The 72,089-nt window shown below is 37.7% G+C and overlaps 4 protein-coding genes and 1 long non-coding RNA gene across 7 annotated transcripts in view; 3 read left to right on the top strand and 2 right to left on the bottom strand.

Moving 5' to 3' along the window:
• The first annotated feature begins 40,835 nt into the window (after window positions 1-40,835).
• LOC147524396 (zinc finger BED domain-containing protein DAYSLEEPER-like) lies at window positions 40,836-42,074 on the top strand. The gene has a single exon (XM_086574569.1). It carries the CDS (start codon window positions 40,836-40,838, stop codon window positions 42,072-42,074), a length of 1,239 nt encoding a protein of 412 aa, XP_086430695.1.
• Window positions 42,075-42,140: 66 nt separating this feature from the next.
• Window positions 42,141-43,422, top strand: LOC147524395 (uncharacterized). Its single transcript, XR_015196949.1, has 3 exons — window positions 42,141-42,787; window positions 42,901-42,959; window positions 43,060-43,422. It is a non-coding gene; the product is annotated as an uncharacterized LOC147524395 (long non-coding RNA).
• A 433-nt stretch (window positions 43,423-43,855) lies between these two features.
• LOC147524394 (putative trehalose-phosphate phosphatase I) lies at window positions 43,856-45,082 on the top strand. Of its 2 annotated transcripts, XM_086563289.1 has the most exons (4): window positions 43,862-43,884; window positions 44,001-44,102; window positions 44,519-44,611; window positions 44,717-45,082. In XM_086563289.1, exons 1-4 carry the CDS (start codon window positions 43,873-43,875, stop codon window positions 44,753-44,755), a joined length of 246 nt encoding a protein of 81 aa, XP_086419415.1. In that variant the 5' UTR covers window positions 43,862-43,872; the 3' UTR covers window positions 44,756-45,082. The 2 variants fall into 2 exon arrangements, 1 of the variants encoding a protein (XP_086419415.1); XR_015196948.1 differs by lacking the exons at window positions 44,519-44,611; window positions 44,717-45,082 and adding an exon at window positions 44,222-44,254 and having other exon boundaries at window positions 43,856-43,884.
• Window positions 45,083-46,035: 953 nt separating this feature from the next.
• On the bottom strand, window positions 46,036-47,984 carry LOC147524393 (zinc finger BED domain-containing protein DAYSLEEPER-like). The gene is made up of 2 exons (XM_086574565.1): window positions 46,432-47,984; window positions 46,036-46,321 (listed from the first exon to the last, which is right to left on the bottom strand). The coding sequence occupies exons 1-2, from the start codon at window positions 47,982-47,984 to the stop codon at window positions 46,036-46,038; spliced, it is 1,839 nt and encodes a 612-aa protein (XP_086430691.1).
• A 19,132-nt stretch (window positions 47,985-67,116) lies between these two features.
• The window catches only part of LOC147524392 (DExH-box ATP-dependent RNA helicase DExH12-like), a 9,354-nt gene continuing 4,381 nt past the window's right edge, over window positions 67,117-72,089 (bottom strand). Inside the window, exons 3-5 of one of the 2 annotated variants that reach the window (XR_015219347.1) lie at window positions 70,845-71,234; window positions 67,414-70,706; window positions 67,117-67,336 (exon numbers count right to left, since the gene is read on the bottom strand). Coding sequence is in view for 1 of the 2 variants with exons in the window: in XM_086603074.1 (XP_086459200.1) it covers window positions 67,485-70,706; window positions 70,845-71,234 (3,612 nt within the window). In the remaining variant the exon portion in view is untranslated. Of the gene's footprint in view, window positions 70,707-70,844; window positions 71,235-72,089 lie in introns of both variants that reach the window. The other variant, XM_086603074.1, reaches the window with a different exon arrangement.

Here is a 72,089-nt window from a genome sequence, read left to right as displayed (position 1 = left end):
TTTTTATCTTTTTTTTTATTATTATTATTTTTTTTTACGATTTATGCAAGGGTGAAAATACAAACATACAAATACGATCTACTCATACTATACTAGATGCAGTAGCATGTGAAGATACTCTACTCATACGTATAGCTATACGAATAGGCAAGGTTGTATCATCGATAAATATTTCCATATGTATGTGCAAATATACATCAAGAATAATATATGTACGCTAATTTGTAAATCGATATTATGAAGTCGATATCTACGATTCAGAGCAAATTTGAATTACTCATAATGATTTAGATATGGTAGTATGTGAAAATATTATAATGCGACGCATATATATACTAAAATGTGAAAACGTAAACTAAACAGCAACGATTTTACCTAGACTAAAATACGACTTTTGTATTGCATAATAATTCGATTTAAATCAATACTCATTGAGATTGCAAATGTCATATAGAGAGCAGCTTCACCCCTTAGGGTTTAGAAACAACTTACCCAACTCAGATTTTAACCCTCGTTGGAATGTTCTCCTCTTTCATGAAAAAATCAACTTATTAAACAACACTATTTTCTAAAATGATGATTTTGGAGGGGAAAACAGTTGATTTTGACCTCGAAAATGACCTCCACCGAGCAAAGACAGCGTGCGCGCCGTCGAGATCTTTCTGAATTGAGCTCACACGCGTTATTCAGAGAACCATAGCCAAAGTTATGGCCAAAATACCAAAACACATCCTAATTACTATGTATAACTCCTAAGTTATAGATGCTAACATGCAAATAATCACTCACTCAGTAATATATATGCTAAACATGTGACTTAGATATATATATATATATATATATATATATATATATATATATATATATAACCATGCAGAACAGTTCTATTTTTATGTATAAATACATTAATATGTAATTCATGACAAGTTAACCGCATATATATACTCACAGGCGTATTCACATGATTCATGCATATTACTAACCTAATACGCAAAATATAGTCCATTAACTATAACACAATAACTACATACATGTGAAGCATGCAAAAATATTTAAAATTTGGAACCTGCAAGCTTCCCCGCAAAGTCCACCAAATAAAAGAAACGCGTGCAATAAAAGACCAAATGTTTCACAAGAAGCTTAGTGATTGTTGTAGCCTAGTTTCCGTGTCCTAGCATTTGGAACCCCGTCCGTTCAACCAAAACCGAATGTTTATCAAGAGCAAAAATGCGGAAATTTAAAAAAAAAAGAAAACATAAGAAAAAGAAATATATGAAAGGATGAGCGTGGGGGTTTCCCTTGGAGCAATTCCAGTTGCAAAACCACAGTGTCCTTGGGTCTTTAGAATGGCAAATGCCATTTTATCTTTGCACTTTTCAGTGTTTTTAGAAGTTGACTTACTACGTGCTAAAACTCAATAATTCCTTATTCACTGTTTTTTTTTTTGAGAATGTCGGTCTAGTTCGAGTAGGGATTTCGCTCCAACTTCTAAGACAAGAATTTAAATGATCACAACCGAATCTACACTTTGGAGAACTAAGTGAGAAGGATTTTATAGATAGATTTTTTTACACAAGTTATCTAAAATTTGTAAGTTTGTTTATAGTTAAATGAAAGAGAGAGAGAGATAGGGAAGGATTAATCCTACTCATGCAAGGCCTAGCTACAAGTCTTTTAGAAACAGTTTTACCATCTTCCCTAACATAATATACCTATCTCTAAACATATCATGCTAGTTGTAGAATTGAAATGATATTTCATCTCTGAAATATCATTCCAACTCCTAAGACAACAATTGATAAATTGTCAATCTCTCAACGGATGAAAAATAGAACCTAAGTCTTTTAAGTAGTGATTTTGTAATCCTAAATTTGTAGCATGATCCTCACATGAGCATCATTAACCCTCCCCTTGGGAGAGTTTTAGCTCATGATCCTAGGATTGAATTAAACTACAAGAAGATATGTGAAATGAAAAAGAAAGAGAATGAAACAAGAAAACTACAACCTGTTTACCTAAATGAAGAAGAGTTTATTAAAAACTAGAGAGAGTTCCCCATTAACAAGTTACAAGCTTTTCTCTAAAAAACTAAGAACTAAAAAACAAAATTAAAGACATGGATGTAAATGAAAAGTAAAAGTCAAGGAAGTAAAAGCTTCCAACTCCCAAAATCAGCCCCCCTTTACATAAGAGAGCCTTTTTCTCTTCTCCCACGTGAAACACTCTCCTCTCATTTATTTTTCACTTATCCACAACTAACTCCCATTTGACACCTTTCATTTTTTAGATAATCATCACCTAAATCCAACTAACTCATTAACTTCATGCAAGGTGTCAAAATTGCACCAATTATTTGCACCTTTGTCTTGACTTGCATGATGACTCATCAAATCTTATGGGCCCGCCTAGTGGGTCCACGTCTGAAGTCCGATGGCAGTCCGGTCTTTTGGCATTTTACAACTTCCCGCCTATTTTTGTAGAGTTCATCGCGACCGATCGTCGGAGCAGCTCACTCGTCGCGTGATTCGAGTCCCGGTTCAAGAGATATGAGCTTCGGAAGTTTGATGCTTCCGCATGTAATCCCGCTTTGATTGGATTCTCGTACTATTTGAGTCTTTGGGCTTTAGTCCAAATTTGTTGGGCTTCACATGGGCTTGATCGGAAGGCATGTGTATACTCCCTATTCCGTGCTTAAATACTGGCTTTATCATAATTTTTACATTAGTCGCTCCAACCCGCAAAAGCACGAAGATGCGATTATTTCATGATTATTAAGCACAAAATTGACCGAAATGTTATGTCTCTACAGGTTTTTATAATACAGTTTTGGGTGCTTATCACTCCACACAAAACCCACACATCTCACTTTCATCTCTCACCTTAAACCTCAAATTTTTCCTTTTATTTTTCACTTCACCTTGCTCAGAACACACGGAGCGCGACCCGCGCCCTCCCAAGACAAATTGTGAATGCTTCTAAGCCGACATGCCCTGTTACTCCATTTGCACCTGACCATAATCCATATACAAGGTATAGTCGAGCACGCGCCACTAACCTTCGTAGCCACGAAAAATTCCAATTTTTTGTGGGTTGTTCTAGGATCGTTTGCAGCTCTTCTAGAGAGTATTTATTGTGATGACATCCCCTCGTATCATACCGGAACAGTCTTTTGAAGACTTGTTCCAAAGTGACACCTATGGTGCGTGGTTTCGCAAAGTAATCATACAAGCAAGATGGCAATCTTTAATGGTAAGTTCTGATGAACTTTACTCTCCTACACTTACCTCATATTTTTATGACCATTGTAAATTCTTTTATCGGATGGATTGTTCTCCATCAACATTGATGACGAAACAATGGAAATAACCAAGTTCTTGTTGGCTTTTGTTGTTAAGCTTCCTATGCCTGCTGAGATTCAAGACCCATGGGGCTACATAGTTGATAATTTCTATGCCTACAACTATGGGCTTTTGCATGAGACTTATGGGCCCGGCATTTTCACGTGTAGAGGACCAAGGGACATATAACGTAGCCCTTGGTAGCTTGTCCCTTAACGTGGGCATGGTCATGTTCTTTATCATGCTAAACATATTAGGGGAGTGGCGTTTTTCTCCTGCGAATGACGCCACTTGCGACGTTTTCCTTGCTCTAGCTGAGGGACAGCTGTTATACGACTTTCCCAAGACATTAATGTCTAGTTTAGCATGAGCCCAGAGTATGAGCCATAAGTACCTTCTTATGTTTGTTTTAGTTTGTCGTATTATGCTATGTTTCTTCCCTGTTTTTTGTGCCCGTTTCACGGATTGGGTTGGGGTCGACATTGTGAGATCCACCAATTGTATTATTCGAATTTTTCGTGCTATGACTTGGCCAGGATGGTAGGTGCAACCTCATTGGGTTGCCCCCTACACCCCATCCGACCAAGTGGTGCTAAACAGGTTAGCGATTGTAGATGATAAATGCCGTAAAGCCTGGCATATCACCATGGCGTGGCAGGATGCGAAGGAACCTCATTTCTTTATAGATGAGGATGATGCTTAAATGTGGGAGATAAGGTAAGTTTTTAATTTCAGTTAGTGTCTGCTTAAGTCCTAAGCAATTTGATTCTTTGTAACCCCATAACAGGAGGAACTCATAGAAAGTTGTGTCTGTTTTTCTTTATCTATATTACTATGTTTTAACCTTGTTTTGCAGATGCTCCAAAATTTAACGCGTTTCCATGGTATTTTTCCACCCTTTTTATTTCAAAACTTTGAGGACAAAGCATGCTTCTTGTTTGGGGGTAGCATAGAAACACGTGTAATTAAGGCATCTGTTAGGATATAGATATGTACAATATGCACTTGTTTTCTAGTAAAAATTCAAAAATTTCAAAAATATAAATAAAAAGTTTATGCTATACATTTAGGAATATTTGTATTGTTTTCTTTCTCTATGCTCTTAATAATCTAGAAGTCTCACGTAGCTTTTGCATTAGAATAGTTTTAGAAACTTAGGTTAATATGTAGATAATAATCTTTGCATCTTTCTATAATTATGTTGCATGAGTATCTATGATTGTTTGGCAGTAAGTTTCTGAAATCTAGGCTAGAGTACTTATTCTACAAATCCTGTGAGAATATAGCTTAAAGCCTTATATGAGTGAAACAATTGAGAAATGGCACAAGGGAGAAATAAAATCCAAATAGAGAAATCACACGTCCACTTGCCTGATCACTATACCATATCCTAAGCGAGAATTTAGGCCCTCTTTGGATCGATATAGCCAGAAATTCAAACCTACGAATTATTTTCAGCTAGTCTCCCCTCTGAGCATTTCTTTAGCCTTTCATAAACTACAAATGCTTTAACCTTTTACAAAACAAAATAAAATAAAAATCAGCCTACCCATTCTTTGAATGAGTCTGAGAATAGAGATGAAGAATAGAAAAGAGAAAGACCTTTGAAATCAAGAATTTGTTAGTCGCTTCAAATAAGAAAAGAAAGTTTCCATCCAAATAAAAAAAAACAAATAAATAAAGAGATAGAACTCCAAAAACATAATCAAATGAGTCAAAAGCCAAAGAAAAAGAAAAAAATGGCTAAGGATTGAACAAAAGTGTAGAAGCAAAAGTAAATAACAAGGTTTTCTCTAGTTACATAATACGAAGACTCTATTATCTCAGACTGTTTCTTTTTGAATATCCATTTCCTTCATTCTTAAACCATCTTCTAATCCTCACAACACCTAAATAAGACTTCTAGCTTAATTAGGACTATGTTAGTGTAATAGTAAGTGGCAGATGTGTTTGATCGACTTCGGCTTCCTTGTGTGTCATTGAGATTGTAAGGTAAAGTGTGCCCACTGCACACTAGAGTAGCGAAACTTGAGCAGAAAAATCAGAGTGTTTTTGTCTTGACATTTATGTGAGGACCTACTTAAGGACATTATTCCAAAGTTTCAGAAACGGACCTGCTAGTGCATTTCATAGTATTTCTCATTGTATATATGTTTATTCGTAGATGATTGATTATTATGCATATATTAGCTTAGGTTTTGACTTAATTATTTTGTATTCATTGCTAGTGAAATGTATACATAATTGAGATATAAATAAGGAAATAATAGTTTTATTTCTTAGTCGTTGCAGTATAAATGAAGTTTATGAGTACCTTCACTGGAAAACTCTCACGAGGCTATAACTCGACCACTAGGGAATTCCTAGTGGTTTAAGGCCTTGTTGTATATGGTCAATGCAATCGCACTTAGCGAAACGAGAGTAGTTAGAACTCCATTTTTGGTCACTTATTCTATTTTCTCATATTTTCTTAAGGACAAGCAAAATGCTGTTTGGGGGTGGTTTGATAAGAGCCCAAAACTTTAGTTTTAACCCCTTAACAATAATACTTTTAGACCAATTATGCGAGTATAAATAAGAGTTAATGCTGATTACGTGCTTTTATGTATTTCAGACATTAGAGTAATTATGTACATAAATGTGTCACTTTTGCGAGATAAAGGAGTAAGGATTGGTTGCTAAGAAGTTCTGTGATTAAAGGCCAAGATTCAAGGAGAAAAAGCCTTTTTAAAGGCCGGTCAAAGCTGAAAAGTAAAAGTTAGAAGAACTTCCGAAGACCGTATCTTTGGACTCAGACCTCGAAATTGGGGATACCTTATGTCTAAACGACCATCTTGGAAAGAGTTTTCCAATGGTCCAAGCCTTGACCCAATCAGAGGAGCAGAAGTAGATGAAAAGGCTGCTGAAGTCAAATCCAGCTGAAATGGCCTCTGTGGACAGAAGAAATTGGGTTTTGGGCTCGATTTTCCGGCCCAAAACATGGATCCAGGCCCATGCACGAAATGGGGGATCTCTTTCTCTTGTTGAAAAGAAAAGGGGAGGGGACTCATGAGCTAGACCTAGATTAGAAAATAAATTAGCTTAGACTCCATTAATTAGTTTTATTTACTTGTTTCTAATTTAGTTGTTGAATCAATACTCTTTTATTTCATTAGATCAATAAAGTTAGATTGTTACTCATAATCTAGTTTTAATTATTAAATCACTTAGATCTAATTTCAATAATTTAGTTATTAATCATTTCTTAGTTGTTAATTTAGTTTTGAATTCTTGATTAGATCAATATAGTAAATTTATAATCTTTATATCATGTCTTGCTTAAATTCATATATAAATGATAGTTTAATGACTCAAGGCTAAAACCTCCATTAGAGGGGTTTGAGGAAGCCTTGATGAAAACTTGATTTTGTTAGCTTAGAAATCGTCGTGATAATCTATTCAATTCTAGAAAGTAATTAGTTCTCCATGAAAATGGGTTTGATTGCTTCACATGCTAGTTATTATTTGGTAGAAATTGCAATGAATAATTAGGGATTAGAAATACCAGTTTGTTATGCGAAAGCATTGAAATTTGGATTATGATATTTCTTTGTTAGTTGATTAAGTTGAATCAAGGTGGAATCGAATTCCCCTAATTCATTCTCTATTGTCAAGTTAGCATTTGAATTCCGTCATTTCGTTATTCGCATACTGATTAGTAGTTTCCCATCGTAGTATATTTTTGTCGTTACTCTCATTGACCTTGATAGACTGATAATCGTAGTTAACTTAGAATTATAAAGAACTAGGAGTGGAACGAATTCTCTACTCTACTTATTGCAATAGCATCGAGAGTGTAGAAAACTTTGATAACATTAAGTGTAACTTAGTTTTAGTTTTACTTTCGTTTGAGTTTCGTAGCTTACGCGTAGGTAAAACTATTCTTTTTACATTTTATCACAGAGCTCCTACCAACAGGAGCGGAGGTGACACTGGTTATCACTCTTTTATGAGAAGATTCCCTATCTAATTGGTCTTCTTCCAATTCCGCATACTTATCGATTTGAGCTTGCAACTCTATTATGTTCATATTCTTTTTCTTCAAGGACATGTATAGACCTGAAGTGGGATCTAACCACTTTCTAAAGGCCATAATGGCGAGGGTCTCATCGACATTGTCAACATGCAATTGAACCTCGTTAAATCTTTTGGTGAAATCCCTTATACGCTCGTCCTTTCAGATTTTCACGTCAAACAGTGCATCAGCGGTTTTAATGTAGGGTCGGTTGCAACTAAATTTCGCAATGAAATTGATGGATAGCACCTTAAACTCGTGAATGCTGCCCCTGGGCAACTTCATGTACCAAATGAGTGCCGAGTCTGTCAAACTTGAAGCAAAATACCGGCACAAATAATGATCTTTCTTAGAAAGACCCGCCATTGCTTGATGATAATTGAGCACATGAGAGACCGGATCTCCTTTGCCATTAAATTTAGAGAACTTCAGTGGTTTATAATCATGGGGGATGTATCCACTCATAACATGTCGTGAAAAAGGAGTTCTAATGTCTCCCTCGATTGCTGACTGAACAACTGACTCCTCCATCTTGGTTGGTTTCGAACCTCGCAGTTCCTCCAGTATTTGCACCTTGAGCTATGCAAGAGTAGTCTTGGAAAAAATGCAAACGAGCCTCTTGTCGACCAAGTTCGGCCATCACAGCATTCATGATGGCTTAGTTGGTTATGGCAGATTGGGGAGTATCGTTGTTAGGCTCATCTTCTTCATGCCCCTATCCAAAACGACGATCTCGACGATCTCCTCTACGTTCAGATTGTCTTTGAGAAGTAACATGTGGGTTATTAATCTCGTTATTCCCCTTATTACCTTGATTTGCGTTAGTTCTTGTAGTAATCATGATTTTGAATCAAAGTGAAGGAAAGATTTTTTTTTTTTTTTTTTTTTTTTTTTTTTTAAAGAACAACAAACCCAAGAAAAATTGGTGGGTAGGAGAACCTAGAACCGAAAATATTTTAACCAAGAAATCAAATCAATTCTGTATGGTTTTTCCCACAGACGACGCCAATTGTGTGATGATTTTTTCTAATCTAGAAACACAAATATTTTGTTGATGATCAAAGAACAATGAGAAGTATTGAATCAAGAAGAAGAGATTTAGAAGATGATGAGTTGAACCACGTTCTTTAATGGCTGCCTACGTATCCTGTGTATAGGAATCAAATTCAAAGCGTAGTTTAACTATCCTATTTATAAGAATAGATGAGGTTTCCCAATTAGTGTTTAACTAGGAGACCGTCTCTTGTTAAGTCTCATCTTGACTCCTCTAGAAGCCCCATGTTTCCCAAGTCAAATAGGTCTCCTTTATTGACTTAAACAACATAAAAACATGTTTAGGTTTGGAGTAGTAGTTAAAGCTCCGAGCCTAGTAGTTGAGTTACGGATTTGGAGTTCATAGTTAGGAGTCGGTTATACGAACCTACTACTCCAACTAGTTCCAAAGCCCACGAACCTGCTCCGAACCTAGTAGTTGAGTTCCGGATTTGGAGTTCATAGTTAGGAGTTGGTTATACGAACCTACTACTCCAACTAGTTCCAAAGCCCACGAACCTGCTCCTCTTGTTTCACTTCCGAACCTAGGAAGTAAAAGGATTTGGACTTGAAGTGTGTTCTGGTACTTTCTACCCACACCAAGACCATATCTGAGCCTTACAAAGATGTTGCCACGTGTTACATATCTATTTGCTAAAATATGCACACACAGGACATATATCTTATAGTGGTACTCAGTGTGAGTGAGGCACACGAGTATGTGTGATTTGGCAAAAGTGTTAAGTGCAAATCGTGGAGTAGGAATTAAAGGTTGGGCAAATCGTGCAAATGTGTTATGATGTACATGATTTCTTACAAGAAATGTATACATGGTTTGTGTGAGTTGATACTCACGAGGGATGAATGTTGTAAAATCCCAAACCTTATATATAGTAATAGGGTTTTTTTGTGTTGGGCGCAATAATAACCCAGTACCTTTTAACCCATAAAGAAAACCCACAAAAAGGGAAAAACAGTGCGTACACCTTATTCGATTTCGACTTCTCATCCCTTTCATCTCAATATTTCTTTTCTCTATGTCTCCACAAGTGCTAGGTTAGGGTTTTGTTGTGGGGCAAAGTATATGCACATTTCTCAGCTAGTTAAGTGGCTAAAGACCTTCTAATCAATCTTCTTCACAATTGTTATAATATACAAAGTATGGTTTTGGTATGGTGTCGGATTTGGAGCTAAAGCAAAGGTATTTCGTGGGTTTTATCTTATTTAGGAGCTAAAGGAGTCGAGGCAAGTGACTCTACCTTCAAATCCTTAAGTTTAATTGGAGTTTGTGGTTGAAAATTAGTAAAAATATATTGTATTGTTAACAATTGGTGTTATAGATATTATATCTATAAATTAGAGAGTATTTATGCTTTGATTATGATTAGTTATATTCCGAATTATCTAGGAGATTAATAATTGTTCTTTATGAAGTGATTTTTCTTATTATTGAATGTCGAGCAATAAGTGCTAGCTTGTATGGTTATTGTGTGAATGAAGAAATGATGTATGTTAAGCTTGTTAGACGTTCCTATTATATGATAGTGTTTATACATTAGTAATATACTAATCCATGATGATAGGATGATGTCTATTCTCAAGAATTGGTATATTATGTTCCGCTTTTGTATTGACATTATTTGGGGTGGAATTGATTTTATTATCTAAGTGTTGGATATATATATAATTGTGATTATTGGTTATGGGAATGGTCTTCAAGTTAAACTCAGGTCGCTCAAGGGGGCGTACATTGAATCCACTTTGATGAAAGTGGCACCTTCGCTCATGTTGAATGATAAAATGTAAAATTGATAGTTTACCTACGAAATGAACGATGAAACTCAAAACGTAAGTAAACTAAAACTTTAACGTGTTTATATTTATCAAAGTTTCTACTCTCAATTCTATCGAAATAGAGTGGAGTAACAAATTCGTTCCACTCCTAGTTCTTTAGCATGTGATGTTTTCTAGTTAACTAATCGGTCTTAAGTCTAATGAGAGTTTTACGAGGGGGAATTATACTACGATGCAACTACCTACAAGATACAAACTATAATTGATTCAACTACGGAAATACTACGTTGATTCTATAATAAGGAATTAGGGGGAATTGATTCCACCTTAACTCAACTTAACTCACTAACGATTTAATCGTCAGAATCCGAATTGAACTGCTACGCAGAACAATTGGTTCTTCCTAATCCCTAATTACACATGACATTTCTACCAATTCATAACTAGCATGTGAACGATTAAACCCATTCTCATGGCGAATTAATCGTTTCTAGAGTGGAATAGAAATTACGACGACTCTACGATAATCGGAATCAAGCTTTCATCAAGGCTTCTCAACCCCCTCTAATGGAGGTTTAGCCGAGAATCATTCCGCAATCATTTCCATATGAATTATAACTACACATCATATTAAAATTCTAACTTAACTAATTTAACTAACAATAATTAAAATCTAATTAACAACTAAGAAATGATAATCAACAAGAATTAAAACTAGATCTAATAGATTGAAATAACAAAAACCGAAATGACAAGAATAATCACTATTTTATTTATCTAATGAATGATATTTAATGATTCAAGAAATTAATCTAAAACAAGAAAATGAAATTCTAAAACTAAGTTCTAAAACTCATTAATGGAGGCTAACTAATCTAATTCTAATCTAGGTCTAACTATCTTCCATTAACAAAGAGCTAAGCTTTTGTTTTTATACTTTCAGATCCAAAAATCATGCATGGGCTTGGAGCCATGTTTTGGGCCAGAGAATCAGGCCCAAAACCCAATTCTTTCAGTCTAAAAAGGCCTCTTCAGCTGCAGTTGCCTTCAACAGACTTTTCATTCACTTTTGCTCCTCTGATTGGGTCAAGGCTTGGACCATTGGAAATCTCTTTCCGAGCCGGTCGTTTTGACATAAGGTAGGCCCCATTCCGAGGTCTGAGTCCAAAGATACGGCCTTCGAAGTTCTGCTAACTTGTGTGCTGTTTCTGCCCGCGTCGACTTTTCAGCTTTTGATTGGGCTTTAGAAAGGCTTTGTCTTCTTGAATCTTGGCCTTTAGTCACGGAAATCCTTAGTAACCAACCTTTGCTCCTTTATCTCGCTAAAGTGGCACATTTCTACACATAATGGACTTTGAAGCCTGGAATGCATAAAAACACGTAATCAGTGTTAACTCTTAATTATTACTCACATAATTGGTCTAAAAGTATGACTGTCACAGGGTTAAAACTACAGTTTTGGGCTCTTATCAAACCACCCCCAAACAGCATTTTGCTTGTCCTCAAGCAAAGATGAGAAATTAGAATAAGTGACCAAAAATGGAGTTCTAACTACTCTCGTTTCCCTGAGTGCGATTGCATTAACCATATGCAACAAGGCCTTAAACTACTAGGAATTCCCTAGTTGACGAGTTATAGCCTCTGAGAGTTTTCCAGTGAAGGTACTCACAAACTTCATCTATACTACAACGACTAAGAAATAAAACTATTGTTTCCTTATCCATGCTCTAAATTAACTATTCCTCTCACTAGCTATGAACAAGAATAACCAAGTCAAAAACCTAAGCTAATTTATGCATAATAATCAATCATCTACAATAAACATACATACAATGAGTACTACTATGAAATGCAATAGCAGGTCCGTTTCTGAAACTCGGAATAGCGTCCTTAAGTAGGTTCTCACAATAATAGTCAAGATACAACACTCTGATTTTTCCACTCAAATTTCGCTGCTCTAGTGCGCAGTGGGCACACTTTACCTTACAATCTCAATGACACACAAGGAAGCCGGAGTCAATCAAACACATCTGCCACTTACTATCACACTAACCTATTCCTAATTGAGCTAGAGGTCTTTATTAGGTGTTTCGGGGATTAGGAGATGGTTTAAGAAGGAAGGAAATGGATATTCAAAACGGACAAGTCTGAGATAAAAGAGTCTTCATATTATGTAACTAGAGAAAACCTTGTTATTTACTTTTGCTTCTACACTTTGTTTCCATCCTTAGCCATATTTTTTTTTCTTTGGCTTTTGACTCCTTTTATTCTATTTTTGGAGTTTTTATTTTATTTCTATTTTAATTTTTCTTTTCTTTGGGTGGAAACTTCTTTTCTCTATTTCTGAAGCAACTAACTAATATTTGTTTACATAGGTTTTTCTCTTCTTCTTTCTTCCTCATTCTATTCTCAGACTTATTCTAAATTGGGTAGGTTGATTTTTTTTTTTTTTTTTTTTTTTTTTTTTTTTGTTTTTGTAACAGGGTAAAGGATTTGTGGTTTATGAAAGGCTAAAGAAAGGCTCGAGGGGGCTTAATTAGCGGAAAATAATTCATAGGTTTGAATTTCTGGCTATATCGATCCAAAGAGGGCCTAAATTCTCGCTTAGGATATGGTTTAGTGATCAAACAAGTGGACGTGTGATTTCTCTATCCGGATTTTACTTCTCCCTTGTGTCATTTCTCAAATGTTTCACTCTTATAAGGCTTTAGGCTATATTCTCACGGGATTTGTAGAATAAGTAATCTAGCCTAGATTTCAGAAACTTACTGCTAACAATCATAGATACTCATGTAATATATTTATAGATAGATGCAAAGATTATTACCTACATATTAACCTAAGTTTCTAAAAATTATTCTAATGCAAAAGCTACGTGAGACTTCTAGATTGTTAAGAGCATAGAGAAAGAAAACAATACCAATATTCCTAAGTGTATAGCATAACTTATTTATTTATATTTTTGAATTTATAAAATTTTAACTAGAAAACAAGTGCATATTATACATATCTATATCCTAACAGATGCCTTAATTACACGTGTTTCTATGCCCACCCCCAAACAAGAAGCATGCTTTGTCCTCAAAGCATTTAAATAAAGAGGGTAGAAAAGTACCATGGAAACGCTGAAAATTTTGGAACATCCGCAAAACAAGGTTAAAACATACTAATATAAAAACTGACGCAACTCTATAAGAGTTCCACCCATTATGGGGTTAACAGGCTTAAATTGCTTGGGACATAAGCGGACACTAAATGGAATTAAAACTTACCTTATCTCCTGACATGCATATTATCTACCCAATAGCACCATGGGTCTTGTATTTCAAATGGGCATGGCAAGTCCAAGAACAAATACTAGCAAGAACCATAACCGGTTCCCAGCTTACGTGTGTGATCACCTCGCGAGTCCAAGCACCATAAGTAGTGCTTGGGAACAGATCTTCGAAAGACTGTTCCGGTATTATTGTAGGAGATGTCATCTCGAAACTACGCTCTGAACAAATTTCTGAAATGACCCAGAAACAACCCGCAAAAACTGGAAATTTTCTGGTCTCACGGAAGTCGGTAGCAGCGCCCTTTTTTTTTTTTTTTTGACAAGGGAGCGAGGTGGGGGTAAGGATAGGAATTTGAGTGACCGAGAATGGAAAAACCAACACCCCACCCCCAAACAAATTTTTGAAAACAGGTTTGTAAAAATTTGTTTTAAAACGTGGGTCTTTTAAGGTCGATTCGAGACTTGCTAGATTACTATTTTTATAGCTTTAAACTTTTTTTTACTTTTTATGAATTAGGTTTAATATAAAGGAAAACAATAAGCAGTAAAGACATAATTCACACCATAGAGAAACATGACTCAAAAACCAAGAAAACATGCAAGAGTGGAAAACGTGAATTATGTGAACCGTGGACTTAGGATCCGGTACTTACAACCACACACTCCATAGAGAGGGCCCGGTTACCTAAATGGTGCATTCACCAATATATGAAAATGAAATGAAATGCACCAAACACAAAAATTGAGTCGTTTATAGTCAGATACTCGAGACTTTATCTAAATATATGTATGAATATGCAGTTTATCATATATCAACAACCGAAATAGTTGTGGATCGTTCCATAAATAAATATCACAGAAAACATATCCAAACACAATCAAGCACCAAGATTTCCTACGACGCAGCCTAGTGGAATGAAAGCGAAGTCGGATAGACCTATAACATAGCCGAGCATGCACCTTATGTTTCATCTTTGAACGAGAGGGTGTCCTAGTGAATAAGTGTGGAAAAGTGAATGGTTGTGGAAGATATGGTGGATTGGGATAAGTTTTAGAGGAAAAACATGGAAAAAATGAGGATGTAGGTTTAGCACAAAACTCACTCATGGTGTAGTTAGGGACTGTCTCAAGTCTGAAAATGAAGGTGTCAAGTGGTTTATCCTTGGGAAGTATTTTTTTACTAGGTGGATTTAAAAAATCATGAAGCATAGGAGAAACTAAAGGATCGAGTGCAAACTCAAGGTTCCTTTGAAAAGGTGGAGGGTGGGGAATATTGGTGATGGAAGGTGAATGATTCTCAGCTAGAGCTCTCAAGTCCATATCATCAGAAATCTTGATATATACAAGACATTCCTCAATAGGTGGGTCAAAAGGATCACTGGGATAGAGATTGAAAAATTCATCTTCCGTCATAGCATCAAGGGATGAATGGTTGTTGGCAAGGGGGCTCATGAAAGTGGTAAAGAAGCGCAAAAGAGTTGCGTGAGAATTCCGCTTCGATTTCGCCTACTACCGTGGAGTCATTGTTTAAGTCGGAATTTTCGAAGGAAAGGAATTTATTAACTGTTTCTCCTCCGAAACATGTTTTTGAAAGTAATCTTGAGCTAAGCTCTCGATCATGCTAACCTCGCCATTTGTAGATGAATCGGGATATCGTGGTCCTCGTTTTGAAAACATTTACCTCAACGTAAAGATGGCCGGAGGACAAGGACATCGAACCATCGCGGCAGTTTATGAGCCGCGTTGGCGTGCCAAGAAGGGGGGACGCCCTAAAATGATAGGTACAGAGTCGTTAAGTGACTTCCGTGGTCGAGGATAACAAAGTCGGCCGGGTAGTAAAAATTTTGGACTTTAACCAAAGACGCGTTTTCAACCACACCCTTAGGATACTTAATAGACCGATCCGCTAATTGCAATGTCATTTTAGTAGGTTGCATCTCCTCTAGACCTATTTGTTTATACAAATAAAACGGAGTAAGTTAACACTAGCCCCCGTGTCTAGTAAGCCGTCGTCGTGTGAGAATCTCCTAAGGTGCATTGTAAAGATAGACAACGACGTGGTCCTTGTACTTAACAATTCCATTATTTTTAGGATAAAGTTGGGAACCTGCTCAGCTTAAAAGGCGCCTTTAGGTATGTTGGTCTTACGCCTAGTAGTGCACAACTCCTTAAGAAACTTAGCATGGTTAGGTAGCTTTTTATAGCTTCGAGAAAAGGAAGGTTTATCGTTAGATTTTGAAAAACGCGTCCTAATCTCCTCAAAGTTAGTATCCCCGGTTAGCATGGCTAATTTCTCGAGGAACGGTGGTTTCGCTCTATATTTAGCGTGTGGGCTCGACTTGATGTGTAACCTTGGCTTTCTGTTTCTTAGGTTGTGGTTTAACCGGGTACCTCTACGGGGTAGGTTCTTCAGTTTCTATTTCGGTATCTAGTTTGATATCCGGTGTAGGAGTATCTTGATGGGGTAACTATAGGCATAGTTACTTTGTTATCAACCACTCTTCCGAACGGAGAGTGGTGATGGCATTTAGCCGACCTACGGATGTAGTTTCCGTACTAGTATTACCGTCTACCTCAAAGGCTGTGTTTGCTGTTCTAGGGTTGGGTATCGCTTGGCTTGGAAACACGCCTTTTGGTTGGGCTTTCTCTTGGGCTAACTGTTGGTTATTAATGGATTGTAGAATGTGTTGGTTAGATTGAGCCATGGTTTGGAAAAGTTGTTGGCTCACTTGTATGAAGGTGTCAAGACGATCCGGTTGTGTGGGTGTAGTAGTCACGGGTGGTGTGACTGGAACTATCTCGCGTTGATTATTTATGGGCGGATTATGATAGTTATTATTTACCGGAACGATACCTCTATTAGCATTATAATTATTATAACTACATTGACCATGTGCTTGACTTTGTCGAGGTTGCACTTGGTTGTTATAATTATTATAATTACCCTGATCCTGTCCTTGTTGTGGTGGAGCTTGGTTATAACTGTGTGTTGGCCTAACATATTGATTATTGTACCACTGTAGGTGTGACTTGTTGGTTATTTCTCCAACCGGGTTGGGATTTTGTCTCCAAGGGGCGTTAGGTTCACTATTAATGGAACAAGAATGTTCATAGGCTATAGGGCGATGGGAGTCGGGATGCTCGTGGACTCAAATGAAACTACATGGATTTGAATTTACATTCATGACGGGGATAGGCTTTTGTTGTACGAAAATGGCCTCTACCTTTTGTGAGGGATTCAATTAGAGTTTTAAGCTCGGGATCTGATTTAACCTCAAACATACTTGGTAGCCTTAACTGTTGAAGAAGAACTAGCGAGCGGGGAGTAATCGCCACTACCCCAATTATTATTACGCTTTACCGATCTTCCAAAAATTTATATGCCTCTGAGGCTCCTTTACTTAGGAAACTACCCCCATTCATTATGTCTAGGACTTCTTTGTGGTGGTGTAGAAGTCCTTTGAAAAAGGCACGAACTAACGTGTCTTTTGCTAGGTGATGGTGTGGACACTCTATAAGGAGATCGGTGAAACGATTCCAAGCCTCTGAAAATGATTCATGAGGATTCTGTCGAAAGAAGTGAATCTTGGAAAGCATTTCATCCATCTTTAGGGGTGGGTAAAAATGTTCCATAAATAGCTGAACAAGTTTGGCCCACAAGTCCACAGAATTAGGCACTTGGGCAGTTAACCAAGATGCCGCCTTATCAGCTAAGGTGAAAGGGAATACCCTCAATTTAATTTGTTCCGCACCAACCGTAGGATGGTGGAATGTTGTAAGGACTTGTTCAATCCTACGCCTGTGCTGATAAGGTTTTTCATGGTCTAAACCATGAAAAACGGGTAACAAATTAAATATATTTGGGGGATGCGGAAATCCCCAATCGGTCTAACTAGAACGATGCAAGATTTAGGGCTATCGCCAAGGCTTTATAAAAGTCGAGAGAGAGAGTCTCTTTCTTCATCCATAATATCGGGTTGTGTGTGTGAAATAGTAGCTAGAGGTGTAGTGGGTGGGAAACTAGATAGACTTGTTTGTTGACGCTGCCGCGTGTAATTACGTTAGTTGTTTTTTCTTCGACCGGACCTTAATCTCATGCAAGACTAAGTCGAACTTAACTAAACATGCAACACTCCAAACAATTCGATATATACTAGCGTAAACCTCTAACCGAGATGCGAGGTGTGGAAGAAAGGAATACCTGATTGCGTCCTTGCTTCGCTTATGAATAGCGTCTTGTTTACGCGTGTTCAGTATATATAACAAGTTAAAACACTGAAAAACTTGAAAAATCGAAATTCGAAACAAACCTGTGGAAATCCGCAAATTTCAAATTAGGCGCGCTGGTTCGCTTTGGAAGCGATCGCTCCGTGTTCCAAGAAACTTAAGCGGTCGCGACTTTCGGTATGGGGCGGGTCACGCCAAGGTTTTGAAGCGCTTGCGCCGCTTTTTAGGTGCGGTCGCGGTCAAATCGCGTAATTTTTCGCTGAACTTTTCAATGCTTTGAAACGAACAACCACGCGATGAATCAAACAAGGGTGGGTGGGTGAAATGGGACTTAAAAATGACTAATTATACTATGAAAACAATGCTAAAGTGAAACTAAGATGGCAGCGGCGCCATTTGATAAAATGTAAAATTGATAGTTTACCTACGAAATGAACGATGAAACTCAAAACGTAAGTAAACTAAAACTTTAACGTGTTTGTATTTATCAAAGTTTCTACTCTCAATTCTATCGAAATAGAGTGGAGTAACAAATTCATTCCACTCCTAGTTCTTTAGCATGTGATGTTTTCTAGTTAACTAATCGGTCTTAAGTCTAATGAGAGTTTTACGAGGGGGAATTATACTACGATGCAACTACCCACAAGATACAAACTATAATTGATTCAACTACGGAAATACTACGTTGATTCTATAATAAGGAATTACGGGGGATTGATTCCACCTTAACTCAACTTAACTCACTAACCATTTAATCGTAATCCGAATTGAACTGCTACGCAGAACAATTGGTTCTTCCTAATCCCTAATTACACATGACATTTCTACCAATTCATAACTAGCATGTGAACGATTAAACCCATTCTCATGGTAATTAATCGTTTCTAGAGTGGAATAGAAATTACGACGACTCTACGATAATCGGAATCAAGCTTTCATCAAGGCTTCTCAACCACCTCTAATGGAGGTTTAGCCGAGAATCATTCCGTAATCATTTCCATATGAATTATAACTACACATCATATTAAAATTCTAACTTAACTAATTTAACTAACAATAATTAAAATCTAATTAACAACTAAGAAATGATAATCAACAGGAATTAAAACTAGATCTAATAGATTGAAATAACAAAAACCGAAATGACAAGAATAATCACTATTTTATTTATCTAATGAATGATATTCAATGATTCAAGAAATTAATCTAAAACAAGAAAATGAAATTCTAAAACTAAGTTCTAAAACTCATTAATGGAGGCTAACTAATCTAATTCTAATCTAGGTCTAACTATCTACCATTAACAAAGAGCTAAGCTTTTGTTTTTATACTTTCAGATCCAAAAATCGTGCATGGGCTTGGAGCCATGTTTTGGGCCAGAGAATCAGGCCCAAAACCCAATTCTTTAAGTCTAAAAAGGCCTCTTCAGCTGCAGTTGCCTTCAACAGACTTTTCGTTCACTTTTGCTCCTCTGATTGGGTCAAGGCTTAGACCATTGGAAAGCTCTTTCCAAGCTGGTCGTTTTGACATAAGGTAGGCCCCATTCCGAGGTCTGAGTCCAAAGATACGGCCTTCGAAAGTTCTGCTGACTTGTGTGCTGTTTCTGCCCGCGTCGACTTTTCAGCTTTTGATAGGGCTTTAGAAAGGCTTTGTCTTCTTGAATCTTGGCCTTTAGTCACGGAACTCCTTAGTAACCGACCTTTGCTCCTTTATCTTGCTAAAGTAGCACATTTCTGCACATAATGGACTTTGAAGCCTGAAATGCATAAAAACACGTAATCAGTGTTAACTCTTAATTATTACTCACATAATTGGTCTAAAAGTATGACTGTTACAGGGTTAAAACTACAGTTTTGGGCTCTTATCATTGAACCTCCACTCTAACCCATGACGATCAATGCTTTGAGTGAATGGTGAAGAACCATTTGTACCATATACGTATGAGAATGTATTACCTATACATTACGTAGACCTCGATATTTGTTATGTGTTATGCAAAGTGATGCTTAGTATATTTGAGATTTATCATAAGGTATATTGTGTTATGTGTGTTTTATTTTCCTTGTTTCCAATTCTTATTCTAATTATCTTAAGGGCCTGTTGATAGCTAGATTTGCTTGCTCGACGCGTTGACGTCTTTATATAAATTCTTTTGCAGGTGATCCACGTAGTTAACAGGGTGTCGCTTAGATAAGCTTAGTGTGTTCTTGTCTTGTTCATGTCTTTTGGTTATTTTGTTATTTTACAAAGGTATTCAAAACCTTGGATCCATTTTAAGATGTGATCTTGTAATCTCTATTTTTGGATTTAGTTGTAACTAGCAAACTTTGATAGCTTTGTAAACTTCCATCTTTACACATCTCCTCTAGGATGGAATACTCTTTCTAGCTTTTCTTTTAGCCTTGTGAACTCGATGCAGTTGTCGTGCCATTTCTTTAGTGTTTCAGACCGGTCGGATGGAATGTTATTGAAATTGGGGCGTTACAATTTGGTATCATAGCCTAGGTTTAAGGGTCTTATAAACTCTTGTTATTCGTTATTCTTTTGCATCTTAGAACTTTATATTGAAGTTAGGTGAGTGAGGAGGTTAGTTTGTTAATTATTTCTATCAAAATTTGGCTAATGTTTGACTTTGAGAAACTATTTCTGCTTATGGATACAGGCACGTACTAGTGTTAGCATTTCTTGTCCTATTTCAGTATGGCACCCAAGAGAAAAGGTGGCAGAACGGCTAGTCACACGGTTAGACTTGTGGATATTGGTACTGATGTGGGTACTGATCCACCACCACCACAGCCACCACCAGTGGCTACAGGACTACCATTGAGGAGATGCCTCCATGGGCAGCCGCTTTGGTAAGGTCAATGGAACGTTCAACACAAGTGGTTAACAAGACAGCTCGTAGGGTTGCCCAGCTAGAGAGAGGTGCCACAGGTCCTCCTGTTGCACCAGTTGTACCAGTAGTTGCCGAGGAAGTACATGACCCCGAAGCTTGGACGAGAACTGTGGAGAGATTCTTGAAGCTGCGATCCCCAAAGTTTGTCGGCACTTCTATTCCGAAAGAGGCCGAGGACTGGAGGGAAAATATAGAGACGTTGTTCACTGTCATGGATTACACTTAAGTGTATAAGCAACGGTTGGCTAGTGTTTTCTTAGAGGGAGATGCTTCCATATGGTGGAAGACCGTGGCTAGTGCTGAGGAGTGACAAGTGCTTACTTGGGCCGAGTTTTGTAGACGATTCTATTTACAGTACTTTCCAAATAGTGCCAAATCAGCCATGGCTCGAGAGTTTCTGAATCTAACACAGGGAAACATGTATGTTTCAGAGTACAAGATGAAATTTTATCAGCTCATGCATTTTACTACATCCAACGTGAGTGAGGAGCAGAAAGCTCGTCAGTTTAAGGAGGGCTTATGTGACAGATTGAGAACACTCGTAAAGATTAGATAATACCAAACCTTGAGGGGAGTTGTAGATTCAGCAAAGTTAGTCAAGCAAGACCACTTAGAGCAGCATGGGCCTAAAGAAGGTAGTAAGGTAGGTGTTGACAAAGGAAAGAAGATTCAAGACCAGCATTTCCATAAGAAGCAAAAGACAGGAACATCATCTTCTTCAGCTATCACTACCCAGGGAGGACGATGACAAACTTTTGATGGGTTTTGCTATAACTGTGGAGAACATGGCCATACTGCTACTTACTGCAATCATCCTCGAGCCCAACCGGAGGGACATGTACATAAATCTTTTGATGGTCATTCTTACAATTGTGGAGAACAAGGTCACATTGCTAATAATTGCAAGCAACCCTAAGTACAATTGAAAGGACAATAGGGACAAAGACCATAGTGGCAAGGTCAGCGCAAACAGAGAGGGCAGAGGTATAATGGGTAGAGACAGCATGGATAGGGAGGTGGTCAGACCCGACATGCTACAGATACGGCACAAGGAAAGTGACATGCTGTGGCACCTAGAGCACCACAACCTATACCAACAGTGCTAGTACAGCAGGTTCCTGCACAGGGTTGGGCTTATGCTTTAGTGGCTAGAGATGGTGGGGCAGGTGGAGCAGTGGTTGAAGGTATCTTCTTAGTTCACTTTAAACTTGCCCAAGTGCTTTTTGATTATGAGGCTACACATTCTTTCATATCCTATAGTTTTGTGCTTGCTCTGGATATTATGCATGAGAATTTGTTAACTCCATTAGAGGTTGTGACTCCATTAGGTGAGACCTCTTTGCTTGATAGAGTATGTGTACAATGTCCTATTAGTATGGATGATTTGCATTTGCCTATTGATTTGATTGTATTGCGGATGCATGATTTTGACGTAATCTTGGGTATAGATTGGCTAGCGACTTACCATGTGAGGTTAGATTGTTATGCTAAGACAGTGACATTTGAGCTACCTGAACACCATCTGGTGACCATCGCTACTGCTAAAGGCAATACCTTGGATGAGGCATTTTTGGCTCATTAGGAGGATGGAGAGCAGGGTGTTTTAGTGCCGCGGGTTGGTGATATTCCTGTTGTTGCTGAGTTTTCGGATGTCTTTTGGGATATTCCCTGTCTACCTCCTTCAAGGGAGATTGATTTCTATATTGATTTAGTCCTGGGCACTCCACCAATTGCTAGAAATCCTTATCGCATGGCTCCAATTGAGTTAAGTGAATTAAAGTCCCAAATCCAAGATTTGTTAGATCGTGGCTTTATCCGGCGTAGTACATCACCATGGGGTGCACCAGTTTTATTTGTCAAGAAGAAAGATGGCTCACTTCGGTTATGTACCGATCATAAAGAACTAAACAAGAAGACCATCCGGAACAAACACCCATTGCCGCGTATTGATGACTTGTTTGACTTGTTAATTAAGGGGAGCCAAGTGGTTCTCAAAGATTGACTTGAGAACTAGTTTTTATCAGATGAGGGTTAGAAAGGATTATGTGCCTAAGACTGCTTTTGTGACTCGTTATGGCTCGTATGAGGTTTTGGTTATGCCGTTCAGGCTTACGAACGCACTAGCTTTCTTTATGGACTTAATGAAGAGGGTGTTTAGACCTTATCTTGATTAGTTTGTGATTGTCTTTATTGACGATATTCTGATTTTCTCAAGGTCCCGTGAGGAGCATATAGATCATCTACGGATTGCACTTCGTGCTCTTAGAGAGAATCAGTTGTATGCGAAGCTAGAGAAGTGTGAATTTTGGTTACAAGAAGTGAAGTTCTTGGACCATGTGGTTTCCGAGGGGGGTGTCTCTGTAGATCCCTCCAAGGTTTCCAAGGGGGGTGTCAGCGTTTATGGGATCCATATTATATGCTTGTTGATCTCCTCCCCGTGTTTAAGAAATCGAATGTCCGTTGATTAAGTCAAGCTACTGACAACTACATTAATCAACTTCTTATGTTCTTGAGTAGTACCACTCAACCTCATTGTCATGTCGGATCAAATCCATCTGCAGGGTTTACATGACAATCCTTATGAAGGGGACATCATCAGCCCGACTTCTTGCGGGACACGGATTCCTTCTATAATCAACATCACACCTTACATACAATGTCATTACCCAATCCATCGAGTTTGTTGATTCAGAGCATCTTTAGGAGAACTACCAAAAAAACACAAAACTAAAAAAACACCAAGCAACTTTAGGAACAACATCAAAATTTCACCAAGCAACTACGTGGTTTTGCCAAAACCGCACCATATAGCCCATGCGGTTTTGCTAAAACCGCGCCACTAAAGCCTAACTGACAGGCCCAAGCCTACGCGGTTTTCAGAAAACCGTGCGGTGTTCAGAACACCGCGTGCTACTTCTATATAAACAGCTCCAAAGTTATAATTTTCATAAAAGCACACGGTTTTGCCAACACCGAGCCCATAGAAGCCCAAACCCACACGGTTTTGCCAAAACCGCGCCATAGAAGCCCATTTAGCAGCCTAAGCCCACGCGATGTTGGGAAAACCACGTGAGTAATTTGATACAGCATCAAACCTGGAACCAAATATTGGCCGATTTGGTGTTTGGTTTAGTGTTTTTTTTTGTGTTTTTATCAACATGTAGCTCTCCCTAAGTTGAAAAAACACCAAATTGTTAGAAATTTGGTGTTTGGTGCTAGGTTGATATCACTCCTAAAGATGCCCTCACAAATGAATCTCACTCATTTATGATTTAAAGCAATGTACAATGCACGTAAGTGCCCGTTATTATATCCGAATTAAGAGGACAAGCATCCATAAAAACATAGGTGTTTGTTATCTTATATAGTCAGTATAAAGAGAAATAACCTCATTTGGTCCTGTTCAATACACACAAAGTGTACTAGTGTAATCTTATAGTCAAGATAGACTAATACCAGATTATACTACAACCGTACCAATGGTCTGTCCAAATCCATCTAGGTTGTGAACGATTACTTATACTTTATAAGGTACTGATGATATGATCTCCTGTGTGTTCACAACATATCATCTACAGCATAAAGTATTAGACATATGCATATAACTAATAACATATATAATATGCATAACATTTGCCCATATAATTCTCATTCAAAATATAAACAATTAGAGTTAATACAAAAGTAATGCTTTTAGTATATAATTCTATCAATTTCTAGATTGATTAAGGCTTAAAGTGGTGACACTTGGGTTCAAGCAAGAGTTGCCGAAGTATCATCTGGGAATGATTTTGATTTTGCAGTTTTCTTGGATGGTGGTTTGAGACTTAGAGGCAGGCTTGTAGTTCCTAAATCAGCTGCGCTAAGGAAGGAATTATTAGATAAGGCTCATCGCACGAGGTACACGATACATGTAGGGAGTATGAAAATGTACAAAGACCTAAAACGACAATTTTAGTGGAAGCATATGAAACACAGTGTGGTAGAGTATGTGTCTAAGTGTTTCACATGTCAGCAAGTGATAAGTGCTCAAAACATGCATTTTAACCCTCGATTATACCTCTTGTTTAGCCATCTTAGTGGACTAATTTTCTCTATCACTCACACATACAAAGAAGCTAACAAGCTAACAAGCTTGCAGATGCATTGGCAAGTACTATACCCACAGTTAGCTATATTGAGATAGAACCTAGCTCTTTTTCGGAGGATGTAAAGAAAATAATATATGATGATGCAGTAGGAAAACTATATGTAAGATTGTAACAAGCTCAGATTATTCTTATTTTAATGAAAAGGGGTAGGGGACCCCTATAACAACTCCGCTTTCCAATAAAAAAAAAAAAAAAAAAAATCTTAGTGGACTAATAGTGATTGTAAGTTATGTTTTGAGAGTTTTGTAAGTTATGTTTTCACCATCTTAGCTATAGGTGAAAAAGAGAGTTTTGTAGAATATTAGAGAAAAATGGATAAAACGGAGCAATTCGGAGCATTATGGATCACATGGAAAGCCTGTGGACAATTATGGAGAAGACCAAGGAATTAAAGCTATGAAATATACGACTTGGACCTATTTTAAAGCCTATTTGGAAGCCCAAGGCGAAAGGATTCATTGCTTGGACCAAAGCCCACAAAAGAGGAAAGAAGGATGGAGCAAAAGAGAAAAATAGACTCTCGCGTTTGGGATGCAAGGATCGTGCGTCCAGATGCGACGCTTGCGTATAAGACGCAAGGATCGTGCGTCTAGACGCATGAAACGACATTGTAGCCACTTCTTTCACAGTTTTGGAAACGAAGTTGGACTCTCAAAGAAGTTGATTTGTATTAGGAAACAAACCACGATTTGGGATGCTTCTAGAACTCATTGTAACCCCTATAAATAGAGAACCTAAGTGCCTCATGAAACTTGTCAATTTACTTACATTCTTGTCTCTAGAACTTGAGGCAGAGAGAGATTAATAATAAAAGATTCAGTTTTAACTAGTCAAGTCTTGATAAGTAGTCTTTCTAGTCTTATGTTCTTCGACTCTTCTTCTTCTCGTTCTTCGTGTTCTTCCTTCTTTATGAAAGACTAATCTTCTCCTTCAAGGGAGAAGATGAAGCCGGTGCTTAGGGTTTGTTGATTCTTCTGGTTCATGGTATTCTCCAATCATGTTAGTTCTTTATGTTTTTAGTTATTAGTTTCATTGCTCAGACCAGGAGATGGAAGTATAGATTAAGGTTTTTATTTATTGCAATTGAATATTTGCTAGTGACATGCTTTTATTTATTACAATTGAATATAATACTAGAATAGGGTTTTATTTATTATAATTATTCTTTACTTTTCTTCTAGTTGTGTAGTGTTTTAGAGTAAGAGAAGTATTCCTTGTGTTTGCCTTAGATGGTGATTCATTGAATAGCTGTTTAAGCTCACATAAAAGGAAAGAAGGTATTAATAGCATAAACATAGGAACAACCTTAAGTAGAGTTATTCGTTAATGATGTTTCGTCCAAGAGGGCATCATCACTCACTCGATTGCCTAATTGTAGTCTACTTGTGAGAACAACCATGAAGCAAAAGGTCAAAGAGCAAAGGTATCGGTGGATTCTAATCTCTTGAATTCCATCTCTTATAAATTCTCAATAGTTTATTTAGTTTAGTTTAGTTTAGCATTAGAATTTACAATATCTATAATCATAGTTTTTAATCCCTCAAACCCCCTTTCTAGTCATGTCATTCACATAACATACACTTAAAAGTGGAACAATATCCTACTCATCCTTTACTCATTGAGGGATAATTAGGTTTTGATATGCTTCTGTTTTGTTCAACGACTATCTCTTACACACAAAAGGAGCGCGTGTCAAATGGCGCCGCTGCTGTTTTAAGTTGTTTATGTGTAACGTTTTCTTTCAAGACTTGGGATAATTTTAGCCATATCATCCATCCTTTTGAGAAAGAGAGAAGCTTGAAAGACATCTCGAAGACAAGATCTACTATCCAGGTTAGTCAAATCTTCATTCTTTTTATTTCATTCTTAGTATAGTTGCATCGTAGTTTAGTTTTATTGCTTTCTAGTATAATTGCATTTAGGACTTTTTCAACAATTGAAGTTGCAAACCAACACAGTGAAACATCAAACTCTAGTGTTTCTTGTCTGTATCTTGACAAACGGACTATTGTCTGTGGGCCGTGGTATTTAAGCAATCCAAGTGATTCACCATAACCCTAGAAGAGACAGCTTTAGACAACGGGCGAGATACTACCTGCAAAGCCCAACCTAGTTGAAGGAAAGTAGTTTTATTTTTATTTTATTTTTTTTAAAAAAATCCAAAAAATTAGTATAATTGCATTTTTAGTATAACTTAGAATAGTTGCATATTAGTTTAATTGCATTCAAGCATAGTAGGATAGTTTTTCGTCATCTTTGTGTAGCATTTTCTAATGTATGCCCCATCGTCCCAATCATCGTCCAGTAAGAACACAACAGTGGACAAGGTTTAACAACTGACTCACAAGAATACTAGATGAGATTGATACAATGGCCGCATGCAATGATGGAGGTGTTGTGGACCTGAATAATCTTGAAGCTATCCCACCCATGCAAGCACAACAGAGGAAGAAGCTGAGCGATTTCTATTTGCCAATCATTGGAGACCCACCCAGCAGTAATGTTTTTCCAGAGACAAAATCTAACCAGTTTGAACTTAGAGCATCAGTAATCTCTATGCTTCCAAAGTTCAATGGTTCAGACAATGTTCAGCCATATGTTCACATGAACAAATTTCTATCAGTCCTTAGAACTTTCAAGAACCAGAGTATCAAAGATAAGAGTATCAAGTTGATTCTTTTTCTGCTCTCACTCGAAGGTAAAGCCTCCGAATGGTTAATTACACAGTCGATCAATTTAATAGACAACTGGGAGAAGTTGAGAACGAAGTTTATGAACAAATTTTACCCACCCCAGAAGACTGATACCATGCAACAAGCTATCAGCAATTTCAAAGGAAAAGCGATTGAAGAATATCATTATAGTTGGGAGCGATTCAACAATCTGCTAGTCTCGTGTCCACATCATGGATACGACAAAAGCACACTGGCTCATTTTTTTCTATCGAGGACTCTCAATGATGAACAAGCAGATGATACAGTCAATGCACAAAGGCAAGTTTACATCAATGGATGGAGAGGAAGCTTACAACTTTCTCAAGAATCTTGCTGAAGAAACACAACAATAGACTACTAGCAACGAGGATGTAGCTAGAATGGAAAGGGAGCCAAAGCAATTTGGTTACCAAGTACATGAACAATCAGATCAATAACTGAAGTCAACATTGGCTAGCCTGGCCACCAGCATTGAAACTCTGAGTAATAAATTCAACCAGTTCTCCATGAATCCTTCCAAGATCAGCAAGTCTCAAGCTAAATCTCCCCAGTCATGCAAGCTAGCCGATACTGCAAAGTTTGTTCGGACACTTCCCATGCAACTCTAGAATGTCCTGGTTACTATCAACATGCATCAGTTGGAGAGTACAATATGAACTCATTTAAGAGGCCCAACCAAGGTGGTAATAACTTTCAAGACAATTATTGGAGACAGAACGCTGGACCCCTAGGTTCTCAAGATCAAAGTTATATTACACAGACAAGTCAAGCTTCGCAGTTGATTCCTCAACAACAATTATACTCTCAGTAGAATTCCAATACAAGTGGAGAGTTAGTGCCTAATCCTATGAGAAATTATGCCACACCTGCCAACTTGGTGAATGCTATTACTTTGCTATCACAGAAAAATAAGAAGTTTGAAAGTGTTATAGAGCTTCTTTCACAGTTTCAGCTCAATCTCCAGCAATCTCAGGCAAGTCAATGTTCTAGAATGGAGTCTCTAGAGGCTAAGGTCAACCAACTCACTACTGCTTTGTCTATAAAGATACAAGCCACTCAACCTAGCTTATTGGAACCAATATTGAGGAGTGAAGATGTATGCCACATTGGGACAACTTCTAGTACTGATCACCTCCATGATCATGTTAGCTCAGTTACTACTCTCAGATCAGGATTAAAGATAGACTTCTCAATAGTTCATTTAGTTTAGTTTAGTTTAGCATTAGAATCTACAATATCTATAATCATAGTTTTTAATCACTCAAACCCCTTTCCAGTTCTGTCCTTCACATAACATATACTTAGGGTGCGTTTGGAAACGAGAAATGGAATTCTCATGAGAGTTAGAATTCTAATGGAATCCAATTATCATGATTATGCGAGAATTATGGTTGTTTGGCAAACTGTGAGAATTCTCGGTAATTCTCACTGTCAATTTCCCACATGTTGTTTGGCTGCTAAGAATTCTCACATCAATTTCCCAAACCATTTTTGTTAATTTTTTTTTTATCAAGTATTTCAGAAAATCAAAATAATAGTCATTCCAAACACAATATATAAATGTGAAGATCAAATTTCATACATTACAACATATTATACATTAATTGTCAATCTTAATTTATCAAAGCTAACATATAAAATGGGCATTGTCAAAATTATAGAACATCAATTTATTTAAAAATAGTTGTAGCATAAAAATAAGAAACAAATGTCATGTCATAGAATTTTTACGTACTTTAGACAGAAGTACATAAAAACTTATTGAAATTAAAAAATAAATAAATAAAAACCGACTGAAATTCAAAAATCAACTAAAAATATTTAAAAATAGAAAGGTATATCTTCAATCGTCAGGTTGCACTTGATCTCCAATCTCCTCAGATAATTGGATTTCAATAGGGAGTTCATTCTCATTCATTATTTTCATCGTTAAAAAATTCAGCAAAGCGTTAGTACAGGGGAAGTGATCTTCAAGATATCGTAGCAAGTGCCTTCTCTCCTATTAAATTTACAAAATATGTCAATCATGTGTATTAACTAAACTGGCATGTAGATAGAATATTTGTATATATAATTTGGTGGTACCGCCATTGTTGATAGAGAGCTCCAAATAGCTTCCTCAGATTGTACCTGATTTGCTTCATCATCCCATGCAAACCCTGTAATTGATATCAATTTTTGTACATTCTCTTTAATATTTTTCCATTAACGAACCCGACCTATAATACTGGGACCTGAGACGACAACACCGCATATGCAACTCACTTTATTGGCAATACAAAAAGAAATTTGCAGGTGATTCTTTTTCTTTTACCTAGTTTTTCATTTTTACAGTTTTAGTAGGTATCTAGAGTTAAATCTATGCCATGCACATAGAGAAGAAAGCATTGTTCATTTGTTTTGCATGTTAATATGTTATCTGCATTCTACAATGCAACTTGAAGAACTTATTTCAGTTATTCGGAGATGGCATAAAGATTCATTACAGAATATCCTCATCATCTCATGGTTGGACAATCAAGAGGTCCAAGTAAAAAACATATCTAGTGAAGATCATACTGATACTGTGAATTAGAAGCCTAATTATTCATGCTTGCTACTACTTCATATTAATTACTTCACCATCAGAGCCAGGAAGCCAGCAACAGGTGAGATTGAGCAAACTCACGGTCAACCTTAAGTCCCAACTCTCACAAAATAATTTCAGAACATCAAATAGTTTCTGATGATGTTGTGGACTTGTGGTCTAGACTCTAGACTAGTCAATAACCTACTTGTTTAACATAGCATATCTGATTGAAATCCTAATAAATATCTTTTGTCGTAAGCTACTGATGTAGTAGGCTTTCTTGTTGTACTAAAAGAATCACCTACACAATGGATTCTTTTGCTAATATGCAATACAAAGGACAAAGTTTTATTTTCCTGTTGAAGTGGGATGTGCAGACAACTAAAAAAGAACATCGTTTTCATAATAAGTAACAGACAAATTGGGATTTACCAGCTGCTAACAGGGAGGCATTTCAACCAAATTAAAATGTTTAAAACTATAGTTACAAATAAATATCAAGCGCAGTTCAACTATAGTGAATATAGCTCGTCTAAACTAGAGGGTGTACAATCACATCTCATCAGCAAAAAAAAAAACAAATATATACATAAAAAAAAAACAAAAAGAGAGACTGCCTCCCTTCAACTTGGTTAGTTGGTCACCTTCAACAAATCAGAAGAATAAGGTGTTAAAAAAAACAAGTGAAGAAGACATGGTTAAAATCGACAAAAAAAAGTTACTATTTTTATGAGAATGGTTACCCCGAAAGATTGAATAGTGAGGACGATGACGAGTTGCTGTGAAGAAGACGAGTTGAGTTGTGGTTTTATAGGCACGTAACAACCCCACAACTAACTTTGCGAATTCTCCCAAAATCAAATTCCCGTTTTTCACGAGATAAGGTGAGACTTCAAAGTCCCGTGGAGAGTGGGAGTCCAAGTCTTACGACAATTCTCATTCTAGCAGTTTTTTTTATCCAAACAGCCCGTGAGAATGGTAAAACCCACCAATTTCAGTTAAGGTGGGAATTCTCACTGTTGCCAAACACACCCTTAAAAGTCGAACGATATCCTACTCATCCTTTACTCATTGAGGGATAATTAGGTTTTGATGCGCTTATGTTTTGTTCAATGACATCATCCATATACCATCTCTTACACACAAAAGGAGCGCGTGTCAAATGCCCGGCAGCGGCACCATTTGACACGCGCTCCTTTTGTGTGTAAGAGATGGTATATGGATGATGGTCGTTGAACAAAGCAGAAGCGTATCAAAACCTAATTATCCCTCAATGAGTAAAGGATGAATAGGATATCGTTCCACTTTTAAGAGTATGTTATGTAAACTATGATTATAGATATTGTAGATTCTAATGCTAAACTAAACTAAATAAAATAAACTATTGAGAATTTATAAGAGAGGGAATTCAAGAGATTAAAATCCACCGATACCTTTGCTATATGACCTTTTGCTTCATGGTTGTTCTCACAAGTAGACTACAATTAGGCAATCGAGTAAGTGTTAATGCCCTCTTGGACGAAATATCGTTAACGAATAACTCTACTTAAGGTTGTTCCTATGTTTATGCTATTAATACATTCTTTCCTTTTATGTGAGCTTAAGCAGCTATTCAATGAATCACCATCTAAGATAAACACAATGAATACTTCTCTTACTCTAAAACACTACACAACTAGAAGAAAAGTAGATAATAATAGTATAATATTCAATTACGATAAATAAAACCCTATTCTAGTATTATATTCAATTGCAATAAATAAAAGAATATCACTAGCAAATATTCAATTGCAATAAATAAAACCCTAAACTAGTATGATATTCGATTGTAATAAATAAAAAGTTTAATCGATACTTCCATCCCCTGGTCTACGCAATGGAACTAATAACTAAAAACATAAAGAACTAACCTGATTGGATAATACCATGAACCAGAAGAATCAACGAACCCTAAGCACCGGTTTCATCTTCTCCCTTGAAGGAGAAGATTAGCCTTCCATAAAGAAGGAAGAACACGAAGAACGAGAAGAAGAAGAGTCGAAGAACATAAGACTAAAAAGACTACTTATCAAGACTCGACTAGTTAAAACCGAATCTTTTATTATTAATCTCTCTTTGCCTCAAGAATGTAAGTTAACTGACAAGTTTCATGAGGCACTTAGGTTCTCTATTTATAGGGGTTACAATGAGTTCTAGAAGCATCCCAAATCGTGGTTTTTTTCCTAATACAAATCAACTTCTTTGAGAGTCCAACTTCGTTTCCAAAACTGTGAAAGAAGTGGCTACAGTGTCGTTTCATGCGTCTAGACGCACGATCCTTGTGTCTTAAACACAAGCGTCGCGTCAGGACGCACGATCCTTGCGTCCCAAACGCGAGAGTCTATTTTTCTCTTTTGCTCCATCCTTCTTTCCTCTTTTGTGGGCTTTGGTCCAAGCAATGAATTCTTTCGCCTTGGGCTTCCAAATAGGCTTTAAAATAGGTCCAAGTCGCATATTTCATAGCTTCAATTCCTTGGCCTTCTCCATGATTGTCCACGGGTTTCCCATATGATCCATAATGCTCTATTTTAACCCTTTTTCTCTAATATTCTACAAAACTCTCTTTTTCACCTGTAGAATCATAAAACATAACTTACAAGCACTATTAGTCCACTAAGATGGCTAAACAAGAGGTATAATCGAGGGTTAAAATGCACTTTTTGAGCACTTATCACAACCCCCAACTAGCCTTTTGCTAGTCTCTTAGCAAATAAGATAAAAAGAGATAAGTGATCAAAATCACATCCTAATAACAAAAATAAAATCCTAACTCACTTTCGCAGGCATCGCAATTGCATTTACCATATGCAACAAGGCTTTAAGCCTTTAAGTTCCCCAAAAAGGACGAGTTATAGTCTCGTGAGGGTTTTTAGGTGATATACCCACAAAATCTCGTACGAGTTGCGGTCGTACGAGATGAGCATGGGCAGGTCCAAGTAGCAAGTAAGGGAAGGGCCAGCAAACATACTATTGCGCTAATAGAACTGCAAGGTGTGGAAAAAGGGCTCGAAATGGCTATAGCACATGGCTTTAAGCATATCAAAGTGCAAACTGATTCAAAAAATGTGATATCTTTTTTCCAAAATGAGAGGCAGTATCCGTGGCAAGCAAAAAAGATGATGCGGAATATTAGCAAGATGAGAGAGCAATTAGAAGTTTTTTCTATTACTCATGTATATAGAGAGTCCAACAAATTAGCTAACGCTATTGCTAGCACTATACCCACAGTTAGCTACACAGAGATAGTTCCTAGTTCATTCTCAGAGGATGTAAAGAAAATAATTTATGATGATGCTATAGGGTAACTATATGTAAGAATGTAACAGGCTGATACTATTCATTTATAATAAAAAGGGGTAGGGGACCCCGTTAACAACCTCGCTTTCCAATAAAAAAAAAAACATGTTCAATAATGATGGCATTTTTCAGAGAGAGAAATTTCCTTACCAACTTAGTACTTACTCCAATAGATGGGTTTCTATTACCAACTACATTGCTTCAAAGACTCATAGATTATGATGGGAGATAGTAAAAATTGACAAAATTCTCAATCAAGGCTTATGTGATGACTCAGTCAATCTCCTATACTCTCCTATCCAAGAAACGGAATTCCTAGTTTACCATAGGTAGATAATCTCGACTTTCAATCTTCACCGGTCATACTCTCAGAAAAGAATCTCTCAGAAGATGGTCTACTATTTTACCTCATGTATGTGGGGAAAAGAATAATGAATACGAACATCCCACATAGTACCTTGAAAAACGGACTTCTGAATGGAAGTAGTCTTATGGAAAGAATGTCAATCACATATGAAGTGTCGGGTCCTTCACTTTAGCATCCTCTCATCTATTCTAGACTTCGAACCATACTATAGTGATAAGTCATGGGTTGTAACTTGGCTTGGGTATTGGTTTATGAAGGAAAGGTAAAAAGGATTCAAAGGTTGTTTTTGAAAACACTAAGGGTTTTGCTTCTTTCTTTGGGAGATTTCTTCAAATCCTGGATTGCAAAGAAAATTCTTCCTTTGTTTTAGCTTTTCCATTCATTCTGTTCAACAAGTTAAAGCAGAGCATCAAAGGCCGGCTGGGTCTTTACAACAATTACCAGTAGCTGAATGGAAATGGGAGCACGTGACTATCGATTTTGTTGAAGGCTTTGCCTAGATCACAGAGAGGGCATGACACCATATGGGTGATTGTGGATAGATTAACGAAGTCGGCTCACTTTCTACTGGTCCGGAAGACTCATGGCATGGATGACTTGTGTAAAATCTACATTAAAGAGATAGTTTGGTTCCATGGCATCCCGTATCTATTGTTTCCGATAGAGATAGTCAGTTCACCTCTAAATTTTGGAAGGGCTTTCGAAAGGCTTTCGGTACGACGTTGAACTTTAGCACTGCTTATCACCCTTAAAGTGATGGGCAGACTGAGAGGATGAACCAGATTTTTGAGGTCATGCTTAGAGCATGTGTACTAGATTTTAAGGGTGGTTGGGAGGAGCATTTACCATTAGTGGAGTTTGCATATAACAACAACTATCAGTCGACTATTGGCATGGCAGCTTATGAAGCCTTATATGGACGACCTTGTAGATCAGCAGTATGTTGGGCTGATATAGGTGAAGCTACGCTTTTAGGACCTGACCTGGTTCGGGAAACTACAGAGAAGGTGACTTTGATTAGAGATAGGATTCGCACAACCCAGAGTCGACAAAAGACTTACATTGATAGACGCCATAGAGATTTGGAGTTTCAAATAGATGACTTCGTATTGTTAAAAGTCTCCCCCATGAAAGGCGTTCAGCGTTTTGGTAAGAAAGGCAAGTTGTCACCAAGATATGTTGGACCTTTCCGTATAATGGATAGGATAGGGTAGGTTGCATACCGCTTAGAGCTACCTGAGCGGCTTGCAGGAGTTCATAATGTTTTCCATGTGTCAATGTTGAGGAAGCATTTAAAAGACGACGAGCATCCATGTGTTATTGACTTAGATGAGGTAACTCTTCTGCCTGATGTTTCTTATGAGGAGGTTCCTTTACGTATCATCGACTGTAAGGAACACACACTACGCAATCGAGTGATTCCCTTTGTTAAGGTAGTATGGAGTCATCACAGTGAGAATTAAGTGTCTTAGGAGCGAGAGGCTGATATTCGAGCTGAGTATCCTCGTCTTTTTTAGGAGTAAGGTACGCCGTGTGTTAACTCAAGACTGTAGAGTTCATCTCAGATCCTTATGATGAGTACTATAGCGATATCTGTTTGATATGAATATGACATGTTAGATTAAACTTGTTAGAGTTTGCATCTCTAAATTTATGGTATACTGTATATGTCTTATTCGTTGGTTATGTTATTTTTTGTGTACTCTTAAGAAGTGGTTTGACCCTGACATCTTTATATTTTAGCAATGTTGAATTTCGAGGGCTAAATTCTTTTTAAGTGTGGAAGTATGTAAAACCCCAAACCTTATATCTAATAATAGGGCTTTTTTGTGTTGGGCCCAATAATAACCCAGTACCTTTTAACCCATGAAGAAAACCCACAAAAAGGGAAAAACAGTGCATACACCTTATTCGATTTCGATTTCTCATCCATTTCATCTCAATCTTTCTTTTCTCTATGTCTCCACAAGAGCTAGGTTAGGGTTTTGTTGTGGGGCAAAGTATATGTACTTTTCCCAGCTAGTTGAGTGGCTAAAGACCTTCTAATCAATCTTCTTCACAATTGCTATAACATGCAAAGTAGGGTTTTGGTGGGGTGTCGGATTTGGAGCTAAATCAAAGGTATTTCATGGGTTTGATCTTATTTAGGAGCTAAAGGAGTCGAGGCAAGTGACTCTACCTTCAAATCCTTAAGTTTAATTGGAGTTTGTGGTTGAAAATGAGTAAAAATATATTGTATTGTTAACAATTGGTGTTATAGATATTATATCTACAAATTAGAGAGTATTTATGCTTTGATTATGATTAGTTATATTCCGAATTATCTAGGAGATTAATAATTGTTCTTTATGAAGTGATTTTTCTTATTATTGAATGTATTACCTATACGTTACGTAGACCTCGGTATTTGTCATGTGTTATGCAAAGTGATGCTTAGTATATTTGAGATTTATCATAAGGTATATTTTGTTATGTGTGTTTTATTTTCCTTGTTTCCAATTCTTATTCTAATTATCTTAAGGGCTTGTTGATAGATTTGCTTGCTCGGTGCGTTAATGTCTTTATATAAATTCTTTTGCAGGTGATACACGTAGTTGATGGAGTGTCACTTAGATAAGCTTAGTGGGTTCTTGTCTTGTTCATGTCTTTTGGTTATTTCATTGTTTTACAAAGGTATGCAAAACCTTAGATCCATTTTGAGATGTGATCTTGTAATCTCTATTTTTGGATTTAGTTGTAACTATCAAACTTTGATAGTTTTGTAAACTTCCATCTTTACACATCTCCTCTAAGATGGAATACTCTTTCTAGCTTTTCTTTTAGCCTTGTGAACTTGATGAAATTGTCGTGCCATTTCTTTAGTGTTTCAGACCAGCTGGATGGAATGTTATAGAAATTGGGGCATTACAAATGTACTCCCTAGTTGTGATATATTTTATCGTTCTCATAAGTACACGAGTGATTTTTAAGTAAAATATTGACTTTATCTATGAGTGAGTTGTTATGATTGACTTTATGTGGATATAATTGGTTGTGTATTATGATATGATGCATATAATTTCTTACGAAATAATGTACATGAATGTGGTTGGCATGGGTCAGGATATAGTGGTGTGACATGAATGTTAATATTGGCGATATATTATGCCAGATTATGTATACCCATGATGGTTGCAGTGAGAGTGAAATAAATGTATACTTTAAAAGATTACGTTTAGGAAATCTAACTTTGTTTTGCAAGAGGGTAGGACTTGTTAACTTTTTATGCAGAGACGTTGTCCTACCCTAACATGTAAGTGGTGATAGGTAAGATTTTAATTAAATTAATTTACTAGATATTGGGATTGAAATCTTACTTGGGAAGAAACTACTCGCCGTTTTGGAAAATGGAAATATCTTGTCTTCCAAGTTGAAATGGTTGGTAATGTTTTATTTATTTATTAGAAAATTGAATATAGTACTGTATATTTTATTTTAGTCTTACTCATACCAGCAAATTCAATTTGCTGACCCATGTTTGTTTTCTTTTACAACGTGGGTGTGTTCTTGTAAACATAGGTGATAGAATGCAGTGGATGAAGACGATTGATTTGGATTCGTGCTTGGAGCCTTACTGGTTTAAGTTTTCTAAAGTGTAAAGTTTTGATTTGAAATAGATGTAATAGAGTTGGTTAGTAATTCTTGAATTAGTGAATGAAGAGTTGTTCTTTTGATCCAGTTTGATCTCCGATTTTTAATGTCGTGCTTGATAATGGGTTATTAGGGTTTTGTTTCATCCTGGGTTTTCAAATTATTGAATAGGGTGACGATTGAGATAATTATATATTGGATAATTCCCTATTTTAAATTTTCTAGAAATTTGGGGTGTGACAATATCATCCACCAGGTTTTGCTCCTAAGCCAGGCTTTGCTCCTCCACCACCAACAAAGGGGTCCTATTTGAAATTTGCTCCAAAAGTTAAACCACAGCCAACACCAGTCCCTCCACCACCACCACAACCAGCACTAGTCCCTCCACCACCACCACAACCAGAACAAGACCCTCCACCACCACCACAACCAGCATCAGGCCCTAGCCTCATCCACTCAAGCGATCAGAAAGATTACACAATCCACTTCCAGGACCATCACAATTTGGTCAATCACAATCACTAGCACGTTAAGCTAAAGAAATTGTATTGGCATTAGCAGCAGCTGGAGCAACAAGAAAAACAAGAACAAGAAGACCTAATGTGTAATGTGTCATGGTCTAGTGTTCTGTTTTATGTGTCCAAGTTTTATGTTTGTGTTAGTTTGAAGTAGTTTGAATGTTTTTTAGACTTACGCTAGTTTGAATGTTTGTGTTAGTTTGAACTACTTTGAATGTTGGAGTCTTTGTTCTATGTTAGAGTCTTTGTTCTATATTGCTTCAATGATTCAAGTGTTCTTTGTTTAGAGTATTTTGAAGAACAACAACTTCAACTTCAAACATAAAAATTACAATGAAAATTATAGAAAGTACATGACTACAAACATGAAAATTAAGCTAAACCAAATATAAGGTTCATTTAAACCACCCATTTCCCTTTCACAGTCACATGTGCTTCAAATCCTTTACACATTTTATCCACTTCAATTTGAACACAAACTTTGGACTTCCCATTAGAACTGACTCCCTACAGACGAGCTCCCCCCAACTTCAGAAGACAACTGACTAGGTTTCTGCTCGGGCATTGACTCTTTCAAAGTATCCTTCATCCATTGAAAACTCTGGCATTTTGGGCAACTTAAAAACTTTTGACCCCATGAATGAGGCTGTTGTGAAGTTTTCACAAAACGACCGTATCGCATCTCTTGCAATCCAAGGGCATCTATCATACCAATGATCAAGCTTTCCACATGAGAAGCAAGCACGATCATGAAATTAGCAATATAATTAACTTTAATTAGTTTTCCACCCCCATTATAATTGAAGTACAAAGTCGAGGAAATACTTTCTCCAGTACCTTCTCTAACGTTTCTTTAGACGAGACAAGTTGACCACCACCTTCCATTTATGCTTTGGACGAGTCAATTGCATCCATTTTAAGTTACAGATGCGTTTCCTACTTATAGATTGAAGAGCCCAACGTTAAAATCTAACAGTTACTTTCTGCATGAACCAACCTATTCAACCAACTTATGAACCGTTGATTTGATTGCACAGGATGCTGACACGTGGCACATGGGCTAAACTTTCTTGAGGGTAGTTTGGTCAATCCAAGTTAGCTATTGGGTGTCATTTAGGAAAAATATTTGGGTTCGTTGGATTAAATGAGAGGGATGATGCCACATGTCAATTTGCAAGTTTTTGGTCTTGATAGAGTCAATGGGCATTTTGGTTATTTTGCTTATTGTTCATGGGTAAAGGTGTATTTACACATGCACCAGATGGAAGGAGTTGAGTCCGTGAGAGCTGACTTGGTCAAGTTTTGAACTTGGGGACCGACTTCTAATAAGTGAAGAACTGGGGACAGAAGTCTAATTAGATAAGTTGGTGGGGGACGGAAGTCTAAAAAACTGGCATAAAAATTTGTTTCTGCTTTGCTTTACATGGTACATTTATGTTTCCGGGATGAAGACTCATGGCTGCACGGATTTAGTTATTGGTTTTTATCGCCCATGTGGAAGGCTGTGATACGGTCAAACTCCCTCTTCAACGCCAATTAGGATTTCTAAACTTGACTTCCATCTTGTCTATTGGATTCCAAATCCTTATCGAACTCCCTCTTCAACAACAAGTAGGATTCCTAAACTCGACATTGCATCTTGCCTAGGGGTGTGCATAAAACCGATGTACCCGACTAAACCGACCGACCTGACCCAACCCGAGCTATACGGGTCGGTTATCCATTTAAGACGGTTCGGATCGGTTTGTTAAATGGCAAAACCGACAAGGTCGGTTCGGTGCTCGGTTTGGATTTGGTATAACCGAAAATAACTAACCCGATCCGCAATATCTTAATACACTAGATTAGTAGAAAATTAAAAAAATATCGTACCAAATTACCAATTAGTAAAAAGTAAAAACCCATTAACTAGGGCTGAGCCGCTACATCCCCCACCAATCTAGCCGCCACCATTCCTCCACCACTCTTCCATCAGTCAGCATCATCATCAACAAAGGTAATAACTAATTATTTGGTTTCTTTCTTTCTTTTTTGTTTTTTGTTTCTGTGTTTCTCTCAAAAACAGTAGAGCCAAAACCAATCTATTTAATGAATTAACAACATTACAACAACATCTAAATGAGCCAAAAGCATTGATGGTGTGTTTCTACAATAGTATTCCCACATCTGAAGTCCGGCCAAGATATTATTCTATTTCCGTCATAGAACTGCTTTTGTTGTTGTTGGTTAAAGAGATGTTGAAAAGGTAACATGGTCATACTGGAGATCCAAAATAACTACCCAGTATACAGGTGTGGTTCTTTTGTTGTTGCATTATTGTAAGATTTAAAGACAACAAACAAAATACCTATATCAAACCACCCTTTCCCTTAATTCTTTTTGCTTGGAATCTTGTGGAGGTAAAACAGGTATAGAGAGAGAGAGAGAGGGGGCAGGGAGGGAGTTGTAGTTATATTAGCTTTATTGTTGTGATTAAAGATGCTAAAACGTTGGTCCTATTGTCACTAAAATGGGTTTTGTGAACAAATTTACAATAAAGTCTTGTCCCTTTTCTGTAAGGTACCAACAAAAGGTGTTTTTAGTCCCCAAGAGTTTTCATAGAATTCGTGCCTAAGCAGGTGGTCCTATTGTCACTTTAAACTTTTAAAGAGTTATTATTCTATTTCCTTTCTTTATGACCCCTTTCTCATTGACTACATATCTCGATTCAATTTATTTGTCACATGGTTCCCCACTTCCCACAATTAAATATAAATGAGTGCACTTTTAGTCTTTCACACTTGCTAAATTTATCGATCTGTCACAGGCTTTTTGTTTTATCTCAATTGCTAATATGTGTCATTTTTATTAGATGGCTTCTACTGAGGTTCCTAGTGATGGTCCATCTTTATAGTCAACTATCGAAAATCCTACGGATACGGTCGATCCTACTATGGCAGGTAATAAAAGAAAATCCTTATCTTCCCCTGCTTGGGATCATTTTCATAAGATAGAGGGTTGTGATCCCAAAAATCCAAGAGCCAAATGTAATTATTGCCCTGTTAGTTATGTTTGTGCTTCGAAAGGTAGTGGAACTTCTAATATGTTGAGTCATATGAAAGTATGTAAAAAGAATCCTAACAATAAGGTGGTGGCTGATAAATTGCAACAAATATTGTCTTCCAAAGATAAAGAGCTTGTTGCTGTTAGTTTTAGCTTAAAAGCTTGTAGAGATGCTCTGTCTAGAATGATTATTATTGATGAGTTGTCGTTTAGTTTTGTGGAGGGTGAAGGGTTTCGACATTTTGTGAAGGTTATACAGCCCAAGTTCACAAAATTGCCCTATCGGACTCAAGTTGGTAGGGATTGCATCGAACTTTACATGGAGGAAAGAAGAAAGTTAAAGAGTTTTCTGCATGGTAATAGAATATGTATAACAACTAACACTTGGACATCTATTCAAAACTTAAATTACATGGTTTTGACTGCTCATTTCATCGATAGTGATTGGAACTTACAAAAAAGGATTCTGAATTTTTGTCTAGTTCCAAATCACAAAGGTGAGACCATTGGAAAGATGGTAGAGAAGTGTCTTCTTAATTGGGGTGTCCATAGTCTTTTTACTGTAACTGTTGATAATGCAAGTTCTAATTCTGTTGCCATTGATTACTTGAAGAAAAGCAAAAAAATTGGGAAAGACACCGTTATGGAACATAAGTACTTACATATGAGATGTTGTGCTCACATCCGGAATCTTATTGTTTGTGATGGCTTGAAAGATGTTAATGATGCTATTTTCCGAGTACGTATTGCAGTGAGGTATGTGAGGTCATCTCCATCTAGGTTGGCCAGGTTCAAGGAGTGTGTAAAGGAAGAACAAATAGAGTGCACCAAACTTTTATGCTTAGATGTGGTAACTAGATGGAATGCGACATTCATGATGTTAGAAGTTGCTGAGAAGTTCCAAAGTGCCTTTGAGATATTGGAGCTTGAAGACCCACAATACACCCTTTACTTTGATGATGACAAGATCAAAGGGCCTCCAACCTTAACTGATTGGAATAGTGCTAGATTATTTGTGAAATTTCTAAGAGTTTTCTATAAGGCAACATTGCGATTTTCAGGTTCTCGTTATGTTACCTCGAATAATTTCTTTAGTGAAATTCTAATTGTTCAAAAGAAATTGATTTAGTTTAATGGAAGTGAGGATGCACGTTTAAGATCAATGGCGCTGCGTATACAAACTAAATTTGATAAGTATTGGGATATGGATAAGATTAACATTTTGTTATATGTTGGTGTTGTGCTTGATCCCCGCTTCAAGATGAAGCATGTGTTGTATTCCTTCAAACAGTTGTATGAAGAAACTAAAGCTAATGATGAAGCAAAGAAAGTGAAAGATGCTTTGGTTGCGTTGTATGAGTGGTATGTTGGGCACTATCCTTCTTAAAATCAGCCACCTATTGATGTGAACGTGAGCCAAACAGCAAGCCGAATGGATGTTGATGATGATGAGCAAGATCCTACTATACTAGCCGTCGAATTTCAGCAACACTTGCTAGAGGAAGATAACTTACAGAATAAGTCTGAGGTTGAGAGGTTTTTGGCTGAAACTAATGAAGTTGGTGGGGATAAGTTTGACATTTTGGGTTGGTGGAAGATCAACGCTTCTAGGTATCGGATTCTTTCTCTTGTTGTACGTGATGTTTTGGCAGTTCCGATATCTTCCGTAGCTTCTGAGTCTGCATTTAGCACCGGGTATACTTGACCCTTTCCGTAGTCCGTTAGCTCCTAACACGGTGGAAGCCCTTATTTGTGCACAAGATTGGCTTCGTTCTCCATCAATTCCAATTAATCTTTGACAGTCAATGGATGATATCGAGCAATATGATAAACTAGATGGAGGTAATAATTGGCATTGCAATGTTTAGTCTATTGTTACTTTTTTATGTTAAAATATGTATTTGTGTAGTTCGACTTACGTATGTATATACTTTTTTTTTTTTTTTTTTTTGCAGAATTATTTGGATCGACTTCTCCTGAGCCTAATGCTGCCAATGCTGCGGAGAATTGATTGGTAATCAGGTTTTTAAGTTTGTTTTTTTGTGGAGTTCATTCACTATGTCTATTTGTGAACTTGAATAAGTTGGATTATTTTTGTTTGTTATGAAATGCAGTTGTGCGTAGAGCTTGATGGTGTGGATAGGCAGATAGATGTAGATCATGTGGATAGCTTTTGTTTTGATAGCTGTGGCTTGTGTGGATAGTTTTGGCCTGTGTGGATGCTATTGGTTTTTGGTTATATGATGGAAGAATTTCGCTATTTGCTTTTCGTCGCGGTCCCTTTGCTTTTCGGAAATTGTGTTCCGGATTCAAGTTTACAATTCAGCAGTCACCTTTCCTGCAGGAAATTTCTTTTTCTTTTTCCTTATGAGAAATGTAAAAGTGTAAAACAGCAGTCAGCAGGTCACCTTTCCTGTAAACTGGCGACGCACGTACTCCTATTGTAGATCTATTAGCAAAGTATTTATGCAGTTGTTCATAACCTTCGTTCGGAATTCTGTAGAAACTATTGGCTCCTGTTGATTTTGTAACCCACTATTTGTTTTGCAGGTTGTAATCAGCTGTATTAAGCACATGATTAAGAACAGATTCTTTTGTATAATATGATTGCAACATTCCCGTAAACGTGACATTTAACTATTCAAAATTATAGATATATAGTTTCCAAATGTGACATTTAACTAACATGTATATACAATATCCTATGTTCATGTATATACATGTTATTGAACAAGAGTAACTGATGGAACTAACATGTATATTTAGTCTGAAAACTTTATAGAAACTAAAGCCTGTACTCTTGTTCAATATCCATTCTTTCTTTCTTTTTTAAATGGGTTATATCTAAAGTGGTTCTGCTTTTGTTGATTTTTTCGTCAGAGAAAACAACCAGCTTATGTTCCAACCAGTGTAGTGAATTCTTGCCTATGATTGATGAGGTTGGTTGATTCTTTAATTTTATTGGAGTGTAAATAAAATTTTGTAATGAGTACTGTTTGTAAAGTTATATAAAACTATGAAGTTAATGTTGTTTGGCTTTTGACAAAAATTACAGGTTTATAAAGCACTATTAGAGAAAACCAAATCAGTCCCAGGTGCTAAAGTGGAGAATAATAGGTTCTGTGTATCTGTTCACTTCAGATGTGTTGATGAAATGGTAGATTTCATTTCCATATCTTATATTTTATTTTCTCACGTTCTTCACCACGTGTGATTGTGTGTATTGTTATATTTGGAGTTAAAAGATATGAACCAAGTGTTTCACTGTGTTTACAGAGTTGGACTACACTAGCAGAGCAAGTTAGAACAAAGGCTCAAAAAGAGTACCCAAAGCTTAGACTGACTCCAGGAAGGAAGGTAAGACACTAAGACATATGACATTATTTTCATTGGCCCCAAATTTTCTAATATTTATATATTATTCCATAATAATGAAGATGTGTTTAAGGTATCCTATGTTCTTGTTTGATGATCAAAACCTATGTACATTTTTGTGGTTATTATTTTCTGTGTCATTTTAGCTTTATTTTGCTTACAAACTTATTGGTGTAAGATGGATTCCTTCTTACTTAGGTATTGCGCGATAGAGGACAAGGATTTGGCGTTCTTGTTTCTAAAAGTCCAAAAGATACAAATGCTTCTTATTCTCTCCAGGAACCAGCAGAAGTAAGATCTTAGTCATGCATCTATCCATGCAATTCTTTTGAACTTTTTCTTGTTTTGGGTCTATTTTTGCATGCTAATGTTTTTACTTGTTTTGTATGTTTATAGGTTATGGATTTTTTGCACCGGTTAGTCAAATGGAAGTGACTGTCACTTCGAGGGCATTAAGGGGTTTAGTTAGAAAGGAGATTTTACCCATCCATGAATGACAAATGATCAATGAGTGGGGGGATAATGTATTTTTCCTTTGTTCAGAAAAATAAAATTAGTCTAGAAAAAAAAGGCTATTCTCCTTTGTTTTTAACAGGCTTGGAGACCTTCTTGTAAGTTGTAACTACGTATGTACAAGGGAAACTTTATCAACAACTTAGCCTAATCCCATTACCTGGGGTTCACAACATTATATTTGAAAAATGTAATTTTCCAATTTTCTGTACGGATCAATATATAGCTCTTTATATATCTTTCTCAGTCTTTTGTCTCTAACTCTCTGTTGAATATTTTGCATTGTGATGTTTCACTATGGTATAGTTCAGCTTTCAGTGTATACTTTGGAAACTATATATCTATAATTTTGAATAGTTAAATGTCACGTTTATGGGAATGTTGCAATCATATTATACAAAAGAATCTGTTCTTAATCATGTGCTTTTAATACAGCTGATTGCAACCTGCAAAACAAACAGTGGGTTACAAAATCAACAGGAGCCAATAGTTTCTACAGAATTCCGAACGAAGGTTACGAACAACTGCATAACTACTTTGCTAATAGATCTACAATAGGAGTACGTGCGTCGCCAGTTTACAGGAAAGGTGACCTGCTGACTGCTGTTTTACACTCTTACATTTCTCATAAGGAAAAAGAAAAAGAAATTTCCTGCAGGAAAGGTGATCACTGAATTTAACGTAAACTTGAATCCAGAACACAATTTCCTGAAAGCAAAGGGACCGCACGAAAGCAAATAGCTGAAATTCTTCCATCATATAACCTAAAACCAATAGCATCCACAAAGGCCAAAACTATCCACACAAGCCACAGCTATCAAAACAAAAGCTATCCACATGATCTACATCTATCTGCCTATCCACACCATCAAGCTCTACGCACAACTGCATTTCATAACAAACAAAAATAATCCAACTTATTCAAGTTCACAAATAGACATAGTGAATGAACTCCACAAAAAGACAAACTTAAAAACCTGATTACCAATCAATTCTCCGCAGCATTGGCAGCATTAGGCTCAGGATAAGTCGATCCAAATAATTCTGCAAAAAAAAAAAAAAAAACACATGCATATACATACGTAAGTCGAACTACACAAATACATATTTTAACATAAGAAAGTAACAATAGACTAAACATTGCAATGCCAATTATTACCTCCATCTAGTTTATCATATTGCTCGATATCATCCATTGACTGTCAAAGATTAATTGGAATTGATGGAGAACGAAGCCAATCTTGTGCACAAATAAGGGCTTCCACCGTGTTAAATGCAGACTCAGAAGCTACGGAAGATATCGGAACTGCCAAAACATCACGTACAACAAGAGAAAGAATCTGATACCTAGAAGCGTTGATCTTCCACCAACCCAAAATGTCAAACTTATCCCCACCAACTTCATTAGTTTCAGCCAAAAACCTCTCAACCTCAGACTTATTCTGTAAGTTATCTTCCTCTAGCAAGTGTTCTTGAAAAATTCGACGGCTAGTATAGTAGGATCTTGCTCATCATCATCAACATCCATTCGGCTTGCTGTTTGGCTCACGTTCACATCAATAGGTGGCTGATTTTAAGAAGGATAGTGCCCAACATACCACTCATACAACGCAACCAAAGCATCTTTCACTTTCTTTGCTTCATCATTAGCTTTAGTTTCTTCATACAATTGTTTGAAGGAATACAACACATGCTTCATCTTGAAGCGGGGATCAAGCACAACACCAACATATAACAAAATGTTAATCTTATCCATATCCCAATACTTATCAAATTTAGTTTGTATACGCAGCGCCATTGATCTCAAACGTGCATCCTCACTTCCATTAAACTGAATCAATTTCTTCTGAACAATTAGAATTTCACTAAAGAAATTATTCGAGGTAACATAACGAGAACCTAAAAATCGTAATGTTGCCTTATAGAAAACTCTTAGAAATTTCACAAATAATCTAGCACTATTCCAATCAGTTAAGGTTGGATGCCCTTTGATCTTGTCATCATCAAAGTAAAGGGTGTATTGTGGGTCTTCAAGCTCCAATATCTCAAAGGCACTTTGGAACTTCTCAGCAACTTCTAACATCATGAATGTCGCATTCCATCTAGTTACCACATCTAAGCATAAAAGTTTGGTGCACTCTATTTGTTCTTCCTTCACACACTCCTTGAACCTGGCCAACCTAGATGGAGATGACCTCACATACCTCACTGCAATACGTACTCGGAAAATAGCATCATTAACATCTTTCAGGCCATCACAAACAATAAGATTCAGGATGTGAGCACAACATCTCATATGTAAGTACTTATGTTCCATAACGGTGTCTTTCCCAATTTTTTTGCTTTTCTTCAAGTAATCAATGGCAACAGAATTAGAACTTGCATTATCAAAAATTACAGTAAAAAGACTATGAACACCCCAATTAAGAAGACACTTCTCTACCATCTTTCCAATGGTCTCACCTTTGTGATTTGGAACTAGACAAAAATTCATAATCCTTTTTTGTAAGTTCCAATCACTATCGATGAAATGAGCAGTCATAACCATGTAATTTAAGTTTTGAATAGATGTCCAAGTGTTAGTTGTTATACATATTCTATTACCATGCAGAAAACTCTTTAACTTTCTTCTCTCTTCCATGTAAAGTTCGATGCAATCCCTACCAACTTGAGTCCGATAGGGCAATTTTGTGAACTTGGGCTGTATAACCTTCACAAAATGTCGAAACCCTTCACCCTCCACAAAACTAAACGGCAACTCATCAATAATAATCATTCTAGACAGAGCATCTCTACAAGCTTTTAAGCTAAAACTAACAGCAACAAGCTCTTTATCTTTGGAAGACAATATTTGTTGCGATTTATCAACCACCACCTTATTGTTAGGATTCTTTTTACATACTTTCATATGACTCAACATATTAGAAGTTCCACTACCTTTCGAAGCACAAGCATAACTAACAGGGCAATCATTACATTTGGCTCTTGCATTTTTGGTATCACAACCCTCTATCTTATGAAAATGATCCCAAACAGGGGAAGATAAGGATTTTCTTTTATTACCTACCATAGTAGGATCAACCGTATCCGTAGGATTTTCGACAGTTGACTGTAAAGATGGACCATCACTAGGAAACTCAATAGAAGCCATCTAATAAAAATGACACATATTAGCAATTGAGATAAAACAAAAAGCCTGTGACAGATCGATAAATTTAGCAAGTGTGAAAGACTGAAAGTGCACTCATTTATATTTAATTGTGGGAAGTGGGGAACCATGTGACAAATAAATTGAATCGAGATATGTAGTCAATGAGAAAGGGGTCATAAAGAAAGGAAATAGAATAATAACTCTTTAAAAGTTTAAAGTGACAATAGGACCACCTGCTTAGGCACGAATTCTATGAAAACTCTTGGGGACTAAAAATACCTTTTGTTGGTACCTTACAGAAAAGGGACAAGACTTTATTGTAAATTTGTTCACAAAACCCATTTTAGTGACAATAGGACCAACGTTTTAGCATCTTTAATCACAACAATAAAGCTAATATAACTACTACTCCCTCCCTGCCCCCTCTCTCTCTCTATACCTGTTTTACCTCCACAAGATTCCAAGCAAAAAGAATTAATGGGAAGGGTGGTTTGATATAGGTATTTTGTTTGTTGTCTTTAAATCTTACAACAATGCAACAACAAAAGAACCACACCTGTATACTGGGTAGTTATTTTGGATCTCCGGTATGACCATGTTACCTTTTCAACATCTCTTTAACCAACAACAACAAAAGCAATTCTATGACGGAAATAGAATAATAGCTTGGCCGGACTTCAGATGTGGGAATACTGTTGTAGAAACACGCCATCAATGCTTTTGGCTCATTTAGATGTTGTTGTAATGTTGTTAATTCATTAATTAGATTGGTTTTGGCTCTACTGTTTTTGAGAGAAACACGGAAACAAAAAACAAAAAAGAAAGAAAGAAACCAAATAATTAGTTATTTCCTTTGTTGATGATTGATAAAATGTAAAATTGATAGTTTACCTACGAAATGAACGATGAACTCAAAATGCAAGTAAACTAAAACTATTTTACGTGTCTATATTTATCAAAGTTTCTACTCTCAATTCTATCGAAATAGAGTGGAGTAACAAATTCGTTCCACTCCTAGTGCTCTAGCATGGAGTGTTTTCTAATCTAATTAATTAGTCTTAAGTCTAATGAGAGCTTTACGAAGGGTGTTATACTACGATACCTATATGAAATTTATTATGTTGAATTTAACTACGAATGCTACGGAAATATGATTGTTTTTAAATATAGATAAAGGATTAGAGGGGAATTGAATCCACCTCGAATCCAACTTAATAACCTAGCATAGATTCTTGTATCTCGATTCTTACGTTCTTACGGCAAGAAATTCGAGTTCTAATCCCTAGTGTTCATGGCATTTCTACCTAATACTAACTAGCATGTGAGGTCGTCCACCCATTCTCATGGCTTAATCACGACCTTCTAGATTGGAATAGATTCTACAATGCTTCTACACTATACCACTAAGTTTTCATCAAGGCTTCATCAACCCCTCTAATGGAGGTTTTAGCCTTGAGTCATCAAACCATCATTTCCCATTGAATTATAACTTCACATCATATTAAAATTCTAACTTAACTAAATTAACTAACAATGTTTCAATCTACTTAAACTACGAAATGATAATCAACAAGAATTAAAACTAGATCTATAAATTGAGATGACAAAAATCGAAATTGACAAAATAACTATTTTATTTATCTAATCAATCAAGAACAATGATTCAAATACTTAATCTAAAACAAGAATTGAAAATGGAACTAAAACTTAATTAATCTACTGAAAACTAGATCTAGAATTATCTATATTGTTTTAGGTCTAACTAGCTACCATTAACAAAGAGCTAAACTTTGGTTTTTATACTTTCAAATCCAAAAATCGTGCATGGGCTTGGAGCCATGTTTTGGGCCAGAGAATCAGGCCCAAAACCCAATTCTTTCAGTCTAAAAAGGCCTCTTCAGCTGCAGTTGCCTTCAATAGACTTTTCGTCCACTTCTGCTCCTCTGATTGGGTCAAAACTTGGACCATTGGAAAGCTCTTTCCGAGCCGGTCGTTTTGACATAGGGTAGGCCCCATTCCGAGGTCTGAGTCCAAAGATACGGCCTTCGAAAGTTCTGCTAACTTATGCTGTTTCTGCCCGAGTCGACTTTTCAGCTTTTGACCGGGCTTTAGAAAGGCTTTGTCTTCTTGAATCTTGGCCTTTAATCATGGAACTCCTTAGTAACCGACATTTGCTCCTTTATCTCACTAAAGTGACACATTTCTGCACATAATGGACTTTGAAACCTGAAATGCATAAAAACACGTAATCAGTGTTAACTCTTGAATTATTACTCACATAATTGGTCTAAAAGTATGATCTATTCTGAGGGTTAAAACTACAGTTTTGGGCTCTTATCAAACCACCCCCAAACAGCATTTTGCTTGTCCTCAAGCACAGATGAGAAATTAGAATAAGTGACCAAAATGGAGTTCTATCTACTCGTTTTCACTGAGTGTGATTGCATTGACCATATCAACAAGGCCTTAAAACCACTAGGAATTCCCTAGTGGACGAGTTATAACCTCGTGAGAGTTTTTTCGATGAAGGTACTCACAAACTTCAACTATACTACAAACGACTAAGAAATAAAACTATTGTTTCCTCATTCATGTCCCAACTATCTATACATCTCACTAGCAAATGAATAAGAATAACCAAGTCAAAACCTAAGCTAATATATGCATAATAATCAATCATCTATGATACTGAATATAAATACTATGAGTAATACTATGAAATGCCTAGCGTGTTAAGTTTCTGAAAACTTCGAATAAGCGTCCCTAAGTAGGTCCTCACATAAATGTCAAGGCGAAAACCACTCGATTTTTCCGCTCAAGTTTAATTTACTCCGGTGTGCGATGGGCACACTTTACCTTACAATCTCAATGACAACAAGAAAGCCGAGTCGATCAAACACATCTGCCACTTACTATCACACTAACCTATTCCTAATTGAGCTAGAGGTCTTTATTAGGTGTTGCGGGGATTAGGAGATGGTTTAAGAAGGAAGGAAATGGATATTCAAAAGGACAAGTCTGAGATAATAGAGTATTTATATTATGTAACTTAGAGAAAACCTTGTTATTTTCTTTTTCTTCTATACTTTGTTTCCATCCTTAGCCATATTTTTCTTTTTCTTTTATTTGGCTTTTGACTCCCTTTTGTTCTGTTTTTGTAACAGGGTAAAGGATTTGTGGGTTAAGAAAGGCTAAAGAAAGGCTCAGAGGGGCGACTAACGGAAAATAATTCATAGGTTTGAATTTCTGGCAATATCGATCCAAAGAGGGCCTAAATTCTCGCTTAGGATATGGCATAGTGATCGAGCAAGTGGACGTGTGATTTCTCTATCCGGATTTTACTTCTCCCTTGTGTCATTTCTCAAATGTTTCGCTCATATAAGGCTTTAGGCTATATTCTCACAGGATTTGTAGAATAAGTACTCTAGCCTAGATTTCAAAACTTATCGCTAACAATCATAGATACTCATGTAATATATTTATAGATAGATGCAAAGATTATTACCTACATATTAACCTAAGTTCCTAACAATTATTACGATGCAAAAGCTACGTTGAGACTTCTAGATTGTTAAGAGCATAGAGAAAGAAAACAATACCAATATTCCTAAGTGTATAGCATAAACTTATTTATTTATATTTTTGAAATTTTTGAAACTTTAACTAGAAAACAAATGCATATTATACATATCTATATCCTAACAGATGCCTTAATTACACGTGTTTCTATGCCCCCAACAAGAAGCATGCTTTGTCCTCAAAGCATTTAAATAAAGAGGGTAGAAAAATACCATGGAAACGCTGAAATTCGGGACATCTGCAAAACAAGGTTAGAACATACTAATATAGGAAATAAAATATCTTGACGCAACTCTATAAGAGTTCCACCCATTATGGGGTTAACGTAATAAATTTGCTTGGGACATAAGCGGACAATAACAAAACTAAAAACTTACCTTATCTCCCCGCTTTTAAGCATCCTCCTCCTCATTAAAGAGATGAGGTTCCTTCGCGATCCCCGCCACCATTATAACTTGCCAAGCTTGCCGCCATTTATCATCTACTAATGCTAACTTTGTTAAGTGTTATTATGTCCGATGGGATGTATGGGCGACCAAATGAGGCGCACCGCCATCCCGCCAAGTCATTATTCGCATGATGAGCGAACCACCCAATTGGTGGGTCTCTCATGACTTCAACCCTTTTCCAATCTGCGGAATGTGCACAATACGTAAAACAACTTCACGCGTGATGTGGCTTACCAACACAGGCATAAGAAGATACTTACGCCTCATGGTTTGGGCTCTCTTAAGACTAGCGACTAAAACTTCGGGGAATGTCATATCGGGCGATGTCCCCACCTAAAGCGAGGAAAAATGTCACCAAAGCAGATCTTGTTTGCGAAATGAATCATTCCCCAAAATATTCATCGGGATGAATAACATGGTGGTGCCTACGTTTAGGGAAAGGCTACCAAGGGCAATGCTATATAAGCCCGGTCCATTACTCGAAATACCCCTCCCCATAATAATACTCATGGAAATATGTATAATCATAAAGATATGCATTATCGGTCATATATGCCCATGTGTGAACGAGGATCGGTATTGGTAATCCACGAAACTAAATCGACCACATTTTTATTGAATTGATGTGTCGTGTCATCGACTCACGACGGAGAATTCTTGTTCTCCATCCCGATTACAATAGAATTTAACATGGTCATAGAAATAAGCGATGGTCGTGGGTGAATATGAATCGTCATCACTTACCGATAGATGGCGCCATCCTAATCAAGAGGATCCTATGTCCGGAACCAATGTCCATAGGTCTCGGTTCCCAACACGTCTTTGAAAGACTGTTCAGGTATGACTATAGGAGATGTCATCTCAACGACTCTTTGAACAATTCCAAAAAAATCCTGGAATGACCCTCTGAAAATTGGAATTTTCCGCGTTCACAAAAAGCGGTGCTGGTGCGCCATTTAGAAGCGCCGGTCGCTCGTGGGTTTTTGCAATTACAGTGTTTGGGCGAGAGTTGCGCTCAAGGAGGGCGCGGGTCGCGCTCTGAGCAAAAATTCGAAAGTATAAAGGCATGGTCGCTCGGACGACGAAGGCTTGGCGCGTAGAATCTTGAAAACAAATTTAGAGGAAAAAAGAAGGAAAAGCTTGGAGTGAAAGGTGCGGGATGATGGTGGGGTGTATTGTGGTTTGTTAGTGTAGAATGAAAGGAGTTTAAATAGGTTCTGAGCTTCCAAAATGAATCGGCAAGTTCCCAAATTGTTTTAAGGCAATTTCCGGAAATAGAAAAATTCCAAACCCGAAAACGGAAACAAACCATTTTCGTGATTTTCTAAAAATCCTGGTATCTTTCATACTGGATTTAGAATAGTAACTTCTAAACTCCCCTAGATTTCATGCTACCACCACACAAATCATAGATATGCCGATATCGGCCAAATTATCAACCTTTCCTTCAAGACTACTTTACCGCGGATGATCATATAACGAATTATGCTCGGTATATAAATGTTACCACCCCCAAACAAGTCGGGAAGGTGGGATTAATGATAAAAACAAGCAGTACTCGAAATTAACCAATTATATTAAAAATAAAATTTAAATCCAAACAACATAAAACAAACACATTAATATTTAAATTTAACTACTTAATTAAAATCCAACTAATAAAACAATCAAAACCATGAAATAACAGCGAACACAACTGATGGTGAACACCTAGTTATGTGATGAAGATGGACCCGAGATGGAGATTGGCCCCCGATGGAGAATGGTTTGAACCATCGTCGCCGGCGACGACGCTCATGCCCGTCGGACTCGGCTGAAACAGAGTCCTCCACGGGTGGCATCGTCGTAGCATCTCTATTCGAACAAGCTACCGTGCTTCCATCTCGATCCCGATCGCGATAATGGGCTTGTTGATGCTAGTGGATAGTCTCCATGTTAGACAGATATCGCCCCCGAACCCCTTCGAGCATTTCAAGTCTCGCTTTGAAGGTTCGTTTGCTTCTTTTCGAATTACAATCTGTCTATCTCGGATATCTTCACAAATACCATAAACGCCTTAACGCAGTTTGCAATACTTGCATCGTTCTAAATTAGAACTACATTTATCTAATGCATCGTCATCCAGACATGTCATATCCTCCCTTTCATCCTCCGACTCAACCATTTTTTCTTCAGACAACGGCCAAGTCTCTTGGATGCAATCCATATAGATACTTGCATTAGAATGCAATTTGATCTTAATAGGAACAGATCTTGCGACAGCTCTAAAGGAGAGCATGATCTTAGTGATCAATACGGGAAGAGGCGCCAAGCTCTTCCCCACTCCTCGAATCACATTAAACATTAAATCGAGGATGCAGAAATTGTACTTATTTATTTGCAAAATCCAGAGAACGTGCAGACATTGCAGGCCGATATCAATCGACTTTGTCTTTCCCCGGGGCGTTCCTACCAATCCACCGAGCTCTGCCCGGTTGATTGGTTCTCGTGGTTGATTGGCGGGAATGATGAGATGTCGGATTGTATTCACCCTCCACGACGGTATCCTTCATCAAAGCAGAACTCCAAGATATCGATTCCTGAATTGTCGCTACCGTGTTGCTTTCAAAGCGTAATTCCTAACTATGATTCGACCAACAAACCGCCTCGTTACTTCCTCCTCGTTCCTCGCTACCTTTATGAAAATCCTATCCCCTCCAATTCTCGCTTCTTATAAAATTGTTCTACCAAATCATAGTGATAGAACTCCTCGGTCCGAAAGTACCACAACCGTTCCAATGCCTCCTAATCATCTCCGCGTAAAATGGCTGGCGAAAGTGTCGGAAGCAAAAGCGTGCTCCGGCAAAATTCTTCGTCGTAGTGCCATTGAAGTTTCTGAGACAACTAATGGTTTTGTAGACTGTGGGGGAGGCAAGTTTGAAGAAAAACAACTAAAACAATGGTGGTGGCGGTGGTTACTTGAATTGGTGGCGGTTTTTCAGAGTTAGGTTGGTGGTGGTAATGGTTTAAAGAAGATTTTAGTTGGATTTGATTATCTTGGTGTGGGTGTAGTTAGGTTTTCTTCTATCTCTCTATTTTGTTTTTATTTTTATTTTGGTGTTTAAGGTTTGTTTTACCTTGATAACCGGCGGGATTGACTAAAAAGAAAGAAACCGTGTGTTTTTTTTGGGAAGGAAGGAGATGCACAGACGTGCGTGCGGTTTGGGCCCAAGCCCAGTTTGAATTCCGAAATTTTCCGATTTTTCACGCAATTTCAAACTCAATTTGCCTTCAATTCTTGGCCCGATTTTGGCAAATGAGTTATGGAAATGATCAGTAGAGAATTTACAATCCAATGATCCATAAAACACTCAATTCCAACCATGGTTGACGTATAAAATGGTGGAAAAACGCCTCGAATTGCGTGTGTGACGTAAGTTATGCGAACGAATGAAATCTAAGTTTAGATTACGTCAACCCAATTGAACTACAAGTAATGGGCCTAAGTAACATAAATGGAAAGTTCGAGCAATCCAGATGGAGAGACCGATTGCCCACCCCCAAACAAATTTTTAAACACAAAATTTGTTCTAACGCGGGTCGTTTAAAGTCAGATTCCCAAGACTTGTTGGATTGCTATTTCTATGATTAAGAATTTTTTATTATTATTTATTTTTTTTATTTATTTTTTTTATTAGTTTATTATAAGAAAAACGAAAAACAATAAATACATAATTCACCCCTTAGAGGAACATGACTCAAAACCGAAAAACATGCAAAAGTGGAAAAACGTGAATTATGTTAACCGTGGACTTAGGATCCGGTACTTACAGCCACACACACTCCATAGGGAGGGCCCGTTACTGAATGGTGCACTTACCACTATATGGAAGTGAAAGGAAGTACACCAATGACAAAGGTCAATCCTCATAGACGGGATCCCGTAAAAAGGACTTCCTCTACATCGGGGATAGAAGTTCGTGAAAATGTTTTAACCGTTGACCATTAACTTGAAAGGTACTGTTGTCATTTGGATTTACCAAGGTGATTGCCCGTAAGGGGGTGACTTCATAACGAGAAAGGGCCGGACCAACGGGTTTTTAGTTTTCCCCGGGAAAATATGTAGACGGGGAGTTGTAAAGCAAGACCTTTTGACCGACCACAAACTCTTTGGCGCAAGATTTTCTTATCATGAACACGTTTCATGTTAGCTTTATAATCCTTCGGCGAGATCGTAAGAATCGCTACGGATTTCTTCAAGCTCATTCAATTGCAACTTCGCGTTTGACACCGCCTCATCAATATTGAAGTTCGGGCTTTTATAGCCCACGAGCGCGGTGCTCTAATTCAACGGGCAAATGACATGGTTTCCCAAATACAAGTCTAAAGGGAGACATACCTACGGGGAGTTTTGAAAGCAGTTCTATACGCCCATAAGGCATCCGATAGACGCTTTGACCAGTCTTTCCTATTAGGGTTTACAGTCGTTTCTAAAATCTTTTTGATTTACCTATTAGAAACTTCTACTTGTCCGCTAGTTTGTGGATGATAAGGAGTTGCTACTTTGTGTGTAACTCCATACTTTTTCACTAGGGATGCAACAACTCTGTTGCAAAAATGTGTTCCACCATCACTAATGATGGCTTTAGGAATGCCAAATCGACAGAAAATATATTCTTTAATAAAAAAATACAACGGTCTTATGGTCATTGCTACGGCAAGCTAGGGCCTCTATCCATTTAGACACATAGTCCACGGCAACTAGAATATAATTGAAACCGTGGGAAACAGGGAAAGGACCCATGAAATCAATACCCCAAACGTCAAAAATTTCTACTATCAAGATTGGATTTAATGGCATCATATTACACTTTGTGATTCGCCCAAGTTGTTGGCAACGAATACACGTCTTGCAATGCACTTGGGCATCCTTAAAAAGGGTAGGCCAATAAAATCCACATTGAAGAACTTTAGCGGCTGTTTTCATCTCACTAAAATGGCCACCACACTCTTTGTCATGGCAGAACGATAGAACTTCATTGTATTCCCACCGGGAATACAACGACAAATAACTGAGCATGCCTGATACTTAAAAGGTATGGCTCATCCCAAAGTAGTATAACTTAACTCGGCCAAGAACTTCTTACGTTCATTTCTTGACCAATTATAAGGCATAACATCAGCCGCTAAATAATTTACAATGTCGAAGATACCATGGTGCTAAAAATCACATCTACGATGCTCATCGGGAAAGAGTCCGGTATGGACTCGAAATCACTCGATCGCCGTTTGTGAGTCTAGATAAGTGGTCGGCAACTACGTTTTCGACCCCCTCTTTTTCCCCTTTATTTCTAATGTGAACTCTTGCGGGAGAAGGATCCATCGGATTAATCTCTGCTTAGCATCCTTCTTTGCAAGAAGGTACTTTAAGAAATGCATGGTCCGTGTAAACTAAAGTTTTAGAACCAACCAAATAAGGACCGAAACTTATCTAAAGCATAAATGACAGACTAAGAATTCTTTTTCTGTAGTTGAATAATTCCGTTGAGCATTGTTTAAGGTTTTACTAGCATAATAAATAACAAATGGACTTATTATCTAGTTTTGTCCCAAGACGCACCAACTGCATAATCACTAGCGTCACACATGAGTTCGAAAGGTTTAGACCAATCTGAGGTCAGATAATTGGTGCAGAGGTTAGAGGCTGCTTTTAAAGTTTCAAAAGCTCGTCACAGTTAAAATTAAAATCAAAGATTGCATCTTTCAAAAGCAGATTAGTTAACAGCCTAGCTATTTTTGAGAAGTCTTTAATAAACCGCCTATAAAACCTCGCATGGCCTAGAAAGGCTCTAATATCACGGACAGTCCGTGATTTAGGTAAAGTCGCTATCTTATCTAGTTTGGCCTTATCTACTTCGATGCCATCACTAGATACAATGTGACCTAGTACTATGCCCTTTTTCACCATGAAATGACACTTTTCCCAGTTTAAAACGAGGCTCTTTTCTTCACACTGTGTCAAAACCTTAGACAGGTTAGACAAACAGTCTGTGAAGGAGTCTCCATAGATAGAAAAATCATCCATGAAAAATTCCATAAAGCACTCTACCATGTCACTAAATATATGAAGCATACACCGCTGGAAGGTTCCAAGAGCATTACAAAGGCCAAAAGGCATTCGTTTATAGGCATACGTTCCAAAGGGACATGTGAAGGTAGTTTTGCTCCTTTATCTCGCTAAAGTGGCACATTTCTGCACATAATGGACTTTGAAACCTGAAATGCATAAAAACACGTAATCAGTGTTAACTCTTAATTATTACTCACATAATTGGTCTAAAAGTATGACTGTTACAGGGTTAAAACTACAGTTTTGGGCTCTTATCAATGATGATGCTGACTGATGAAAGAGTGGTGGAGGAATGGTGGCGGCTAGATTGGTGGGGGATGTAGCGGCTCAGCCCTAGTTAATGGGTTTTTACTTTTTACTAATTGGTAATTTGGTACGATATATTTTTAATTTTCTACTAATCTAGTGTATTAAGATATTGCGGATCGGGTCGGTTATTTTCGGTTATACCAAATCCAAACCGAACACTGAACCGACCCTGTCGGTTTTGCCATTTAACAAACCGATCCGAACCGTCTTAAATGGATAACCGACCTGTATAGCTCGGGTTGGGTCGGGTCGGTCGGTTTAGTCGGGTACATCGGTTTTATGCATGAGGGATTATCTTGGGAAGTTTTCGGAAGATGTATAGAACAACAATGGGGTACTTGTCGCCCACCTTGTTCATCTTCTACTTCATCGTCATCTTCAACAATCTCGAGATTTTCGGAGCAACCTAATGGCAACAAAGCTTCTATCCATCCTAAATTTCGTGGCGATCAAGTTTTAAAGAAAGAGCACACGTCTTCCGCTCCTCAGAAGAAGAGGATGTGCGAGTGCTCCCCAACGACCATCTGCCGTCACCATTATAAAAACATGCAAGCGTACAAGTATAAGTACTATTCCTAAAAGAGCCTTGCTGGGTGGGCAATCGTCTCAACATCAAAGAACGAGAAGACAAGCTTTTCAACCAAGGCGAAGAAGACTCTCCATATTGGAAACAATTCAGGAGGAGGAGGAAACCGAGTCTAGTTTTTGGTTTGGCTTGTTTCAATATTTTAATTTGTAAATCCCACTGTCGAAAGGGGATATTATTGTACCGTAATGTAAAAATAAACAAACGAACTACGATTGCTTGATCGTATAAGAGCATTCCCAATGCTTATCACTACCACCTCAGCACTTATTTATCCTCTTTTCACCGTTTTGGTGAAAAATAAAGGTGAAGTTGTGCAATGCAAAAGTGAATAAAATATCTCGGACGGGATGTTAGATTCTGCCTAGAAGCTTTTTGATCCCGACGGAATGTAACATCCCGTCCGGTATTTTGTCTGAAGTTAAAAAAATACCGAAAAAAAATAAAAAAAAAACACGCGAGAAAAAAATGAAACATTCTGTCCGAAAAAAAAATCGAAAAAAACACACAAGACGAATCCAACAACCCGTCCGAAGTTAACAAGTCAGCCACTATCTTGGTGAAAGGTTTCACCTTGAAATCATCTGGGGACTAAAGTCACCAGTTTTTCACCTCTGCATTGCACAACCATTTTCCAACAAAACTGGTGACTATAGTCACAAACCCCCCTTATTCACCTGCATTGCAAATGCTCTAAGTGGGGTTTAGTCCTCCTTGGTATGTAGGCAGCCCAGAAGTTACATGGGTGCAGCATAAAAAAACAAAAAACAAAAAATTCTCTTTTGTTTTTTTCTTTTTTTTTGTTGGAAAGTTTTCTTTGTGATAAACCACTATTCGATGTATTGATTGGAATTGTTTGTATATATTGAACTTTCTCAAGATTGGCTATTGTTTTTTGGTCTAACAAAATATAATATGTAAAAGAAAGACTACTGTTTTATTTGAGGGAAGGAAGGTACAAGCCAACAGCAAGAACTTGGAGTACACCCTTCAGAATCCTCTTCATATTCCCAATCATTATTGTTTTAGTTTATGAAAGCCATTAAACGAATGGAGCAATGCAAGCAAACATGTCGCCAGCATATGATATTAACATAAACGACACTAAGTAATTCTACCTGTAAGTATACATAAGTGTTGTAAGCAGATAAAAGAAAACAATAGAAGAAAAGGACAGAATAACAGGTAATAACCAAGGCGCGGATTAGGCTGTCCTTAAGGAAAGATTTCGCCCCTTCTAATGGTGCAAAAAGGCAACAATGGCGTTTTCCTCCACAGATTTAATGGTTAACAGCAGACTGACTTTGCACTAGAACGGACTACCCTCTAGAACAAAGAATATAACTCTCTCTGGGCGGCCGGAAGAAGAGAAGAAGAATAAAGCAATTAATGGTTTCTGTTTCTCTGATTCGTGTGGGGTGGGATGAAGGGCTGTGTATCCACGAGTTCTGTTTCTGTTTCGCTGGTATACACGAGTTCTCTCTCTGCCTATCTCTCTGTTATGTGTTGATCTTTCTCTATGAACACAGTAGTGTTTATATAGAGGTGATAAGCCACTACCCACTAGACAATAAGCCCAAGCCCAAGCCCGAACCCGACACGACGCGACGCGACTCGGCTCGGTGTGGGACGGGCGGGCGCACGCGCGTGTGTGGCTTTTGGTGAGTCCTCCCTCTTAACACAAAAGCCTTTGTACCCTAAGGGCACGCCCTTATGATGGAGGAATTTCTCATATACCTCACTTGCTAGTGGTGGTTCACCAATGTGGGACTAAACAACACACAAGTATTTTGAAATACTCTTGGAGATTCCAACAATCCCCCACTATTTCAAAATACTAATAGTCCCCCACTATTTTGGAATAGGATATTACAAAAGAAATGGGTTAACAAAATGCCAGAGAGAATCGAAAAAACAATGCATAAGATATTGGTGCTTTTCGGGCTTGAACCACTCATAGGGTAACATGTTTTATAATACGTGAAAGTGGTGGATTAAAAAATCTTTGAACCAACATTCCCTTGTAGTAAAATAGAGCACATGCACCCACATTGTTCTTTCATTATATGCCTGTTCTGCGGTGTTGCGCTTTTTGGCCCTTGCGCTGCCTGTGTTCCATGAATGCTCTAGAGTACTTGCCATGAATACTCATAAGAACCGACCCAGTTCTACATTCACGTAGGTGGATATCCATCAAGTGTACAGAGCAGTTAGAATACACTATCTCATAACAAAATAATGGACTATGGATTCCATTAAGAGTAAGATAACTCATCCTTTCTCATTGCAATTCAAGTTATACAAAGTATACAATAATGCTATCTAGTCATAGGGTGGGATGTCTCAAAGAAAGACAATAGCATACCAGAGCGACGAGGTGACTTGTTTTTCCCTTTGAACCTACTTCATGGGATCTCCAATCACATAGGTGGGGTTCTTTGTCGCCGTGTAAAGCCTCTATATCTAAGGCAAAAGTCCCATCCCCCTCGACGTTTCAACCACTTGTCTCCTGTTAAGCGGTTTTGTCAGAGGATCGGCCAAATTTAACTCTGACCTCACATAATCTAGAGCCACAATTCCAGATTCCAGCAATTTGCTTTATAGATGTAGTCTCGCATTTAATATGCCCCTTTTCCCATTATACAATTTGCTCTTTGCCTTTGCTATCGGCCCGACAAATCCATGATGGATAGGTACAATACGGTGGAGGCGGTTTTGTACCAATAAGAAGATCTGCCAAGAGGTTTCTAAGTCACTCAGCCTCAGCACTTGCTTTATCCAAAGCAATAAGCTCGGACTCCATGGTTGAACGAGCTATCAAGGTCTGCTTAGAAGATTTCCAAGCGACTGCACCTCCTAGCCATCACTGTTTCGGATGATTTTGATTCCAAAATCACATCAGCTTCTCCTAAATCCTTCATTTCAAATTGGGAGGATAAAAACATCTTGGTGTTTCTCACAACATCAAGGCTAGGACTCATGATTAACATGTCATCCACATATAGATAGATAATCACATATGTATTCACATCAAAATATTTAAAGTAAATACATTTATCAGCATCATTTATGTGATATCTATTAGGCATCATGACACTGTCAAACTTTTCATGCCATTGTTTTGGCGCTTGTTTCAATCCATATAAAGACTTAACTAACTTGCATACCTTATGCTCATTCCCTGGTACTATCATACCCTCAGGCTGCATCATATATATTTCTTCATCAAGTTCACCATTCAAAAATACAGTTTTTACATCCATTTGATGAATAAATAAATTATGAATAGCAGCTAAAGCCATTAGAACTCTTATAGAAGAAATCCTAGTTACAGGAGCATAAGTATCAAAATAGTCAATGCCTTTTTTCTGGGAGAATCCCTTGACTACAAGTCTAGCCTTGTATTTCTCAATGGAACCATCTAGTTTCAATTTCTTTTTGAAGATCCACTTGTAACGTATAGGTTTCGCCCCAGGAAGTAGATCAACTATCTCCCATGTGTGATTAGCTATAATCGAATCTAGTTCTGAGTGTATAGCATCCTTCCAGAAAGGTGCATCTCGAGAACTGATTTCCTCATTATACGTCACAGGATCATCATCAAGAAGAAATGTGTAAAAGTCATCACCAAAATTGGTGGATTTTCTGTCTCTTTTACTCTTCCGAATTTCTTGTTCAGAAATTTCAGAATCTGTTGATTGTTGTTCACTAGGAGCAACCAACCTCTCAATGCCAATTTTCAAAGGAAACAAATTCTCAAAGAAATCAGCATTTTTACTCTCTATAATAGTGTTAGCATCGACAAGGTTATTATCAGATTTTACTACTAAAAATCTATATGCAGCACTATTATGAGCATAACCAATGAACATACAATCAACAGTTCTAGGTCCCAATTTTCTCTTTTTTAGGTTCGCTCACAAGAACCTTTGCAAGACACCCCCACATTTTGAAGTATGTCGGGTTAGGTACATGACCTTTCCATAACTCATATGGTGTCTTATTCCTGTTTTCTTGTTGGGTATCCTATTCGTATATGGCAAGCAGATAGGATTGCTTCCCCACAAGTTCGGGGAAGCTCGAAACTTACAAGCATAGCATTCATCATCTCTTTTAGTGTTCTATTTTTCCGTTCGGCTACTCCATTAGACTCGTGGAGAGTATGGTGGAGTAGTCTCATGAATAATGTCATTCTTGTCACAAAAGTCCCGGAAGGGGTTAGACTCATACTCTCCACCCCCCGTCGGACGAAGTCTTTTAATCTTCTACGGTTAAAATTTGGTTTTCAACTTCACTTTGTACTTGAAAACATCTCACCCGCCTCATGCTTGTTTCTAAGTAAATATACCATGGTGTACCTAGAGAAGTCATCTATGAATGTAATATAATAAAACTTCCCCCTCTAGACATGGTACTCCTCGAATTCACCCAAATCCGTATGAATAAGAGTTAGTAATCCAGTTTTATCTCTAGAAACAGTTCTGCAGGGTTTCTTCGTGGCTTTGGTCTCAGCACATATCTCACATTTATCATTAGAAAAATCCGAAATATCAGACAATAAACCACATGCTTTCATCCTTTTCATATACTGAACATTCACATGTCCTAGTCTACCATGCCATATATTAAAAGAGTCAAGCAAGTAACCAGAAGCATATTCATTCTTATTAATAATAATGTTGTCAAGTGCATTCAACATGAAAAGACCACTGTTATTACAATAACCTTTACCAACAAAACCCTTATTCTTTGTCAGAACAAACTTGTCACTCTCACAAGTCACCTTGACGCCAGCTTTTCCCAGTAAGGACACAAAAATTAGATTCTGACGAATCTCAGGAACATGAAGAACATTACTAAGTGAAAGGGTTTTCCCTGAAGTTAACTTCAGAAGAATCTTGCATGTTCCCTCAACAGGAACAGACCTAGAGTCACCCATATAGACCTTTTCATCTTTCACTAGTATGTAGTCTGAGAAGGCTTCAACATCACCACAGACGTGGCGGGTGGCACCAGAATCTAGTACCCAGTTCTTCTTCCCAGTGGCCATGAACACTTGTGACACCACAACAGCAATAATATCATCTCTCTCAACTAGATTAGCATTGGGAGGATCATCAGTGTCTTTCTTGTGTCTGCACTGAAAAGCCCTATGTCCAAGTTTACCACAAACATAACAATTTCCATTGCCAGTACCACTCCTTTTAAAAGAAGTCCCTTTGACCTTGAAATTCTTATTTTTGTTGTATACGCTTTTAGAGGTTTTGTTAGATTTGCTGGGATTACCTTCAATGATATTGGCTTTAGAATGGAATTTCTTAGACAACACCTCATCCCGAGTCTTGTTCTTTTCCTCTATGTGAATGTGAATGATCACATCCTCAAGGGTCATCTGCTTGCGCTTATGTTTCATACTATTTTTATAGTGTTTCCAAGACTCGGGGAGTTTCTCAATCAAACATCCAGCAACAAAGGTTTCGGGTAAATTAATATCCTCAGTTTTCAAATCATTAATCAGCACATGATAATCATGGATTTGATACGTTACATCTCTATCCTCTCTCATATGGAACTTTAGAAAAGTCCCAATAGCATATTTCTGAGTACCAGCATCCTCTATTATGTATTTCTTGTTCAAACTCTCCCATATATCATGTGCATTCTTATTTGAACAATAAATATCAAAAATTTCATTGGACAAAGTACTCAAAATAGCATGACGACATACCTTATTCCCATTGAGCCAAGCGAATTGATTTCTTTTCAAATCATTAGAACCCTCCATGGGTGTTTGTATCGATGAGATACTTTGCATAGTTGAGTACATCTAGGGCTGTGAACACCCTTTCTCTCCATCGCTTGAAGTGAACCCGTTGAAGGATTCAATCTTTGACACATTGGGTAAGTTATGAGCATTCAAGAAAGGTGCAAAGATCTCTCATAGGCGGTAACTTCCATGACTCGCAATTGGTTTCCTTGATCGGTGGTGTCAACAGGTGTAGACATCTTGTTCTTTCCTTAAGATTGTTGTAAGCAGATAAAAGAAAACAATAGAAGACAAGGACAGAATAACAGGTAATAACCAAGGCACGGATTAGGCTATCCTTAAGGAAAGGTTTTGCCCCTTCCAATGATGCAGAAAGGCAACAGTGGCGTCTTCCTCACAAGATTCAATGGTTAACAACAGGCTGATAGGAAGAAGAGAAGAAGAATAAAGCAATTAATTGTTCTGTTTCTCTGATTCGTGTGGGGTGGGATGAAGGGCTGTGTATCCATGAGTTCTCTCTTTGCCTATCTCTCTGTTCTGTGTTGTGTTTTAACTTGCAGCAAAAGTTTAGGCAATTGATAAGCCACGAACCCAACCCGGCTCGATGTGGGGCGGGCGCGCGTGTGTGGCTTTGGGTGAGTCCTCCCTCCTAACACAAAAGCCTTTGTACCCTAAGGGCACGCCCTTATGATGGAGGAATTTCTCATATACCTCACCAATGTGGGACTAAACAACACACAAGTATTTTGAAATACTCTTGGAGATTCCAACAATAAGTCACAAACTACTTCAATCACACAACTAAAAATAATGTCATTGAAACTTTGTTCTTGTAAAATTTCCTTATCCCTTCGTTTTATGGAGAAGATTTAAAAGTGTATTTACGTGAGTGAGTACTTGTCATCTCGAACAAGCATTCTCTTCTTGGCAGAACATCCAGAGTAGATCCACCAACATATTCTTTGAACTAAATTAAGAAGATTTGGAGGTCATTTCCATCCCTGATTACTGTGATAACATTTCCACTACCAGAAAGAAGAATCTTTAGACAAAACGGCGAGAACACATATTCTGATGATTCAAATTACAAAAAATGGCGGTGGCTTCATCTCACCCTTGAGAGGAGATTAGGAGGAACCTTTAACTATGAAGTGAAAACAAAAGTCGAAAAGGTGAAGTAAATATATAGTCAAAAAGGTGGCAGAACACGTACTACGAAGAATCTCATGAGGGATAAAATTCTTTGGATAAACCAAACCATAATCTCAACTCAATCAAATCATACAGAATATTTTAGTGAATGTAGGTACTAGGTATAATAGAAGACACGGGTCAACTGTAGTGTGCTACTGATTTGAAGAGCTTCTCTCCTTTGATCAAAGGTCCCTTGCAACATCATTGGTCAAGGTATAGAAGAATGGCAAGATCATCTCACAGGGACGAAGATCTATGAAGATAGGCAGTTGATTTTGGGAGGACCAGTTTTCATAACTGGGAGAGATTCATCATCAAGCACAAGGTCTCAACAGTTCCCTGAACTTCAATGATGTTCGGTAAGAACTACCGACTGGTGACTCTACATAGTATTTCATTTGTTGCAATTTTACTTGGAGATCCAACGCTCATGGATGAGTTCTGCGGAATTCTGGAGTTCATTATGCTTGGAAAAGAGTGTCCCGTGGGAAATATTATAGGTTTGGACACTTAAAATCTAGGTGTACTACGAATCTAACTTACCTTACTAAAGCTCCAGTTGTCTATTTTATAGAAATGGTATATCAAGTAAAAGCACAAAAGGAAGGCGAAAAACAGGTGGCTCAGAGTCTCAGACTGGGTTTGATAATGAGCTCGTTATAAATGCGGTTGCAGAGCTCATACTATTGTAGCTGATTTAGCTGGCGTTATAGAAAGGACACTGAACAAATGCCACTCAGGTAAATGGTACTAATGTTCCTGTGTTGAATGAAGATTTTGCTTCCACTGAACCATTAGACGTATTTAATGCCGGCTTAAGGGAAATACAGAACGATTTAAACTCTGTAAATGATGAATATAATTGAGAGACAACTGATATGGAAACAAATACATTTTTGGACCATCTAAATAAAGTGATACTCTAGAAGTTCAGATGACTTGGCTGTACGTAGAGTAGATGAAGATGCAAATGATACTAGAGGACTTTGGCAGAAAAACTCCTGCTGTTTCCCCCCTTGGGCAAGTTAATGTCCTAACACCAAATGCGCGGAGTAAATGCCCATTTATTTCCTTCTTTTGCATGGCATTGAGTGGCTATACCGATGGATAAGCAGAGTAAATAAGCCAGCCAAGATCCATTTACATGAAAAACGTCATCATTCTCATCATATCATCAGTACTGAAGTTGACAAAATTAGTACAAAAATTTTACCTTAGACAAAAGCTACAATCACAAGTATGTGTTTCTGCTAGAAGTTTACCAATACTAATGTTGATTACAGAACATAAATTCATCAGCAGGACAGTCGGTGGTTGTGCAAGCACATCAATTGGCTGCTAGCACTACTTAAAAAACATCTGCAAACATTTTTTCAGTAAATGATAGTGCCTTAACAAATAAGATAGATAACATAGTGATAGAAAACAAAACATACCAAATAGCAAGAGGAATTCAGTAAGTTTGATTAAGTGGAGCAGTCAGACACGGTAATCCAAAACTCGTCTGTCAATCTTTCCCACTGTCATTACCCCCATCAGCTGCGTCTTTGACATTAATCGTGAAAGTGTACTCCTGGTCACAACCAAAATATGAATCACACATGAAGTAGAGAGTATACGACTTCTTTCCAGCTTCTGCAGGAGCCGCAAACTCAAGCTTAACCTTTGACTTTCTATGCAGTGAAACCCTCTTGATGGCAAGCAACTGGTTGGTTTTGCTCTCACCAACTACAAGCCACCATCCTTCTTCCTTGGCTTTGGGATATCTGGGGGCATCAACAGGTCCAACCTCTGATCTACCTTCAAGATCACGTTCAAGAGTCACATTCAACATAACATCATCCCCAGCCCTTATATTCTCACTATCAATCACATCATACATCATATCAATGTTAGGGAAACGATTGCAGAAACGTGCTATGTCAAGCAGCTGTAAATCAGACATATCCAGAAGCACCCGTCTTTCATTATCGTCCATCTCCAAAAGATCAAAAACAGTCTCTATGCTCTTTCCAGGGTTCTCCTGGCATCGCTTTGCCAAATCCTTGGTGAAGTGTGGAAGCTGTAGAAGCATAGAGTCACGCTCCCACATTCCCTGAGTAACCATCTGGCTAACTTCCATTGCAAGAAGAGCCAAGTTAAGCCATCCATTACTAGAGATCACATCCACCACTGCCTGAAGCAACCTGCTGGCAGAAAGAAGCACTTCTCGCTGATCGGCAGCTAAATTTCCAACTACAGTCTGCCTTGAAAAATGAGCCTGCAGAAGAGCATTAGCCTTCACGTCTGGATCAGTGAGTTTTCGATTTTCAAAAGAAAACCTTTGGTGTTTAATTAACCTTCGAATCATCTCTTCCTCACCCGGTCTCATAGGAAGCTGTGCATATTCTGAAGCTGATGAGAGAATCTCAAGAAGGCCCTTCATCTTTGTTTTAGGATTCAAGGATGAACTAAAACGCTCAATAGTAGTGTAACTGATGTAATAGTAGGACGCTATCATGCCAAGGTTCAGAGGAGAAAGATCCATATCATCTTCTATAGCAACACATTTACTTGCTTCTAAATCACTCAAAGTGTTCTCAATCAGCTCTGAGAGGTGGTCAGAAAGATGCCTGTGGCTGACACCCTGGAGATTGTAATAGTTCGGATTTTGAGTGAGCCTCCGATACATGAATGTCCATGTGAGATAATCCACCGCATCTTGCTTATTGTCAATAACTCCAACAACTATTTCCGCATTCAAATTGTCATGCAAGTTGTGGTGCAGATGACTTTCGACAGGAAATGCTTCATACAAGAACTTCTTATAGTATTCTTTACGGGGAGCATGACAAAGGATAACACACTTACCAGAACTATCAAGAAGAGGCCTACTAGCATGACCCATCATTTGCAGCAGGTCAGAAACAGGGTAGTCAGTGTGAGCATTTTCCCGTCCATCATAATACTGTGTTCCCATAACCACAACCAGGTGAGCAGATAGTGGCATCCCCCAGCACATTGAACTACTAGTAACACACACTTGAATCCACCCAGCTTCAAACAATTGAGAGACAACTTCTTGATCCATGCTTGTAAGCCCTTCGTGTAGGTAGCCTACACCATGACGAAGTGTAGCACTCAGCATGGGCTCTTTAACCTGGGAGATGAAAGGTTCCAGTTCTTCAACAGAACGTAATAAAAAAGGAGGGTTCTCCCCGCTATCTGCACTTGAGTAGGTCATAAGATCCACTGCCGTAAGCCTCGCATGCTTCCTTGTAGGAACAAAGACAAGTGCTGGCTTTGCATTTTTGGCATGCTGGACAATCGCAGTGTATGTTGGTTTTGTCATTGCTTGCATTCTTGCTTCAAAATTAGCTATGTCCACACCTTGAATGTGTATCTCTAGAGGAACGGGACGAACGCCAGGGGGGAAATTAAAAAGCCCATGAGAGGAGGCACCAATCCACTCCCCAAGATCTTTTGCATTTGCAAGAGATGTCGATAGTGCCACTATACGGATCTTGTTATCACTCTGACTGGCGATATATCGCATTCTAGAAACTATCACCTCCAACACTGTACCCCCTTCTCCGCCAATCAAATGCAGCTCATCAATGATGAAGAGGCTGACTTGCTGAATGTGCTTTCTTTGTTTCCAGCGGCGGGACAGAGCATCCCATTTCTCAGGGGTACTTATGATTACTTGCCCTTTCTCTAGCAGCTTTAAGTCAGTTGCTGTTTCACCAGTCAACTCTACGACTCTCAAACCCAGGCCCCTCCCAAACTTCCCCTCCCAATCACGGTACCGCTCCTTAGCAAGGGCTTCAATCGGAGCAATATACACAGCACGCATGGCACTTTCAGGTCCTTTTTGGAGATTCCTTAACAGTGCAAACTCAGCACAAATTGTCTTTCCACTTCCTGTAGGCGCAGCAACTAAAACATTGTCATCTGTGTTGTACAAGACTGTAAAAACTTGCGTTTGGACAGGATTAAAGTGCTTGAATTCTTGGTAAAGAGTTTCGTATGCAGGATTCCTCAAAGCAGTAACAGGAAGTGGTTGTAGGTCCAAAAGTTCAGTTGGTGGAGGATATTTTTCAGGTAAAATCAGGTGCCTGAAAGAAACAGGTAAGACAGACTGGGAGCCGAGCCACTTATCTGAAACCACACGAATGAAGTACTGAGGAGGAAGTGGTTCATAGATTGGTACTGTGAATTTTAGAGTATGGTCCTCCTCTATATACTGCTTCTTCAGCATAAAATACTCGTGATGAAGAATATACTCCCCATCATTGTCCTCGACAATTATCCAAAAAGACTCGACAAATCCATGGACTTTGTCCTCCCACCTAAAATCTGGGGTAATTGTGAGTTCAACTCTCAAAACAGTACGGGTAATTGGCTGAACATGTGCAGCCAGATGAAGTTTTGGGAACTGGTGAATGAATTTGTGCAGAGGTTTACCCATACTAGGCGGCGCCGGTTTGGACTTGTCAGTTCGTTCAATACGGACAAGCTGTCCAATTTCATCAGAAGACATATCATAATATCTTTCCCAGGCGAAATCTTTCCTTTCCAGTTTTATCAAAACTTCATTAGGAATGCCAGCAAATTGTCGAAGGGGAGTCTGCACACTCCACATCCTCTTTGTAACCATCTTGCACAAGTTCAAAGCCTTCTCTGCCAACTGCGCCCAACCTCTTTTCAGTACAATCTCAAAAAGAGCCCGCATGAGACGACCAGCACTCTACAGAAAGACATTAATTTTGAGTAAGAGAAGAAAAGGCCAAATACAGCTTTATTCATAACAAAGAAAAGAAAAACAGGTTTGTGAAAGTGTGAAGAACCAAAAAAAAAAAAAAAAGTACAAATTAAAATAACAAACCTGTGTGATGTACACCATGTCAGACATTAGAGAAAGACCCTCGAGCTTCAGCCGGGAGATATATGCTTGGAGCAAAACATTGATTTTGGCACTAGGTTCTTCCAAGCTTTCCTTGATAGGAATGGGCACACGTTCTAAAAGCTTTGCCAACTCCATCTTTTCATCCTGTCTAACTGTGACATATTTAAACTCTTCACTAAGCGAAAATAACCGACATAGCTCAATCTCGCCCATCGTTGGCTTCAGATGCTCATTGTAGGTGGATATTGTTCCATGAGTAATATAATAGTAGCTAGCAATGCGACCTAGGTCTGTAACTTGGAAATAGCCGCTTTTCTTGTCATACTTCACCAAATTATTCTTGTCCAAGATGGTGGCAGCAGAATGAATCTACAAAAGCAATAAAATGAAATAAGTTGACCATAAATCACATTTATCTCTGCCTTGAAATACATTGTACATTACATTATCCACTAAGTAAAAGACCATGCAAAGATTATCTACAAATGGATCATCAAATTACAGAATGTTAAAGCCCGGACAAATGAAAGTTCATTTCATGAAAAAATATGTTGAAAGTTCTGAAAATATTTAATCTACAATAAACAATAGTTACTTGATGTCCTCTCAAATGTTCTCAGGATTTATATTCTACAAGACTGAAGCAGAACGCAAATCAGGTCTTCACTAGGATATACAAGTGTTAACAACGTGAAGTACACTTTCAATAGCTAAAACCAATAACTCAGAATCATGCACTGCCAGTCTACCACTTTCCTGATCCTGGGCCATACTCACCGTTCCATAAATAATAAGTCTGGAACTCAAGGTGTAAAATATTTTCTCATTAAGTTTTACGTTTAGTACTCCCCCTCCTCTCTCTCTCTCTTCTTCTTCTAAAGCTACAACAAATTTAAATAAACTACTAGAAACATATGAAAAGGTCAGGAGGAAAACGAATGAAAAAGGTCAGCAGGACTAAAATATTATAAACTATTAGCTACTCCCAAGTTTTATTTATGCGTACAACAGAAAGTATCAACATCACATTTGAAAGATGACAATTACTAGCGCCCAGGGTTACAGCATGAACACATTAAATGAATTCAACGTGAAAACAAAGTTTACTGTCAAATTTTCATATGACAATGACACAAATGGTATGCAGCAAGGAATCATACTTTTTCAAACTTGCATGTGCGATTCCACAAAAACCAAAGAAGCTGCATTATTGTATAAGAGATT

The sequence above is a fragment of the Coptis chinensis genome, chromosome 1, assembly GCF_015680905.1.
Source record: "Coptis chinensis isolate HL-2020 chromosome 1, ASM1568090v1, whole genome shotgun sequence".
Classification (NCBI taxonomy): Eukaryota; Viridiplantae; Streptophyta; class Magnoliopsida; order Ranunculales; family Ranunculaceae; genus Coptis; species Coptis chinensis.
The sequence above is the reverse complement of the archived record's forward strand: the minus strand, read 5'-3'. Positions and strand labels throughout refer to the sequence as shown.

Excerpts from the sequence above, each read along its gene's own strand:
- LOC147524396 (XM_086574569.1), top strand. The coding sequence starts at position 40,836 with ATGGCAGGTAATAAAAGAAAATCCTTATCTTCCCCTGCTTGGGATCAT.
- LOC147524393 (XM_086574565.1), bottom strand. The coding sequence starts at position 47,984 with ATGGCTTCTATTGAGTTTCCTAGTGATGGTCCATCTTTACAGTCAACT. Across the intron at positions 46,322-46,431 it reads TTGGTTGCGTTGTATGAGTG|CCGTCGAATTTTTCAAGAAC; the intron begins GTATGTTGGGCA and ends CTACTATACTAG.
- LOC147524394 (XM_086563289.1), top strand. Across the intron at positions 44,103-44,518 it reads TCAGATGTGTTGATGAAATG|GTATTGCGCGATAGAGGACA; the intron begins GTAGATTTCATT and ends CTTCTTACTTAG. Across the intron at positions 44,612-44,716 it reads CTCTCCAGGAACCAGCAGAA|GTTATGGATTTTTTGCACCG; the intron begins GTAAGATCTTAG and ends GTATGTTTATAG.